This window comes from Ostrinia nubilalis, chromosome 2, assembly GCF_963855985.1.
Source record: "Ostrinia nubilalis chromosome 2, ilOstNubi1.1, whole genome shotgun sequence".
NCBI classification, from domain to species: Eukaryota; Metazoa; Arthropoda; class Insecta; order Lepidoptera; family Crambidae; genus Ostrinia; species Ostrinia nubilalis.
The window spans coordinates 18,230,505-18,302,593 of NC_087089.1; the positions used below are offsets into that span (position 1 = coordinate 18,230,505).

General features: G+C 38.5%; 2 protein-coding genes across 5 annotated transcripts; both read left to right on the forward strand.

Moving 5' to 3' along the window:
- The first annotated feature begins 29,379 nt into the window (after positions 1-29,379).
- Positions 29,380-41,792, forward strand: LOC135085426 (peroxiredoxin 2). 4 transcript variants are annotated; one of them, XM_063980228.1, is made up of 5 exons: positions 29,380-29,488; positions 35,066-35,206; positions 38,153-38,292; positions 39,311-39,479; positions 40,967-41,792. In XM_063980228.1, exons 2-5 carry the CDS (start codon positions 35,076-35,078, stop codon positions 41,112-41,114), a joined length of 588 nt encoding a protein of 195 aa, XP_063836298.1. In that variant the 5' UTR covers positions 29,380-29,488; positions 35,066-35,075; the 3' UTR covers positions 41,115-41,792. The 4 variants fall into 4 exon arrangements, with proteins under 4 accessions (XP_063836298.1, XP_063836303.1, XP_063836310.1 ...); XM_063980233.1 differs by lacking the exon at positions 29,380-29,488 and adding an exon at positions 32,336-32,441; XM_063980240.1 differs by lacking the exon at positions 29,380-29,488 and adding an exon at positions 32,361-32,445.
- Positions 41,793-42,985: 1,193 nt separating this feature from the next.
- LOC135085718 (protein nanos-like) lies at positions 42,986-54,380 on the forward strand. The gene is made up of 8 exons (XM_063980521.1): positions 42,986-43,114; positions 43,635-43,731; positions 44,525-44,632; positions 45,095-45,232; positions 46,372-46,532; positions 48,397-48,574; positions 51,200-51,327; positions 52,703-54,380. Exons 1-8 carry the CDS (start codon positions 43,058-43,060, stop codon positions 52,784-52,786), a joined length of 951 nt encoding a protein of 316 aa, XP_063836591.1. The 5' UTR covers positions 42,986-43,057; the 3' UTR covers positions 52,787-54,380.
- The last annotated feature ends 17,709 nt before the right edge of the window (positions 54,381-72,089 follow it).

Below are 72,089 nucleotides of genomic sequence, written 5' to 3' on the forward strand. Positions count from 1 at the left end.
GGGATATGCTGCCTAGATTTCCGCCCAAGGGGATATGCTGCCTAGATTTCCGCCCAAGGGGATATGCTGCCAAAATTTCCGCCCAAGGGGATATGCTGCCTAGTTTTCCGCCCAAAGAAATATTATGCTGCCTAGCTTTCCGCCTAAAGCGATATGCTGCCTAGCTTTTCGCCCTAAGGTATTTGTTATATCAATGTTATTTGTACAGGTAACGAGATTTGTGTCCTTGTTTAATAGTAAGTACCTACTCGATATTTAACTTGCCCGGCCCTCACGAAAAAAAACTTATTTTCTCATTGCTCTACACTGTGTCTTTCACTGTTTAATCCGTCCCGTTGTTGTGGGCTGGCTAATTTGCATGCTAATAAAGTGCGTGAGCGGAAAATTCGGTCCCCACAAATATGGACTTAATAATACTCGTAACGTGCGCCAGGTGACTTTCCGGGACAATAAAAAAGATTGGTGCATCTATAATTTAAGGAAAACGGGATCCTTTAGTTAACCATTGCTCATAACCTGTATTATTATTGACTTTCGGAGAGCAATTCTGTATCCAATGACTTCCTCCTAAGGGCGTCTAAAGAAGAATAGAAACAAAATAGAAGAGGTCTAATACAGAAACTATTTATTTATGCATGACACTATAATGCAAACCGCTATTAACTGTAGTCATTTAATCAGGGGGGAAAGGCAGTTCGACAATGCACGAATACGAAAGTAGGTAGATAAACTTGTACCGCAGGTAGGTACATACCAGTAAAAGTCCTTATACTTGGTAATCTTTAAGCATGTCTAGGTTTAGATCAGTGGGTCTATGTATAACAAACAATTTATCAACATATTCAGTCGTACTACGGCTCGCTTAAGGTAAAAGATATGACCGACTGATAAAAAGCCGGTTTGCCACTTGCCACCTCGGCTGAAGCCGAAACACATTGTACCTTTGTTCTAGTTTAAAATGCCTCATACGTTATAATCCGTCAAGCGATTCAATTAATCAGCACAATACGGCACAAAACAGAATTTTCAGGGTCTCTGCCAGCCTACATGTTACCGATCCGCTGTCAGTGCGAATAAATGGAAATTAATGGTTTCGCACCAGCACCCGTTGCTGCTTGGACATAAAGCAAAAGCAAAGAGTAACCCCAAAGTATACTACATATTTGATTTTTATTAAGACAGAACTGTGTGAAGTCGTTAGCTTCGAAAGTCTAAAGAAGAGGCTAAGTATAGGTTTTGTTATTCAGTTTACTATTATTAACTTAGCATGATTTTACATTCATTTGCTGTATAATAGTGCTCACCTAAACTTTGAAATATAGTCAACCAAAAATAATATTTGATGAGTTGATATTTTTTAACTTGGGCAATTAACACAAGAACTAAAATCTTACTTCAAGACTAACCAGTAGTTACCTACCTACAGGGTTATTTGAATAAAACTTATTGGATCAAAGACAGATAGATAGACAGGTACGAGTAAGTTCTTAAAATTTGATGTTTTTAAAAATACTTTTAAAAAATTCACGCAACTCTCACCTACTCTTCGAAATTACACTGTGACGCTTCTTACCCTCGTCAACCCCGGAGTTGAGTAGCTAATATAACGTTACTACTTGTAGAATTAGCGCAAAAATACCAAACAATTGTTTGATGGAGGTTAGCTTTATCCCGCCTAGATTATCCCGCTGCTTTAACTTAGGTCTCGAGGCTAAAGACTCTATCTTTCGGATGGCTGCTTTTGATGCGGGTTTGCTTCTGTATTTTATTTTTAGGGCACTTGACATAACTTTTTATTTGCTTGAGATACTCACTCAGTATTGTGATTTAGAGGTTATTGTGCTCTATAGAAAACATACGGTCTTTATGAAGACAAAGTTAATTGAAGTTTTTGTCACTGAAACAAATTGAAATCTTGTTCAAATTGCTTCCACTCACATTATTGACTTAACTACGATCTATTTACAGATATAGAAACTATTTCAGTAGATAGTGCATCAAATTACCAACATATTTTAAAGTTAAGTATTTAATGCTTCCTAATGTTCATTTATGAAATCTTTGTACCCCAAAGATAGAATTAGGACAGTATAATTCCGACAAAATACAAAAAGATTTAACAGACAATACATAAATATCTAGTCTAGACAGCAAATAATAAAAAATGTCTCTCACATGGGACCAGCATTTCCAATTGAAGCTTAATTGACAGACAAGCCATTCACTGGAATGGATTTGGTTTTATTTAAATAATTAATCAGAAAATCTTTTACAACTGTTTTCATTTTTTGTGACATCAATGTACTCGTAGCTGAACTGAGCTAACCCTGATACATCTTTTGTAATTGTAATAGGTGTTATTTTGGAACAAAATTGATTACTCCAATGCTGTCTGTCGACTCTACATCGTTTTGAAGCTCCGTGGGCGTTAGAGTCACGTAACCAAAGCTAGTTAAGAGTCATCGTGGGCGAAGGAGTTAATCCCCGGATTCCGGCTCGTCGCCCGGACGGAGGGCGACAGGAGCGGCCATACTTTGACAACTGGGGGCTTACGCCCGTATTCACAAACGATACTTGCTTAAGTGAAGCAGCAATTCGAACGCAGTGCGTTCAATAGAACTCTGTGATTGGTTCATGTGAAACCTAGTGCGTCCACGCGCACTGTAAGACCTCATAGTAATGTTTGTGAATACGGGCGTTAGTGTGAGTTTACATAAACGTATTCGACATCGAGTGCGTAAAAATGACATTAAATGTATGACAGATTGTACAGCGCCCCTAGCGGAAACTTTCAAAAACTAAAATCTTCTTAATTTTCAACGCAGTCGATATCGAATACGTTTGATGTAAACTCACACGAAACCCCTGAGCTCGTATAGGATTGTGTCCGGGTCTACTACCCCAGATGTATTAATATAGTTATTTGTAGTGATGAATGAACTCGAGTCTTTTAAGTCTTTTAAAAGAAACTCGACTCGTTTTGACTACTTATGAGGCTTCACAACTCAATCGAGTCTTTTAGTCTTTTAGGAGTCTTCGACTATGACTTGAGTTTTATTTTTAGACTGAGTCAATTTAAAAAGACTCCAAATTTTTAAACGACTCGACTCGTTGGAGTCGTGGTCTCGTGAGTCGTAAGGCGCGCTCATATGCTGTAATGAGATATTAGTTGAATGTGGATATTCCTTTCATCTCTAGTTTTTTGCCTATGATCGCGTCGGCGATGGCGATCTGCACGCGTTGGTTTGGTTAAAGCTTTAGTAAAACTCTGAGTCACAGAGAAAATCTATGAGCAATATGTCAATAATAAGAAGCTTAACGCAAAACTCGATAACAGGACCGTTTCGGTAATATCTTTTTCAATTTCATATACTCGTACCTTGAATACCGAGGAAGGTTTTCGCTTGTTCGTTCGTTCGTTCGTTTCAGCCAAATGACGTCCACTGCTGGACAAAGACCTCCTCCAAGGTTTTCCACAATGCACGGTCCTGCGCTGCCCGCGACCTTTACGAGATCGTCGGTCCACCTAGTAGGAGGCCTGCCCACGCTACGTCTTCCAGCCCGTGGTCGCCACTCGAGAACTTTTCTGCCCCAACGTTATGAACGTAACGAGAAAGGTTTTATGAGAGGAAAATTTGAAAAATTGCCCGGAAAATCTTGAAAGACAAAATCCACTCGGGCAAACGCTAGAAATTCATAAAGTAAGTAGATATAATGTGTTTTAAATGACACTCATCATTTTGGCATAGTAGAATTTTGGAAAATAATTTTCCTTATTTCCAGGATTACATCAAAATTTAAGTAAAAAAATTGAAGATGAATTCTCGAATGCATGGACTAGGCCACATTATCTTAAATATCTGAGAAATCTTTTGTGATTAAGAATCTATTTGTTTTATATAGGTTTCAGTTCTAAACTACTCTTCTCATAGCGACATTTCGGATGATAAAATCGTCCTCAATCTCATTGGTATTGGTGCCAAACTCCCAGCAAAAGAACACAGCCGCAGTTTTCCTTCCATTTCGTATCCAATCTTCATTAGAACGTTAATTCCCCATTGTGCATCGAGTACAAAACGGAACAACGGATTCAGTACAAAATGAAACAACGAATTTCGTGTTCCTATCGCTTATTTCCATACAAAACTATCCTGTATACGGCAACCTATTCCCACTGCTTTATAATTGTAATCGACCGCAGTAACAAGTGGTCCTACTCTGAAAAACGATATAGATATTCGCGTTAACAATGTCTCCTTTACGCAGCTTGCCACCAGGAGGGTGTTGTGAACTCTTCGGTCGTCTTTCTAGTAATTACCTACATTTCTTCCCTTATTAGGTAAATAGGAATCACAACGCAAAACTATTTTTGTCTGAAACTGTGGGCATTAAATATTTCAGGATCTTCGGGACGCCAGTATGTACAAGAGAGGTTGATATACCTAGCTGATTTTGAATCGTGTTTCATAGTACACCACCTTGCCTTGGAGTTGGACACAATAAGCGACCAGGTTCCCAGAGGAATCGGTGCACTCAATATGAGGGGACGGAGTTTGGAACTCAAAGCTTTGTCTTTGTTTACCGATACCAACCCCGTTGACAATGTGACAAAAATGGTTAATAATATGAGCGTAATTCTGTCTATGTACGTATTCTCAGTCTCTCTGAATTGGACTCTAGTATGGGTGGGATATGTTAAAATAAATAACTTCTAAAAGTGTAACTTTAACATCATCTTTATTTGGTGGATTTTCTAAAATCTAAATCATAGTGACTATAACTAATCTTTATGTGTTGAGATCTGCGTTTGTATTAAAATACAAAAAATAAACACTGAGTTGTCACAATCCCAGCAATCTTAATGTTTCTTCCTCTAAGTAGTAGCCCAAAAAATTATAAATCACTGTCACACGCCGCAACGTTTTGCATAGCGCACAAATATTTTGACGCCCGCACAAACACATTTACTGTCGCGCTCCGCCCGAGAGCGCATTAATAATGGCACACCCTGTATCGTCACGAGGCACTGAACAACGTGTGTTCTAAAAAAACCTGGCATTTTGTCATTTGAACTTCACTTTTAACAAAGTTTTGGCTATCATATTATCGATATAAAAATTTAGAAGGGCACAAAGTGTAAGAACGAGTAAATTTTATTACAAAAGTTTATGAAAAGAAAAGCTAAGTGAAAAACATTTAGGCAAAATTCCAAAACAAAAAATAGCTACCACACAGCATTTTCTCTTATCTCACTCCCACTCTAACAACAATAGAAAATAATTCAAGACTTATCTCACAAGGAAAAAGTTTTTCATCAAATTAGGCCGAAATCTCTTTGCAAAACAAACGCATTCATAATCTTGCTGTTAATTACTCTCAAAAAAGGCGTTTATTCCTTAGAGCTATGTTCATTAGTGGAGCCAGGTAATATGGAAGGTCGTGGGATGAATGGGCAAAAACTCACCTTTGTACGAAAAGGGAAATCGCAAAAAAGGTTGGAGGCCGACTTAGTGGGATAAACAAATCTAGTAAATCGTACATTCGCTAAGTAAAAACAAATTGCCGCTTTTCTAATGCGATGAAATAGCCTACCTAACTTGTGAAATGTTTTTGACCACGTGAAAAGCTACAGACTATTATTCGTAAGCATTTGAGGATTGCAGTTAACATTGTATGTATGTACTTCGTAGGTACCTACATAAAGTCCATAACACATCAACTTGTAGTAGGTTAATGAAATACTCATACCTAAATTAATTTACATTAAAAAGGAAAACCACGAGCCGGAAGACGCAGTGTAGGCAGGCCACCCACTCGGTGGACCGATGATCTGGTGAAGGTCACGGGAGGTGCCTGGATGCGGGCGGCGCAGCAGAAGAAAGCACAAAGACCGGCTTTGTGGAAATCCTTGGGGGAGGCCTTTGTGCAGCAGTGGACGTTAGTCGGCTGTCTTTCTTTCTAATCATTATCTACGACTCTTATCCCTTGCCCAATCCCTGACTGACATAAGACCGCAGATTATAATGGCTGCATTATGAAACGATTCTGAAATATGAATCGAAATATCTGTCTCAACCAATTACAGCCCCAAACTCATTGTCCTAGTTTCATTATAATTAGGGCACTGTTTCACGGTCTTTAAATTACAAAACTCTTTCCACTGCAAAATGTTTGTTAATTAACCGACTACCCTCAATCGGTGCTGCGATCGGAATCAAGTCGTCAGTATGGAAATGAGTGGCGGAGCGTGCCAAATGCCCCGCGATGGAGGTCACTGCTAATCCCGGATTTTAAGTAAGCGATCGAGGATCTCGGAGCATTTTCAAATCTTGTATTTTGGTACGAAAAATGATTCTCTTTTTTTTATTATTAACTGAAAAACTGAAACTGAAACTTCTGCCCTAGGGTACGCTTTCAAAGGAATAGAGTTAAGAGTCTCAATGTAAAAAAATGTTAGTACAAAAAATATAATTTCAAAATATTGACTAATAAAAGTACTGTTGTAATTCTAATGCATTATATTACAGCATTTTTTCCAAAACTGGTATCTAATTACGAGTATGATGCACATGCACTGTACGGCTAGCACGAAAAACTTTCGAGTTCAATTCGTTTGCGTACTCGAATCGCCATCAAAAGATTTAGTAAGAAAACTACAACAGCGCCCTTGTGAACGTGTCGGAAAGTGAACTTAGTATGAGATGTGGTTGCACGAAACTTATTTAGAGAATCAAAATGAGGATCAGTACTGTTGTAGAAAATTCAATAAAACTGGCATCTACGTTAATCTTTAAGACATAAGAAAGATATATCTTTTTGAATTATCCAAATCGGACCATTACTTACGAAGATATTAAGTAATAAACATAGGCCGTTTTTGCCGCTCGAAGTCAACGTACGCAGGGCCGCGTGACGTCACTATATCCGAATCGAGCGCAGCCGGCGTACTATTGGGATGGAAAATATTTTTTTCCAGCTAAACTATCAGTTTTAGAAAAAAACTTTTAATAACATTTATTCATCAAAATAAAGTAACCTATCAACCAGTAATTTTTAAAAATAAAAATTGTGAAAAATAAGTATCGCTATGTCCAAAAACCACATTTTTATAGGATTCGATGGAATGCGGAGACGCGGTTGGGGCGAGTGTAACTTTATGATTGTTTGTATTGAACATAATAATACATAATATGAGTGCTAATACCCAGTTTCTGGCCTAGAGGGGGGGGGGGGATAAGTCATACCCAGCTTATAGCCTGGGGGGAGGGGCAAGCCTTACCCAGCTTCTGGCCTTGGTAAGAGGGGGGGAGAGGCAAGTCATACCCAGTTTCTGGCCTAGGGGGGGGGGGGGGGTTTAGTCATACCCAGCTTCTGGCCGAGGGGGAGTCATCATACCTAGCTTATGCTTCTGGCCTGGGGGAGGGGGGGGGGGTCAAGTCATAACCAGTTTCTGGTTCTGGCCTAGGGGGGGGGGGGGGTAAATCATACCCGACTTCTGGCCGAGGGGGAAGTCATGCCCAGCTTATGGCCTGGGGGGAGGGGCAAGCCTTACCCAGCTTCTTTCCTGGGGGGAGGGGGAGGGGTCAATCATACCCAGTTTCAGGCCTGGGGGGGGGGGGGGTAAATCATACCCGACTTCTGGCTGAGGGGGAAGTCATGCCCAGCTTATGACCTGGGGAGAGGAGAGGGGCGGGGGAGTCATACCCAGCTTCTAGGCTAAGATTAAATAGATTTCCAGGAGGGAGCAGCTGGCCCGCCCATGGGAACGGCGAATAGATAGGTAGGTACTATCGGGGACTCGGACGCCTTGACACCTTAAGGGCCTAAATTGTTTGCACACACACGCTCGATTAAGCTACGCCCCCATTCATTCATATTTCGGGTCTAAGCAGCGTCGGCGCACCACTGTAGATGTTTGCCCTAGCAAACCAAGCTCTATGTAAAGCGTTTAGGATTGAGTATTGCTTAGCTTACCCGCATCCGTAGCGCTCGTTTGGCAACGTCGCATTTTAGTAAATTTGAAACCCAATAAAGAATCGCTACAAAATATTATATGGGGCTTCGTGTAAAAATTGAACTAGCGATTGCCCGCTCGGGTCACAAAATTGCTATCGCACATTCCGAGGTAACTGTGCAATTTCCTGAGAAAAAAGTAGCCCTTTCTATTATTATTGTTGATATTAAGATTGTAAATCTCATGATATTAGTTTAGCTAGTTAAGGCGAGAAATGCAAAATCATACAGTCACTTTCGAATTTTACTTGTTTAATAGGTATTTAATTTATTCGGAACTTATAATTTATAAACTATATGTTATTGAATTAATTAGGAAATAGTTAAGGAATATTTGTGGCTTAAAAACAATTATTGTAAGATCTGGCTACATAATAACTTTCTTAAATCCTTGAATGTAAATAAAAACCTATAATAGGTTTCTATTTATTTTTAATACATTAGTAACTTTTGTTTTCCGTTTAAAAGAAACACTTATCTACGTTATTACAATTTAATACAAATATTGTAACTAGGTAGCAATGATCCAGGTAATTGGTTATTATAAATATTATAAAATGAAGTTAGTTTTATTTCAAATAAATTTTTTTATTGCACATTAAGTGTCTTTACACAAGGTTTTAAATCAATAAAAATTAAACTTCAAACTAAATAATACTTAAACAGTTAACAATGTATAGATAGATAAGTTTGTAATTAAATATAAGAATTAAGAATTATTTTGAGAGGCCATGGTTCAGTAATCGCGCGGAGGTCAATAAAAAGGCAATCAAACAGTCCAATTACTAGCACGGGTCAACACAAAACAAAATCAATCGGTTAGGGATCACAAAACTTCACAAAAAACAAAGGAGAGAATATGTCGACAGTTCGCCAAAGCAAAAAGCAGACAGACCTCGTATAAAAATACAATATTAAAAAAATACATATTATCTATATGTTTGTAACCAAATTCTATTATTAAAATTCTAAAGCTGAGTTGCACCATCTTACTTTAACTTTGACAAACGTCAAAAATCTGTTAAACTCCATACAAAAAGCACCGGTTACCGTTATAGCTACGGTCAAAGTTAGGTGGTGCAACTCAGCCTAAAACTAAGAAAGATTGAAGAAATAGAAACATTTCGTTTTAAACATTAACCGTATGACAATAAAGTGCACAATGGTATTTCGTATTGCAACCTAAGCCCTGATTGTCTCTTATTGGTCGTAGTAAAAATATAGTAAAATGCGTAACCAATTAGAGACGGGGTGAGCACGTGACCGGAGCGATGCGCTTACGCTAAAATTTCTACAAAGTGGTCAGGCGGAAGAGTCCCCGATAGTACGTAGGTTTAACTCAGAAAAACTAAATAACAGGCAGGTATTGCGTGTACATCGAAATTATCTTCATAGCAATGTCTTGTAGCCTAGGCAGAGTGTATCTGCCTCAGCTATACTTATTGTTAGAAGTAAATAAATTAATATTTATACATTTTTATATTTTACTTGGACGAAGATATGACTCTAACAACACTTATGAACACTTTATTTGAATAAATCGCCAAATATACCACCTCGGAGACCCTAATCGCGTCTCCGCGTTCCATTGAATCGTATGAGCGTATGGATTTTTTGCGATATTTTTCACAAGTTCTATTTTAAAAAATTACCTATCGATAGCTTACTTTATTCTAATGAATAAATGTCATAACAAGTTTTTCTCTAAAACTGATAGTTTGGCTAGAAAAAAATATTTTCTATCCACGCAGTACGCCGGCAGCGTTCGGATCGGATATAGTGACGTCATCGGTTCCGCGCCGGGCGGTCAGTGAACTTTTTTAGTAATTTGGACATAACTTCGTCAATTTTTGTCGTAGAACAAAAATTTTTGGACTGTATATTAAGGATTTCTTAGACCTATAAATCTGCATTCACAGCTAAAAATCGAAATGATCCTCATTGTCACGTTATCGTTTAATTCGAATATTGAGTATCGAATTTTATCGAATACGCAAACGATTCGAAGACGAAAGTTGTTCATGCTAGAGGTACTGTAATACAACTTGTTACACATGAGCACATAACTTTGTAAAAAAATAGTTCAACTAAAATAAGATCTTGTAACAGACAAGATTGCTTGCATAATCACAAAACACCGCGCGAAGCTGGGTCTGCCGCCAGTAACAATTTTAAAGCGCACCAATTTAGCTACAAATTATGTCAACTAAATTCAATCGAGGCTCTGTGGCTGACGTGTCTTTGTGGAGGCCCGCACAAAAGGAGATTAACAATATTTAACGCAGGGGTCTACTTCGCGAAACGACCACGATGCATCGAAGTCATCCGTCTCTTTCATTAGTACCAGCATTTTGAAGAATAGCTATAGTAGAACACATGGAAACCTGACGTAGTAGGGGCTGTAAGTTTCGCAGAAAGGGTGGTAAATTGCAAACTCGTGTTGTTATCATATTGTTCTTATAATATAGATAGATGATGCTGTATAAAGAACAATTCGTCGAATTCTAGAGAACAAAATATTTTCCTTTTGCCAACTGTCCTAAAAAAGTATTTTTGTTCGTTCAGTTAATTAAATTATAAATACATGTTGCCAGAAATGAACATAAGCACTATTTTGGATCTGGCTCTCCATATCAGTCAAGATTTCATTGTTGAGTATTCGCGAATGGATTTTCCAAGTCGTCAACCAACGATGCGAGAAAACAAGCACTAACACTTCGTTGCATTTCGTGCATGTTAGGATATACGTACTTGTTCAGAAGGTCAAAGAACTAAATATAAAAAAGACAGAGGATATATGGGGCATATCAACAGACATAATAAAACCCATCATTCCTCTTATAGCTCCCCATTTAGCTCATATCTTTAATGAATGTATTAACGAAGGTCAGTTCCCTACCCTGATGAAACATAGTAAAATCATACCATTATTTAAAGCAGGAGACAAAAGTGACCCATCCAACTTTAGACCTATATCGATACTACCTGCGCTCAGTAAAATATTTGAAAAAATTATTTTCAATCAACTACTGTCTCATTTTAACTTAAATAAACTGTTTCATGAAAAACAATATGGGTTCACAAAAGGGAAAAGTACGACCGATGCAGGGGTTGCTCTTATCAAACACATTTTCGATGCTTGGCAGGAGAAAAAGGATGCTATTGGTGTATTTTGTGACTTATCGAAGGCGTTTGACTGTGTTGATCATCAAACTCTGTTATTTAAGCTAGAACATTATGGCGTATCAGGCAAGGCCTTAAGCCTATTACACTCTTACCTCTCAGACAGATTACAAAAAGTAAATATTCACGGAACTAACTCTTCGGGCGCCCCCCTAAAAATGGGAGTGCCCCAAGGCTCAATACTGGGACCATTGCTCTTTCTGATTTATATAAATGATCTACCTTTTTATTCAAAGGACCTTTGTGAGTCATAGTATTATTTGCTGATGACACTTCTTTAATTTTTAAAACTGACAGGCGTCAGGAAATATTTGACGACGTGAATAATGCTCTTTCCAAAGTATTAGACTGGTTTACAACTAATAATTTGCTATTAAACGCAAAAAAAACTAAATGTTTAAAATTCACTATGCCTAATGTCAAACAAGTTAATACTAATATTACAGTAAATAATGAACGCATTGAACTGATAAACTCTACTGTCTTTCTAGGTATTACCCTAGACTGTAAATTACAATGGGGCCCCCATATTGCTGCCTTGGCGGGAAGACTTAGTTCAGCTGCCTTTGCGGTGAGAAAGATCAGAAACTTGACTGATGTTGAAACAGCAAGGCTTGTATATTTTAGTTATTTTCATAGTATTATGTCTTATGGTCTTTTACTGTGGGGCTCAGCAGCAGACATAGAATCAATTTTCATTTTACAGAAAAGAGCTGTTCGGGCAATATACGGTCTTAAACCACGTGACTCGCTTAGAGAAGTTTTTAAAGAAATCAATATATTGACTGTGGCTTCGCAATACATATTTGATAACATTATGTATGTCCGTAAACATATACATTTATTTACTAAGAAAAGTGACGTCCACTCATTTAACACGAGACATAAGAATAAACTTGCTGTTCCATCATTTAGGTTTCATAAGATAGGTAATTCATTCTTGGGGAAATGTATTACCATATTTAACAAAATACCACACAACCTTGTCGAATTGCCAATAAACAAATTTAAGATAAATATAAAAAATACCCTTATGTCCAAAGGGTACTACAAGGTTCGAGACTATATTGATGACAAGGATGCGTGGTCAGTTCAGTCTGCACATATTTGATGTACTTAAATTTGACTATTCTTACCGTTAGATAATTCCTGGCAATAAGTGGTGACTGAGTTTGTTCCGGCGTTTCTTCTCAGCACTTGCCATATGTTTGTCTCGAAGCGCTGGTAGGGCCCAAAAGATAAGGAGACATGTAAAGTGCCCCATAAGGGCTACCTTTTCTTTTTTTATTATTTTCTATTGACGTTCATAAGTGCCACTTGTGGTCTAAACTGAATAAATATTTTTTGATTTTGATTTTGATTTTTTTGAGTTAAATAAGTTAGTGGTAACTAAGATGAGCGACGTGATAAAATCTTATCGTTGATTTTAGACAACAATTATCGTGTAAAGTCTGGTCCGTGAGCACGTAGAATTTTGTCCAATGACCCCAAGCTACCCACCCATCCTTATTGCTCGCGCGTAATTATATTGCTGTAGCGACTGTGTGACTGGCACCCGCAGTGAGTGTGCGAGCGCGACAGCAACATAATTACGCGCGAGCGATAAGGATGGGTAGCTTGGGGTCATTGGACAAAATTCTACATGCTCACGGACCAGGCTTTAAAATTGATAAAATGGCGCGAACGCGATAAAAGCATATATCGCAGCGCGCCTAGGCTTACAGATAAAAGGAGCTTACTGATCACACTTGTTGAAAAGCAATGATTGTGAGAGTAAAGAAATTCTTTTTGGTCGTTATACAAAATATTTTTATCTTGACAATCGTATGGTGAAACGCTCATATAACAGAGCGACGATGTTATGCAAAGTGGCTGACAAATGTGACGAAGAGCCCAGAGCTACCTACAGCAGTAGAAGGTTATTATTTAGTCTGTTTTTTTTTTCTAATATAATTTCTAGTTAGAAATAATACTTGTTTGAACAGTTTTTTAAACTGACAAAATACACTTCTAATGGACTTTGGCTGAGTTGCACCACCAAACTTCGACCGTAAGTTTATCGATAACCGGTGATTTTTGTATGGAGTTTGACATATTTTTGACGTTTGTTACAGTCAAAGTAAAATTGTGCAATCCACCCTTAATGTTTAAATAAAAGAAAATAAGTATTAATATTAGTCACAATATTTGCCCCTTACAGATTCCAATTCCAGCCGTTGTTCGAGCACTAACCACAGTCGATTGATTTCGCTGTTCATCTGTACTATTAAACTGTTGCCAAGATCTACACTCCACAGTGAAAACACGAGTGATGTAATTTAGCATCTTCAAAACGCTTCAACTCAATCATTCGGTACAATTGAGCCACGTCTCGGGTTCAAGACGGCGAGATATCCGAGACAGTATCTCCACTCGACTCTTTGATAAATGAACAGTCCCAGCGCTTTGTGTTGTGAATACACGACTGCAATACTGATTCCACGTTCGCAGGAATGCCGGAGTAACTTGCTGCGATTGTTTATGTACCCCAACTGCCTATCTAGATTTGGTGGTGAGAATGTTTTGAATGAGCCGTTTTGGTGTCACGTGTAACCTCAAACACTGCACGAGTTGGAGTAGTATTGAGTTGCAAATGTTAGTATTGTTTGATTTTAATTAAACAGTTAGCAATATCTACACGTCTACAACATGTTAACAGCAGCTGATCTATTGAACTATTTCCACCCCTAATTTTTTCGTTATCACCACTGAAATCTCTGGGTCAATATACAGCTGAAATTCAACCTGAGAAATAAGCCAGTCTCAGTCCAATAAGGGAAAAATTGCCACTGTTAGTTCCAGCTTGATGAATCATTAGCAACACTATTTTTATAGCAATGAAAAAACGAGATGCATTCTTGAGTTCATTGGGAAGAAAAGATTATATCGTTTGTTCAATGTAAGATATTTCTTCCTTACTCAAGAATTCAAAATGAAGAAATAACTAGCATTTCTCACTTGGCATCCATCGAGTGAAGCTAAGTCGGTGCAACACATAAAAGGAACGTATGAACTGAACCACTGCTGGAGACGCTATCATCCTACAGTCTCCGCCCTCGACTCCGCTCGCCGCTTTGATAAATGAAATGGTTCCAGTGCTTTGTGTTGTAAATACACGCTGCATTCATTGCACCAATACGAAAATGTTAAATTCGAGTTTGTTAAGTCAGCTACAGTTTAGAATTAACTGCACCAACTGACGGTTTGCTTTAATTTACTCCGTGTTGTGATAGAGAACGTTATTCTGAATTGGACATGGAAAAATGTAGCAGCAACAACATTTACGTTTTTTAGATAATAAGATATTCCTGTCTTCAGGGACAAGCGAAAAGGCATCATTCGGCAATATTACTCCATCATATTGCTTACACGGTACACCCTTGGGGTTAGGTAACGATGACCAAAACCACGTCCAATGAAAATAATGATGTAATAATAAACGGCGTTCAAAATAATGAAACTTGTGTAACACCAGAAACTGGAGCAAGAACAAAACAAAGCACTTAAACGATTAAAAACAAATCTGCACTCACAGACGTGGATTTGGATCGAAAACACATTTACGGGCCACAGAACCGGCTTACATGCATTTATTTAAGACACGCCGCCATTTTACGCGGACAAAGCGCGCGTTTCATTTTGGCGGGAGCGGCCATGATGGATTGCGTCAGTTGACAGGTGAAGCTCGGGACGACGACCATTTTGTAATTCGTTACACTGCGTTCGAGCGAGGAAAAAAAATTCTGTTTGATAGAGTGGACCGCGCAATGTTTATTTTGGATGGTGTTTCGGTGCCACTATTCCCGAAACAGTATCGTGTGTCTTTATCAAACAGATACTTTTTTGCGAATAAGCTGCCGGAACAGGATCAACATGCGCCTGTTTTTTTAATTAAAATAACAGTTACTCGGAATTGCGATAATGGTTATGTTATAAGCGCAATCATGCTTAAAGGTACTGAAACGAAAGCAAAGCAAAGACGCGCGTTAGGCGTAATAGGTAATACCTATTCGGTTTTCTCAATTATCGAAGAAACAGAATAATGGTCCATACTAGAGTGAGTGGGTTGACACTCTGCAGGTAATTTACCAAATAGTGCGATAGAGGTAAAGGCAAACAAAACAAATCTCTTTCATGTATCTTCTGAAATGTTACTTTGTGTTAATTTTCAAAATAATGGCAAAAATAACATCCAAAAGAAAACATGACCCAATTCCTTAAAAGTCTGCTCGAAAAGCAACTACAAGTTGACTTTCCGAAACTGAAAAGAAAAACCCAGCATTATTGTGCAAACAAAATATTTGGCGAGCGTTGTCAACGGGCTGCGAGCGTCGCGGCTCGAATTATGGCGGCCGAGTCGGCGCAAAACTACACAATATAGGGGAGGCTGGCCCAAGGTGTGGGAAGATAGCAATTGGACACAACTTTTTTTGAAAAACCTACTATTTAAAGCAAGTAACTAGACAAAAGACGACCATTGCTGGACAAATGCGCGGCTAAGGATTTCCAACGGCGACCAGTCCTGCGCTGCCTATGGGCAAGCGCCTCTCCCAACTTTCACCAGATCGACTTTGAGTAGAAACGAAGTTACTAGGCGCAGGTCTTAATGACTAGAAACTTGAAATAGCCGTCTGTCACTATACCTTATTGTTAAGACTTCTGGAATTGCGGAAAATCATGGCTAGATGAACAGCTTCCACTGAAAGAAACAATTTGCTTCGATTATCATTTCATTATTAATCAATCAAGAAAATCAAAATTTATGTACCTATTGTACAATCATAACTCCTTAGGAACAACGTACAACACTGGCATGGCGACTAAACTCGCATCAGTTTATCATTTACACTGTGGACTCTTCAGAAACGGCTGCGAGAGGCATATGAAGAAAGTTTGCGAACATTCCAAAGTTGCCGAGTGGCGTCCAATGGATCTTAGCCGCTTCTTCGAGGCAATTGGGCGGGTCGACCGACGGACAGTCGCTCTTTAATTAGATATCTTTATATTCCCCCCGAAGTTGCTTCTGCGAAGCGTTTCGGAAGGTCAAATTAATGGGAAGGATTCAATTCGCGGAATTATAGCCATAATGGAAGTTTATTGAGCTTCAAAGAGTTCGCAAATTAGGTTTTTTTTTTTAATAAGATAGGTACCTTCAAAGTAGTAAAAATAGATAATAGACTCCAAATCATTGAAGCAGATGCTAATTTACAGCTAAATGCTTGAGTTCCATAGAAAATACAAAACAACCTTTAGAAGTAAATCAATGATTCCAACTAGACATACAAGTTCACTGGAATCATTTTCTATGTCAACATTGCATCGTTTGTGATACAAAAATAATAAGTACGTAAAGATTTATCTCGTAGTCTACAAAAATACTTTTCATTTAACTGCATGTTTAACCAAGTTTCCAGATCCAAGGTACCTAGACCTACGAAGCGAGAGCCAGCGGTCGAACTTTTAAAAAGCGTTAACAAGCGCACTTGCAAAAACAATGACTGACTGAAACTTCAACTGAAACCGAATTCCGTTTCATCTGAAACTAAATGCCGACGGAACAAACAACTCTCCTTAATAACAAGAACGCTTAACACATTGCGATTTAAAAAAAAACAACGGCAAAGTGCAATGTGCACTTACACCATCAGAGTTCCGTACTATGTAGTAGGTACGAAAGTTCGGAATTCTCGTTCCAGAGGTCGTAGTAGGTACAGATTCCTCGTACGTAAGTACTTGCTGTCAAATCACTTTGGGTAGGTAGGTATTTGTCAAGAAAACTTTCAAGGCTTTTTTTTAACTGAATTAACTTAATCGTCAGGCGTTAATAGTAGCAGGTAATTACTAGTGTACCTAATTACTTAATAACGTACAATATGAAGTAGGTACAATTAATTCTAAAACAAGACACACTAACAAATATTTTCTAATGGTTAAAACACAAAGTCCATTCCGTTTCGCAATTTGATTGAGGAACACTAAATAAAAGCCTTTCGAATTCCCCGCAATGAATATTCGTTGCGAATTTCTCGGCGAGAGAGAATGCCGCATTTTTAAGGCTAGGCGTTTCATTTTTAAAGTCTCCCTACGCAGCCGCGCGCGTGATATGAGCAAATTGGACTTATCGCGGCGGTTAAGGTGCTAAGACACCCTGGCTATGTGATGAAGTGAAGAAATGTAGGAAAAAGCGGTATTTAAAGTCAAAATTCCAGTTTTTATCATCTGTGACTGTACACTTGACAGAGAGAATTCATAAATCCAATAATTTCGTCAATAGCATAGCAAAATGTTACAGCAGATATTTTTATTTGGTGGGTCTTCAAAACCTGATAAAATCCCAATATACAATTTTAAATGTTCGACGAAAACTGACAATAGATTTTATGCAATAGAGCATAGAATTTCTTAACGAGAAGATACCAAAGTGCACTTATACTTATTAATCTGTGGTATTAGGCTACTGATATTTAAATGTATGTTTCATTATTATAATATTCATTGTGTTTTCTTTACGAAAATTATACTTCTCATTACTCAAAACATTAAATCCTAATCACCGCAGTGAGTTAGCACCCGTGTCGACACACTCTAACAAGAGAACCGCGTTTTTCCCGATGCCAAAAGCTTTTTCTGACGCCCGCAGCGATGGTCTAAGAGTTCTAGACGTAGGTAGGTACCCTGTTATTCGGATAACATCTCGTTTGCAGTAGCTATCGGATAGCAATTTCATGATTCGGTAGGATTTTTCTGTCAATTTAGAATCCGTTAGAATTTTTTCTAATACCAGACCTTAGCGATTTTCCACCACGTTTTTCAGTCTGTCAATTGCCAATTCAATAGTATCATGTCTACCTTAATTCCTAACAGTTCCGGATTTTCGACAACTCACTTGTGAGTGGTAGGGATAGAATAGTAATGATACGGTGAAGGTTCCATGAAATGGTTTTATAAATAAAAATGTTCAATAAGACGTGTGGATGAGTTTCACGAAAAAGCTAACTGCACAGCAGAAAACAATTCCTACCTCAATATAATTGATTTATTATTAAATAATAATAAATAATAAATTAAATAATAAATTCCTTTATTGAAGTTACAAGTTTTATCATTACAGGGTTTGGTACAACTTCTTTTAAGTTTATAAAAACCTGTATTAGAAGTGTACCCTCTTCTCTGTGGTAATAATTACATAAAAAACTTGTACATAACCAAAGAAATCACTTAATAATACTAACTAAACTAATAGTAACTTATTAACCATCAAGTTAAGCAGCCAGTGTGTGAACGAGTGTATGTGTGTGTGTGTGTGTGTGTGTGTGTGTGTGTGTGTGTGTGTGTGTGTGTGTGTGTGTGTGTGTGTGTGTGTGCGTGCGTGTGCGTGTGCGTGTGTGTGTGTGTGTGCGTGTGTGTGTGTGTGTGTGTTGTAATAATGTATTAAAATTAAGATTAAGCACTAGCAAAGGATATGATTTTTTCTGTACCTATCATCATAAGTTAAAGATTTCAGATATGACGTAACTAATGTTTTACATTCTAAAAGTGATTTTGTGTAAATGTTTATATTACGATTAATTTTGTTGTAGATTTTTATAGATTGAACAGTAAATTGTTTCGATGCAAAATTCGTGCGAGTACGTGGATAGTCAAGAACTGAGCGTTGAGACCGTTTGTTAGAAATTTTTGGATCCGGAACAATATTTTTATGGACACGCAGTACACACTGTAATATGTACAGTTGTCTAACGCTCAGAATATCAGCTTCAGAGTACAATTTAGTGGTTTCAAATAACCTTTTCTTTTTAAGCATTACCTTGATAGTGGATCTTTGGGCCCTTTCTATACTTATAAATGTGGTTTTATAAGTTCCACCCCAGATAGGAATGCAATATATTAAAATAGATTGTACTAATGAAATATAAATATACGTGATGAGTTGCTTGTCAGCGATGTCTCTTAAATATTTGAAGATCCATATCAATTTTCTAATACGGTTAGAAACTAGTTCAAGGTGGGGTTGCCAAGAGAGATGTTTGTCTAGCATGATTCCTAAATATTTGGTTGAGTTTAGTTTTTCCAATTTTGTACAATCACAGGTGCCATTGTCAGGGTTGTTGCAGTAGTGTGCTGTTATACTTAGTTGAGGATTAGGTTGTGAAGATTCTTTTATTGAGAAAGCTATGAAATTAGTCTTCGTGGTATTAAGAGAAAGTAGGTTATTATTAAGCCAGTGAATAACGTCGTTAAGTCCTTTCTGAGCCAGCTTGTAAACATCTCCCCAAGTGTCACCATGGAAAAGAATTGCGGTATCGTCGGCATATGAAAAAACTTTTCCATTTACTATTTTTAATTCTGTCAGGTCATTAATATAAGCAATAAAAAGTGTAGGACCCAGGACGCTTCCCTGTGGGACACCAAAATTAGAGGTGGATTGGTCTGAACTAAAAAGCCCGTTACTTATCTTAACACATTGCGTCCTGTCATGTAGATAGTCCCTGATTAATTCATGGAAAGTACCTCTAATGCCCATTTTCTCAAGTTTGTAGAGGAGGGTGGGGATAGAGACGGTATCGAATGCCTTTTTTAAATCCAGAAAGATACAGAGAGTTTTCTTTTTTTCATCTAGATAATTCGTAATATTTGTAGTTAGGTCAAGTATTGCGTCCTCAGTACCAATACCACGGCGGAAGCCATATTGCGCTTTTGAAAGCAAGTTATAGTTGTCAAAAAAATTAATCAAACGAGTGTTAATGAGTTTTTCTATTATTTTAGATATAACTGTTAGCACCGATATCGGTCTATAGTTATTCACAGCACCTCTATCCCCACCCTTAAAGACCGGATGAATAATTGATTGTTTCAATTGCACTGGGAAGATTCCCCGCTGAAAACATAGACCACCAAGGTGGGTAATGACAGGTGCTAATTCCTTTCCCGCCATTTTTATGAATTTAGTAGGGATCCCATCCTTACCAGTGGCGGACTCTGACCTCAGGTTCATTATGATTGATTCTACTTCAGACACTTCTGGAAGAATAACTCCTATTGAATTAGGCAGGGAAGGCAGTGTAGAAATTTTAGATTTAATTTGTAGGATGTGTTGCACCACCTGACTTTAACCGTAACTATAACAACAACCGGAGTCTTTTGTATTGAGTTTGACAGATTTTTGACGTTTGTCAAAGCTAAAGTAAGATGGTGCAACCCTGCCTTAGTGTTACCTAAATGTTCACAGCTAGTGTGGCTTGATACACAGCCCCTAATGTCCTGCACCAAGTTATTCAACGTGTAATTGAAACTGCGAGGACATAGGTGGGGCGCTGATGAGCGCCGGCAACTTTGATAGTTTGCGCGAGTTGTTACAGTTTGCGGAGACACTAGATGGGATTAGGGGCCATCCATAAAGTACGTCACACGAATTTCATGATTTTTTGACCCCCCCCTCCGTCCTTGTCACAGGTGGTCACATTTCTGAGACCCCCCCTCCCTAGTGTGACGTCACATGTTTTGCAATTTCACATCGAAAAATTATTAAATTAACAGCAGTTCCGAAATTAGTTTTATTTCTATTTAAATTAAGTATTTTTTTATATGAAATCAACATTATATCAAATATCTGAAACAATTGAAATGTGATGTCACGAAGCTTAGGACCCCTCCCACCCCTTGTCACACCATGTCACACTTTGTCAACCCCCTCCCCCCCTCTTTACGTGTGACGTACTTTATGGATGACCCCTTAGCTGAACATCGCACCGCAGTTATGGAACGTGTCAGAGATACTGCATCAAGCAAAATCTAATGTCTTGAGAGTATACCTACCTTAAACAAAGAAAACCTAATTATGTTTCAAATGTCGAGTCTTCCAGTGACTTGGCCCACTTTTAGCTTGGCCCACGGACCCATATAAATCATTTCAAATATTATTTTTTCTTCCAGTAACTGGGCCCTTGGGCAAAGCTTAAAGGTCAAGTCACTGGAAGACTTAAAATGTCTACTTACGTATGATAGCCACTACCTACATGAGATTCCTCAAGTCATATTATCTATCCTATCTACATAATTAATTATAACGCAATAGTAATTCGCAAAAAACATACATTATAAGTTTTCAAGATAGCTTTAGGAAAAAATATGAATATGGAGGGGTCGCAATGCCTTTAGATGATAATTATTGTTGTTAATAAGAAATCTCCTTCACCCACTCGGCTTAATGTCGACAGACAACGAATTAACTGCCACTCAGGTCGCAGGCAGGGGGAGACTAGATGGATGCACTCACATTATGTAACTAATTTGAGGCTTAGCTCGTAGGGCGCGCTCAGACGGATGCTGTGTGACAGGCGCTTACGATACAACACCATTTATTAGCATATTTCCTAATCCTAACATGATTTTTAGTTCGAACAAATAAAAATAAAAACCATTGTTCATAATCCGAAAAATAAATACAGGATTTATGATTGCTAATGGAAGCTTACTGAGCATAAAGACCCTCATAACGCGATCAAATTTGATTCCTACTTGTTGGTATGAATATGAAATAGATACTAGTATAGCGTAGTGTGGGCATGGGCAGGCCTCCCACTAGGTGGACAGACTAGTGGACAGACCTCTGGTGAAGGTTGCGGGAGGTGCCTTGATGCGGGTGGCGCAAGACGGTTTTTGTGGAAAACCTTGGGGAAGCTTTTGTCCAGCAGTGGACGTCTTTCGGCTGAAACGAACGAACGAACTAAGTACCTATATATTTTATCATCATTGTCAAAGAATAACGTTACATTAACTGACTTTCAATCTCCCACTAACCAGACTATCTTAACTAACATTTTACGAACAGCTTAGGGACTAGAATTTGCTACCTGCTGCTGTCTTCCCTGAACACTATAATCCGGGCCTTGCCTTTTCAAGGCGAGAGTGAAGAGGCACATACAGGGTAGATGTACCATCCTAGACTGCATCTCACTAAACACCAGGTGCGATTGCGGTCAAATACCTGCCTTGTCATACATTAAAAAATTACCCGTAGTTGACGGGCATCGAATCAACCCACCAGGCACGTAACCAATGTTCATGTTCAGCCATACACCGATCCATCATCAGACGAGCTCGGAGTGCGCTTCATTTGTCACCGAATCTGTTTAATGCGGGATTTGCGGTGCGAATGCGTAATCTCTTTATTAACGAACGCAGTTTTTAGACGAATGACAAATGGGTTGTTTCGGGTGTGTGGTAAATAAAGGACGTGTCACGGACCGGCAAAGGGAGGTTTTTGCATTTTAAGTGTTTTCAAATTAAGTTTGTTGGATCGGATTAATCATGCCTTGTTTTTTACACTCTCTTTGAGTATGTATAACATTAGAAACAAATCTTTTCAATTACAATTTTAGGTGAAAACGTGGGCCGATAACGCCTGCTTAAACTGAAGTTTCAGAGACCTTTCAGCCAGAATAAGAGACACATTATTTTTATTTAAAAGCAACAAGAACAGAATGATCACAAAGTATGTAGGTATTTAATTATTTAAAATAACTACTCTTTCAAGGTGTTAATCGCGCCCGGCACTGAAGCGTTCAAGTGGATCCTGAAGCCACCCTGATTGCACATCATCGCTTGTTACGAAAATTTAGATTGTCGTTAAGCATAAAAGACGAATTTTAGAGACAAAGAGTTTTGTAGAGTGAGGGTGATGGGTGGAAGAAAATGAAAGTGAATTAACCTATTGAAATAATGCTCTTTCTTCAGGAGATATTAATAAAATAATTATCAAATTCTTTGTGGTGCTTAATAAAGGCAGGTAGTACTTCTATTTTGATTACATCAACACTGGAAAGATAATGTAAGTAAAATCAGCGTCAAGTAGTTCGATACACTCAAAGTGGCCATAAAGTTGATAACACAACATAAGTTCAATTGTAACAAAGACGTGTTGCGAACTTTTATTTTGGCTACTCTGGGTATTATAGTACTTTTCCAGTTTTTCCCAAAGATAAATGTAAGATTCCATACAAACTATGTAGGTACATGAAATCGAAACGAGTTCAAATACTCGTACCTATCTCATCAATTTATTAAAGTATCCAACTCGTATTATAGGTCCGAATCCAAAAAAGAAAACTTATTTCCCACTTCCAGCGCACGACCGCACGCAAATGTTAGTGATAGCAAAATAATAGATTGCTTAAACCAACTTCTCAGAACCCCCAACAGTTCCTAACAACATTATGAAAATAAAAGAAACCAATCTCGAATTCGAAGACTAACCTTCATACATATTGATGACTAAACAAAACGAAAATACGTAAGTAATTCACAAAACAAGTTCTTTCCCATGTTTTATTGATAAGGTATTTTAAGAGATTTATCGTGGCATTCAGGTTTTGTACCTGTTTGGCAGTTATGAGAAGGAATTGAGAGCAGTTTACGTAGGTATTATGACGCAGTAAGTAGGTAACTTGCGAATTGCATGACATGAATCTGGTCAGGAATACGTAGGTATGAAGTTTCGGACTGAATTTCCACAAAGAATTTGATTTTAACCCTCTTCCAAAGACCGGTAAACATCTTTTAAAAGAATCCGGTGTACGTAAATGTTGTTTGCCGTTCTGATCGAAGATCGACTCGCCCACTTTAAACTAACAATTCGTTGGCAAGGGAAGCCTAAGTTTCCGCGCTAACTCCTGATGCCTGTGATAAGTTGGCGAAGATCTAAAAAGTTTAGAACCAACAGGAAACTGAGAACAAAACCCATTCGATGGATATTGCTTTCTGGTCGGCGGAACGTGCGGTATTCCTTTAAAATGGTTCGGGAACTTGAAATTAGTGTGAGGCCAGTTCGCGGAGCGAATGTGTTTTCAAATACAGTTTTGTTGAACCCTTTAAAATATCTGAAAACTCGTGGTTTGGCGCTATTTTCTCGTAATGTAAGGTGTTTGAAAAATACGTAAGATTTGGTAGATAACCTCTCAAATTCTCCATGCATGTGTGCCAACCATAAACCTTTTTATGTGTTTACGAAAAACTGGTTGTCTCTTTGTGGTAGGTAGGTAAGTAATCATTTTATAAACGAACGATATTTTTACGGCAAATTGCCGGTATTCATACTCCAAACAATGTAAGTAAGGTAGGTATTGGTTTTATACTAACCAATACTTCCCTCGTGGCTCGTGCCTGTAATTTACGATTAAGTAGGTAGGTATTTCCGGAAAAATATTTGTATGAAAAGAGATAAAGCGCCTAAAGCTATAAAATTATTATGATATCTTTAATAGCATTGAAAACACAAAAACAACTTCGCTACAAAGCCTAGTTGGCCTAGTACAGTGATTTGCACTTTACTTACCTACCCACCCACAACCACAAAAAAAACTCTTAATAATAGTGCTTCGTTTCCTACTTACTTACCCGAAAATAAACAATAAATCCTGCTGATTATTTCAAGCGTCACCTTACTGAATGATACAATTCAAAAATAAAGAAAATTCAAAATGTAAAGCATAGGTAACATGCAGGTAGGTAGGTACTTACCTGAAATTATCGGCCATTTCATTGCGTGCTCGTGCAGGTTATTTGGTCACAGGCTCAGCAGCTGCTACGAGTGTCTCATGGTCCAAAGCACTAAACTAACTTTACACAGGCACTGCAATCATTGATACCAAGGAAACACATCAGTCACTGAAGTTCAGTCTACATTTATGTCCCACCAAGCCTGCATTTTACTTCTGCGTTGCTCAGAGTTTATTATGTCCAGCTGCAGATAGGTATAAAGCCCTGTACCACACAAACACAATAATCTTACAAAATTGAATAATTCGTTACAAAAACCACTGACCAAAGTGCAACAAAATGAATGCGATTCCACAAAATTCAATGTGGGTGGGTAGTAGACATAAAGTTAATATTCCTATATTCCTTATATTAACTTTATGGTAGTAGATTACGATATTACATCGGCGTCTTTGTGGAAATGTGGATGCCGAGCACAACGATGCCGGATGCCAAAGAAGTTTTATTTTTTTTTTCAGCAAAGAAAAATTGGAAAAAAAATTTAAGTGGTCATGAAATATGCAATTATTCAGCCTTGGCCAGAACTTGAGCTTTAGAATTTTTTTAAAGAAATTATAAAATTGTGTGTGTGTGTGTGGATATAATTATGGTAGGTTAGGACTTACAGGTCACAAATTCAAAAAATGTACGTTTTTAATAAATTCGTAAGTTAGTTATGGTTGAAACCAAGTTTGAAACTATTACCTAACTTTTTTTCATGTTTCTCACTTTCAACAATTCGCATTTTATTTTTATTGTTTCCATTATGTTCTGATTGACAGGTAAATACCTGTTCTTATTTTAGGTCTTTTTACAATATTGTCTTGATTTAAAAGCTAGCTTCGCTAGCTAATTGTTATTCAGAAAAATGACAATGAGGATCATTTCGATTTTTAGCTGTGAATGCAGATTTATAGGGCTAAGAAATCCTTAATACACAGTCCAAAAATTTTTGTTCTACGACAAAAATTGACGAAGTTATGGCCAAATTACTAAAAAAGTTCACTGACCGCCCGGCGCGGGGACGATGACGTCATTATATCCGATCCGAACGCTGCCGGCGTACTGCGTGGATAGAAAATATTTTTTTTTAGCCAAACTATCAGTTTTAGAGAAAAACTTGTAATGACATTTATTCATCAGAATAAAGTAAGCTATCGATAGGTAATTTTTAAAAATAGAAATTGTGAAAAATATCGCAAAAAATCCATACGCTCATACGATTCAAATGATTCAATGGAACGCAGAGACGCGATTGGGTTCTCCGCGGTTGGTATATTTGGCGATTTATTCAAATGAAGTGTTCTTAAGTGTTGTCTTCTTCCAAGTAAAATATAAAAATGTATAAGTATTAATTTATTTACTTCTAACAATAAGGTATAGCTAAGGCAGATACACTCTGCCTAGGCTACAAGACATTGCTATGAAGATCATTTCGATGTACACGCAATACCTACAATGAGTTAAACCTACGTATACTATTCGCCGTTCCCATGGGCGGGCCAGCTGCTGCAGGAAAGGACAGCTGCTCCCTCCTGGAAATCTATTTAATCTTAGCCTAGAAGCTGGGTATGACTCCCCCTCGGCCAGAAGCTGGGTATTACATACCCCCCCCCCCGGCCAGAAACTGGGTATGACTTGACCCCCCCCCCCCCCTCCCCCCAGGCCAGTAGCTGGGTAAGGCTAGCCCCTCCCCCCAGCCCATAGAAACTGGTTATGACTTGACCCCCCCCCTCCCCCAGGCCAGAAGCTGGGTAAGGCTAGCCCCTTCCCCCAGTCCATAAGCATAAGCTAGGTATGGCCAGAAGCTGGGTATGACTTCCCCCCCCCCTCCAGGCCAGAAACTGGGTATGACTTGCCTCTCCCCCCCCTCCCACCAAGGCCAGAATCTGGGTAAGGCTTGCCCCTCCCCCTCCCCCCAGGCTATAAACTGGGTATGATTTATCCCCCCCCCCCAGGCCAGAAACCGCGTATTATTAGCATCATATTATGTATTATTATGTTCAATACAAACAATCATTAAGTTACACTCACCCCAACCGCGTCTCCGCATTGCATCGAATCCTATGAAAATGTGGTTTTTGGACATAGCGATACTTATTTTTCACAATTTTTATTTTTAAAAATTACTGGTCGATAGGTTACTTTATTTTGATGAATAAATGTTATTAAAAGTTTTTTTCTAAAACTGATAGTTTAGCTGGAAAAAAATATTTTCCATCCCAATAGTACGCCGGCTGCGCTCGATTCGGATATAATGACGTCATGCGGCCCTGCGTACGTTGACTTTTAGCGGCAAAAACGGCCTATGTTTATTACTTAATATCTTCGTAAGTAATGGTCCGATTTGGATAATTCAAAAAGATATATCTTTCTTATGTCTTAAAGATTAACGTAGATACTAGTTTTATTGAATTTTCTACAACAGTACTGATCCTCATTGCTAGCAAATACCAATAACGGTAATCGCTATTGTTAATTTTTTTTATGTCTTAACCCTATGCATGACAATGGTAAAAATAAATTAGCTGATGCATGAAAATAGTACAAACTTTTATTTTTGTGATTACTAAACTATCCATTGGCCTTCTTTTGGCTTTAAAACTATACGGATCTTTGACTTGGTAGTATAAGACCCGATAAGGAAGTAAATAGGTAATCTTGATATTCCTATTAGATTCTCAATCAGGTAAGAGCCAATATCTTAGTATAATTAAAACCGATCCCGCTCGGCTTGTTAACACCGACATGCAATTATGTCCGGCGCAGGCGTCTTGTCGGCACTCGGCATGTGTGTAGGAGTAGGTGCTTGCGGGAACACACGTCGTTTGAGGATGAACCTAGTAAACGGGATTAAAAGTTTAGATGCATACTTACTGTTATGTAAATGGTAAGCAATTTAGCAAGCTTTTCAAGTCAACAAAATGAAGGTTAAACCATTGGCTTTATGAATACTAGAAAATTATTTTGAATGACGGTCAAAAGAAGGGGCTTAAACTGCGTTAATTCCGCAAATACTGGTCAACAATCACGAAACCTTACCAAAGATCAAAAATTTATACTAGGTAGGTACGTTAGTCTCCTAAGCTGCCTACGTTACATGGCTCAATGAATTGGTTACAAAAAGTTGGGTATGGTATGGTCGCCATACAAAACCACACTACGCTCCAGCGCCGTTGAGGCGGACTACAAAATGTCGCACGAGCATGACCGATTTCTTTGTTAAATATCACCGTTACAGTTAGCCTTATTGGTAGGTACATCACATATATCTGTAATAAACCGTTCTGCTCCAAATCTGTCGGCGGTCAAGCGCGCACATTACCGTAAATTTACGGCGGCGGCCAAACGCACGTCCTCTTAATTTCGGCCCCTTGCAAACCCGGGAAATTAATGTCTTACCAGCTTACGTTTTACATTTAATTTTATTTTAGGGCGACATAAAATATTATGTGGATTAAACGGTGAAGCATATTCAGTGTTACTTAACAACAAATTTCATTATTTGAAACCTTTTCACATCCAGTAATCCACATTATTACTATAACAAAAGTAAGTAAATTGGCACCGAAAAAATCATGTATGTTTTAACTTCTTTCAACCTTTGGTTTTGGTTCGTTTGGTATGTAGGTGTTTCTAAGCTAATTATTTGCTAACTATCTAACTAATTTTGGCAAGACTACTTATATCAGAAGACTTTTATTCAATGAAGAGTGTATTTTTTTTTGCGATACGATAAGCATTCGCTTAGTGCAGAGACTGCTATTCAAAATTGTACATTTGTGTAATTTTTGGAAAGACCTAAATTCAGCTCAATATATATTATTTTGAAAAACTCACAAACTTTTTCCTTAAAAACCATCTTTATTTTTTATTAAGTTGCTGGAAAGTTATTGATAGCGCCATCTACTGCGTTATTGGCGAGTTCGAACATGGTGCCTTGCTTGTCTACGCAACTTACTTGGCGTTAGTGTATTATTAGAGTATCGCATAATTCGTTTCAGATCTAAAAGTCGTTTTCCGTCTTTTATTACGCAATCAATCAATAATTGAAAATCGAAAAATAAATATTTTAAGAATAACGTTAACGTTATTTCTACCTAAACAAGATACAATATTACTACTGGCAACTAGAATTAGTGAACGGCGCGCGCAGTTTGCCGGTTTCTCTTTGACGTCTATCAATGTCAACGCTCATTAATGTGGTACTAATTTATCGATAAAATCGATATTTTATCATAAAGTTGTTCGATTTTTATTGCTATGGTTTACGAAATATTTTACCCTGGCTGCTATATTTGCGTAAAGTAACTACACTGATGTCCTAATTCTATATTAATTTTATTTCGCAATAACTACAATATGACTGTTTTGTTTTCTTTCTTCTTGTTTGTATTTATTTTTTTTAAATATTGAATGAACTTTGCAAATCCGTTGCAACTTACTTATTAATATGTGTTAATTAATTTATTATGAGTTAAATTAAGTACCTACTTATCCCTTATAAGAAAGTTCAGTAAGTTCATTCATTTTTTTGCAATTTTTTGAAGTAGCAAACGTATTTAAAATTGTCGATAGATTCGATACTTGCCAACCAGCGGCATTTTTTGTCCGGATGACGGGCATGATGCTGTCAAAAATCATTTTCACGCCGACCGCCGACGTCAGCCGCTGTGTTGTGAAACCGGATTTTCTTCAGCACCCATTTTTTATACATGTAAGTACAAATTACTTCCTTGTTGGTTCATTGTTAGTAGTAATATTTTCCTTTGTAAGGCACACATTTACGATACAAAGGTTTATTGTGGATCTTGTTCACATCCTACTAAATATCTCGGTGAGTGGAGATGTCTAGAATAACGCCGCTTCGGATAAATGCTTCTCGTGGCCGTGGCACATTAAGTTGAACTCTAACCTCACGATTATTTACCGCAAAAGCAGCGTTTCTCCAGTTTTTCTTCATTCAGTAAAAGTAGGTAGATTTCAACTATTCGTCCGGTACCTACAAGGTTATGAGAATGTGACTACGAAGCTTTTCTTTTTACTGCAACACGTAGAACTTATTATTTACAATAGGTATTCTGATATTCTCTTTAGTAAGTCAAAGTCCATTTACTGTTGACTTCCAGGATCTTAATGTTAGCCATTATATTTCTGTTTAAATCCAGTTCTCCATAAAAACATGATTTTAAGAAATGGGGTATTAAATTGTATTTTTGAATCTAAGGTGAATGATGCAAGATCAGGCAAATGATAGGAAACGTCTTCGCAGTGAGTCGGGTGGCGAGGTCAATGGGAATGTAGCGAAAAAGTTAATACTCGAAAGGTATGACACCTCGGTGTAGGGTTCTGCATGAAATGATTTGCCACTCATGCTACTTATTAAAGTCTATGTAAAATTCAATTATTGATATTTATTGAAGGACAATCATAACTTAAAATCAATTTACTGTTGAATTCATAGTTATTCTGTGGGTACAATAAATTATAACTTATTTTATTACTATTTTTATTCAGCTTGTTATTTTCATGTATAATTGTATGACTGAAAGCTATGCATGTTTACTACTTAGTGCATGTCCGTTAAATATTGTTTATTATAATAATTTATGTTACTAGTTTAAAAAACTACCCCCGAACTTAGTACTTTTATAAATGTGTTTCGGTTACCTCTTTCTTTTATGAGCACCTTTGTTTTACATTTGAAAACTATACCATTACAACTTCACTATGATTTAGTATTGTGCAACAAAGTGATGTCACCATTCTATTCAAGAGATAGATTACATTGTTATGAAGTGTATCTTGACAACAAGCATTAGGTGTTATCATCATGTTCAACTTGACACTTATGAGAATCTATTTTTTATTTTTTGTTACCAATTTAACATGGATTCTGGGTCACCATATTCACTGAGCCACATAAGATTTTATTAAGTTTTATCTGCAGTCAGCCAGCATCTTCAATCCAATTGGATTAAGCTGTTTATTGGCTAGACAAAATTTTTACTGGTTAAAAAAGAAGCTTTTTTGAACACATTTAGAATTTAAACTTCCAGAGTCAATATTGTTCATCTTTAATGATGCATACTTGCAGTTACTAAATCATGTTATGAAATTTTTAGTATAATTTTTATTTATAATGTTATTTTGCCACCTGCACAGTGCTATCCAAATTGTCAAGTCAGCTGCAAAGATGTCGATGGAGCACAAGTGTTACTGTCGCGGAGACGAGGTCACGAGCCTGGACCTGAACAGGCCCGAGCACCTTATGCCCATGATGAGGCCGTTCTCCATGAGGTTCCCTCAGTTTTATTATTTCCGTATATTGAGTATTTTGTAGTTCGTAGAATTTTATGTAGTTTGAGGTAATTAGTAATTCTGGAAATTAGAAAACAATAGAAAATTCAATTAGTTGAATTTAGAGTATGGGAAGAGGGTACACAAATAATAGTGTTTTCTGCTGTATGAATCAATGAAGGAGATTTAGAATAATCTTATTGGAAAAAATATTTTATAGTAAGTAAGTAGTTATTTTAAAAGCATTATGTTTTTGCAGTTAATTCTTCTACCGTTTTTTAATTATTACTTTTTTCAGTTAACTCCTTTACTGTTTGAGATGATTTTATTAAAACTGCAGACAGAAAATATCTTACCTTATTAACAGACCTTTTAAGTTTGTTATTTTTGTACATTGGTCACTTTATCCTGTCGTTTCTTAATTGGTTTGACGTCACGGCTTCAACCTTGAAACCATTCTGCCGATGCCATATTGTTCCGCTCTCACAGGTTTTATTCAATTTATCGATTTTTTAAGGTATCGATACCGATATGACTTAGGTACTTATGAATTCCATGGCCATGTCCTGCGCTGCGGGACGTAGGTATGTAGGGTAGGTCCCTTATTGATTTTTTCAGTTATTATCGTCAATATTTAACGTCTTTTATTGAGTGGGTTATTGCTGCATAGCTTCGGTTATGAAATACTTGCTGAAGGTTTCATTTCCAGTTACTTAAACATTTTAGACTACCGTCTCCCTCACCTACTACAAAATGCAAAAGTCGGTTAATAGGAATCCGAATTGGAATTGGAACTCCGCAGTTCAATATTTTTCCGTATCATTAATGAGACACCTTATAAAATCGATTTTCTATTGAGGCCGCATGCACGTGTAGTAGGTAATAGGTGTCATTAATTATTACAATACATACATTTATCTATCAATCACCTCGCTACGATGGTATTAGACTCATCAAATAAATAGGTAGTCGCGTTTAAAATAAGCACGGACGAAATAACATCAAGTTAAACGTTTTAGGGTCGTAGGGTCTTGTGCAGTGGTCATAAGGGTGATTTTGCGACCAAACTGCATAGTGTGATGTGACTGATGTGCTATCGACAGACTTAATTCATGATAAGTGATATCAGCCACTACACGTTGATCTTTGGTCGGACAAGGTGTCACAGCTGACACCTGACAAGCCTTAACTTTGATGATCTGAACGTTATCGGCGTCTAGACAGACGGATTAACTAAATGTAGAAATATATCAGATTAGATAACGCTTTCCGGTAATTAAAATAGGGTGTCGGACTTGGAACTTAGTCAAGCGTTTTTGTGGTCGCGTGGAGTTACTTTGTTTCTTAGTGGAGACTCGCGGACTTACTTCGTAAGTGGGTACATTGGTACATATTGACTGTTCTCGAGTTTCTCGTATTCTTTATCAGTTGTAGTTACTGTAGTTCTAGTTAGTTATACAATCGTTGCGTCATTTAAAGCCAGCTATTTAACATTAGCGGTACATATTCACTCACAGTTCACCAGTTACTTTTATGATACACTCGCACTTACAGTAAAATTAAATGTTTCATTAATTCATCGTTAAACCGTTATCCTGTTTCATATTTTTAAAAATACTGTAAGAATACTCTTTGTTTGTGGGAAGAAACCAGAGAAAGTGTGGGAATAAGTTCTAGATGTCATCGCTTTATGTGTCGTTAAGATTTCCATTCAAGAATTACATGCCCCAGATCCCATCAGCCAAACAATGATGTGCGTTTGCAGTCAGTTTAGCTTTTAATTTTTTACAACCGGTTTTGATACCCTTGAATCTGTGGGTCTAGTTAGACAAAGTGCACATTATAATCGCAAACCGGTAGAAAAGTGGTCGAAGGCCTTTTTTACCCGACTGCACCAGAAGGAGGGTATGCTTTTTACCCGACTGCGTTGTATGGAGTTAATATGACGGATTCAATTTGAGCAAAAAGTGCAACTTGTCCAGGGGGGCTGGAATAATAATTGTTAAACTTGAATTTAGGTAGTTTCTGTTCAAAAAGCGAGTTTCATTATGATTAGGGTTGCTAGTAGTCTGAAGAAAATGAAACCGGACGTGATTTCCCAAAGTTCGGTTACTTAATTAGGCAATCAAGTCTGGTTTTCGGAAGACTCAGCAACCCTGGTAATCATTGTCCCTCTCACCTTCCCAGACTCACAAACCTGGAGACGATACTGGTCAATATGTTCTCATGCCGGATGCTCACGGAATACCTCTACCGGGGCAACGGCAAGTTTCTTGTCGGCCTCTGGAGAAAGACTAGCACGATGGACTACGAAGTTCCCATTTTGGACACCAGGCACTTGCCGGAATCCTTAGGAATTGTTATTAGGTCTGATGAGTAGATATTGGTATTATTGTTCCTCAACCAAGTAGTGTAGGTAATTAAACGGTACAAAGGTAGACCCTTTAGTGGTTAGAGTTAAGGATCAAGTATTTTATCGCCCCTTTTTGTTTGGCCAAATCTTACATTACGTTGGTTGGTTGATTCGTTTTGTCTTGGTATCATGACATTTAAGTCCATTTTCATTTGTGACTCCTAAACACAAGAATGGAAAGCCTGTGATAGTTCAAACATTTTGTCTTGCATTGCTTTATAGTTGTGAGCTGCATCGTTTTAAAATATGGACTTTTTTAGTGATGACGCAAACTACTTACTTGACAGTTTATTAGTTATTGAATACCAATTAACAACGCGTTTTATCTCTCACATTACGTAAAATATTTATCACTCAATATGTTCTCGTATTTGACATTGTTTACAGCGATCAAGGACGTTGGACATTACTGAGAACAATCATGTCGTTTGTCTGTTTGTAAATGCGGAGCATAATATTTGTGCTGGGTTGTGTTTTGCGTTTTCCATTTATTTTTAAACTGAAAATCTACATGAAATACCTGACTTATTAAGAATCTCGGAATTTATGTGGTTTTTACTTTTAGTGCATTAGGGCCCAATTCTCCAATGTTATGAAAGTTTTTTTTTTCATTTTGAGGTAGGTTGATGCAAGTAATTAAATAAAAGTACCTACAATGAACACATTAGAAGATCATTGTATGCTAATTTCACCTGAAGTTGGACTATTATGTAGGCTAAGTAGGTAGTTAAGTGGTCGTTTTTAATTAGTATTTTACAGTTATTAAAAGTTTAAGAATATGATTTCAAAACGCGTCTAAATATGGTGCCATAGTGTTGAGCTCGATGTGCTATCAACTGTAATGTCAAATACATATCTGCATTTTTCTGCCGCCTCATGGCAACTGAGTTAAATTTGAATAGTTAACACGTAGGTGATAATCAAATATTCTAACTGAAGTAGGTGAATTTACCTATTGTATGCCTTATTAGCATATTCAATTCTATTATGTTTACCTACCTACTTGGGAAATGTTTCACAATGTTTACGCCATTTGATTGATCTATGATTCAGCTTCAGGTATCCTTTATTATTTCTTTCTCCACTATTCGTTACTTAGGCATCTTCTGGGCAATCTTGCTTTACCATACAATTGCATCTACATCTCTCAGATGTAATTGTTATCGAGCGCAAGCCCATACTGCTACATAAAAATACTTAATCCTTGTGGATTTTAATCTAAGAATTACCAGAACGTTTGTATTGTAACCCACTTAAATATTAGATCGTCCAGTTGCAACGTAACCCACTTCTGTGACACTGTAGAATTGTAGATCGTCCAGTTGCAACAAGAAGGCCAAGTACCTGCCTACCTGGTGAAGTGACTGACATCCAACCAAGGTCTTTCGAACTTTGATTTCAGACGCTATCTTAATTAACATTAGGATCCAATTCCATACCTTCCACATTTCTTGCTTATAGCGGCCCTATCTTTATTGACATTGGATCCAATGCCACAGCTTCAACAAGATGATCCCTGGTGACGTCCAAATACACAAACAATTTCGGACCGTATCTGTACTAACGTTAGATCCATTTCAGTTTCAACAGGATGCCTCTGCAGCTGACCAAGCCCGCGCCCCAGTGGAAGACCACCGCGGTGGTCAACGGAGAGTTCAAGGACATCTCGCTGTCCGACTACAAGGGCAAATATGTCGTGCTATTCTTCTACCCGTTGGACTTGTGAGTATGGATTTATTTTATCTGAGAAATACTGAGAATTCTAGCTGCCAAAGAGGTCAATATTGACAAAAACATACGGATTTTTTATCCGAAATTTAGGAACTGGTTTCACCAGTAAAGATCGTATGTATTTTAACCGAGAACACTAACATTCATAAAGTTAAAGACCTATACAAGACATGTATATGTTACTGTAAAAGCTCGAACTACGGTTAATCTTAAGATTTAAGTGTAAGTCTTAGGATTTACCGACATGAGTTGGTAAATGTATGTATTTCTAAAAATACGACGATTTTTTCGAGCTTTTACCATTCGAATTCAGTATATGCTAGGTTTTACCTCTGTCAGCTGGTAGATGTTGGTTTTAAGAATAAAACAATGAGTAATCCTTAATTACTTACTTTCATCAACTACCTATTAGACAAAACAGGTACCTACATAGACTGTTTCCTTTTTTATTCCTTCTGACTCATTACCAAGGATGTTTGTTTTCGTAAAAGTTTACAAAACTTTTAATTAGTAAGATTATAACAAAAATGATAATACCATGGAGTCCATGGTATTATCATTTTTGTTATTTCGTCCATGGCATGAACGAAATGTGAAGTGGAAAAAATCGGAATTATAATAACCCAGCATTAATAGTAGCGCATACCTGTAAATATCATATCTAGCCTATTTAGGACACTGAAATTTTGTACTGCATGCCTCCTACTAATATTATAAACGCGAAAGTTTGTGTGGAGTTTGTTACTCTTTCAAGCAAAAACTACAGAACTGATTTTGATGAAACTTTACAGTATTATTGTTTATAACCCAGAATAACATATAGGCTATAATTTATGGCGATCTGTGACAAATTAAATTTCACGCGGGTGAAGCCGCCGGCAAAAGCTAGTATTTTATATGACATGATCTTACGTTGCTAAAGAAAAAACAAGGCAGTGACGTCATGGTTTGTTTAATTGTATTAAAATGAAAAGTGATGCCGTGGTCTTTTTTGTCCTTAAATTGTTCGTACATTTAACAATACAAAAAGGCTGCGCTCGTGTAATGCGTAGATAAGACCGATTTTTACCTGTCAAAAATGCTTGTTTTGTTTTTCAACATTTACCGTGCCATTAATGTAAATCCTAAGATTTACCAACGAAATGGTGGTAAGAGTTCGAATCGCAAACCTTTTGGGACATTTACCATTAGGAATTGGTAGATCTTAGGTTTTACTGGAATATCTTAGGATTTACTGCAATTCGAGCTTTTACAGTAACATATACATTCGAAAATTAGCAAATAATTTAGTTTATATTATGTGTAAAACTACAATCAAATCTTTTATCACATTTTTTATCGATAGATTCTTCAATAAAATCCTTATTTGACAACCTCTGAGAATACGCAATGTATTTTTATTGCAAAGATATTTGTCATCACTTCAGTTGAGACCGCTTCTTTCTTTTATCTACCGACTTACAATATACTTGCTGCCTGCTAGTAATGATCCCATCCCTAGCTAAGATTAGATAAAATACTACACAAAATCAATAGAAAAAAATACTAGAAAATCCTACCTATACCAGCATTTTATCCAAGTAGGTAACTATTAACTTTTGACCTCGATATCATCTGTAAGACCATTAAGGCTACGAATGCTAATTAAGTGCATTGTACTGTTAAATTAATGAATTCAACACATTGAGAATTAATCTCAAATTGGTTCTATAATGTGCATTGACCTTCAATTTACATAGCAATTGATTTAAAATGCCATCATTATGGTAAAGTGTTAACGTTTATTCTATTTTGCACCGTTTCTCATTTGCTAATTAAAATAATGCAGTCCATTTTCCGCTGACATTGTCAACATAATAGTATTAGCAGTGTTGCATGTCCTAGAGGAGCAATAAATAACAAGTGTGCTTGTGCTAAAAGGAAATGTTTGTTCTTTATGATAACACAAGTTACTATTATTACATTGCAATTTGAAAGGTTAAATGACATTTTATGGGGTTCATCATCATCATCATTTCAGCCATAGGACGTCCATTGCTGAACATAGGCCTCCCCCAATGCTTTCCATGTTGATCGATTGGTAGCGGCCTGCGTCCAGCGCTTCTCTGCTACCTTTACGATGTCGTCGGTCCGGCTTGTAGGTGGGGTTTATGGGGTTAAAGATCATGTTTTTGTTTATGGCTGATATCTGAAAGTGAAAACATCCTCAATTCCTCATCCTCAGTCTAATGCTAAAATCTACTAGTCTAATCTTATGTAATTACTTTTTCATCTTGTGTCATGTTGTTTCGTCACAGCTTGTTAGAAGTTGTTGAATGTTTTTCTTTCTATTCTTGTTATTGTGCCAAATGAATATTTTCTTAAAATATTTATTTCCATACCGTGTTGTATTACGTCAATAGATTGCCAAAACATTTGTGTCATTATAATCATAATCATAATCATTTATTTATTGCTTCATAAGTGTACATAGGTGGTGATCTTAAACTTAGTCTCAACTTTTGACCCTGTAAGGGTGTTGCAAATCTTGTATCGTAGGTACATTTACTAAATATTCTACAATAGTTAGTAATAATTAATATTGATAAATTAAAATCAATCGTAAGCTGATGTTTCTGGCCCATATTATTGTCCCGAAGCAGTGACTAACATAAAGGGCCTGTTCTCACTTAGGTATGCTTGAACCACACCAACGCGTGCAGATCGCCAACGCCGGCGCGATCATAGGGAAATGACAGGTCGCGTGAACTGTCATAGCTCGAGCGACGTGTCATTGGCCTTTGATCGCGCCGGCAATGGCGATCTGCACGCGTTGGTGTGGTTGAAGCTTTAGACGGACTGTCAGTTTTCTCAGCCGTCTAAGTGGAAACAGGCTCTAAAAGTGCTCTTTAAAATCCTAATTGCAGATAATAAATCAATTTTATTTAATTCTTCCAGCACGTTCGTGTGCCCGACCGAGATCATCGCGTTCTCGGAGCGAGCCGATGACTTCCGCAAGATCGGCTGCGAGGTCATCGCCGCTTCCACCGACTCGCACTTCACGCATCTGGCCTGGATCAACACCCCGCGCAAACAGGGTAAGAGACACATTGATATAGTCTGGTCCGGGAGCACGTAGAATTTTGTCCAATGACCCCAAGCTACCCATCCTTATCGCTCGCGCGTAATTATATTGCTGTCGCGACTGTGCGACGGACGCCCGCAGTGAGTGTGCGAGCGCGACAACAACATAATTACACGCGAATGATAAGGATGGGTAGCTTGGGGTCATTGGACAAAATTCTACGTGCTCCCGGACCAGACTATAGACAATAGCATATTTGTTGCAAATTAGCTCCTATTCCAACTACATGAGACATAAGATGCCAGTTTGTTTAGCTTGATGTGCTGTCTTCTGTACATGATTGATTGCTAAAGATATCAAACAAATATATTTTTTTACATTTGGAGCATAGACAAGTTTTTACCATTTTAAAATTAAGTACTGAATGTAAAAAACATAATAGGCAAGCATAGCAATTGCTTTTTAGACTAACCACCACCCATAGGTCACTTCAGTTTTTATCTTACTTTAAAAGCTGTTTCTAATACTTGCTTGCTGTTCTTACCATGTATGTGCCACCAATACCCATTTATGTTGCCCGAAATGGTGGTGCAAGCTATATTTGGGTTTACAATCACCCTGGAAAGGGTTTTAGTACTAAATAAATTATTTGATTTGAATAATTTTACATACCAATTAATGAGGGCTATCGTTTTTATACTTAACAGTTGGCACCCCTGGCGATTGACAGGACCTTACTCTACAGTGGCGCCATCTTGATGAGTGCAAATGCGATAGTCCTCCTACCACTTTAGCGCTCACCAGTTGGTGCCACTGTCTTCGCTACTAGCAAGTGACAGGACCTTAATCTACAGTGGCGCTAACTGGTGAGCGCTAAAACGATAGCCCTCATTATGCTGACAGCAAATGAGTCTGTCGATGTCAATAAAAAGATGCCCTCTGAAATTAACTAGAATCTATCCCAAATATCCCTACATAATATAAATATGTGAGAAACAATTTTTTAACATTTTGAATTGCGACTATTCCAGGTGGTCTCGGCCCAATGAACATCCCGATCATCAGCGACAAGTCGCACCGCATCGCGCGCGACTACGGCGTGCTCAATGAGGAGACCGGCATTCCCTTCAGGGGCCTGTTCATCGTCGACGACAAGCAGAACCTGCGCCAGATCACCGTCAACGACCTGCCTGTTGGCCGGTGAGTGTTGCGAGTCATTGTTGTGGCTACAGGACGTCCACTGCTGGACTTAGGTCTTTCCACATAATTTCCAAACGTCCTTATTCCTACCGCCACTTTTCTCCACCGATCTACCCGACAGCACTTCCATCCCCATTACTTAGATGGTTGGCAGTCCACAACAGTACGTTTCTCTAGAAACTTCCTGCTCCGTACAACCAAACTGTGGAATGGACTGTCGTCTGCGGTGTTCCCGGACGGATACGACCTGCAAGCTTTCAAGAGGAGAGCGTATCTTCACCTTACAGGCCGGCAACGCACCTGTAACGCCCCTGGGTCTGCGGGTGTCGATGGGTGACGGTAATCACTTACCATCAGGTGATCCGTCTGCTCGTTTGCCCCCTGTCACATAAAAAAAAACGTCCACCATCTGTCCACCTTAAGTACTTGGCCAGCCCTAGGATGCGCGCCATTAAAAGTTACTCACTTTTATCGAGACATTTATTCGAGTGTCCACAGTGGCGCCCGTGTGCGTTTCATATGCCTTCCATTTCAGAACCTTACTGTCCCATCGGCTGTCAGTTCTCCATGCTATATGCCCTGCCTATTGCCACTTCAGCTAGCTATTCCATCAGGCTTTATTAGCGACTTTAGTTCGTTTAGCTGAGTGAGATTAGTCGCAATAGTAACTCAAAATACAAAAAGTCGCGGAATAGTAGAAATAATTGAACGGTAAGGATTTATAATTCGTTAATATTTACACACATGAATGACCGAGCATTATTTTAATTGATCTGTTTTATTATAACTTATCTAATCAGTTTTGCCAAAAAATCCCTGAAACGCTTAATTTAACTCCTAAGGCGATTACTTATCGCATGCCATAATCATGATTACCCACAATAAAAGACTTACTTACAAATCAGTTGCTCATACTTAACAACTAAAAACTGTCGTCACATCACGTATGTGATAACGGGCCGACCTTCAAGATATACCTATAACAATTATATAGTCATTTACAACTCCATTGCGTGTGAATCATCCGTCTGATGCAATATAATGTGTGGCATAAATGAACGAATAAATACATGTTAAATTATTCAGTATTTTGTAGTTTGGGTAAACAATAATTTATTCTTAAGATTTTAATATATTTGTCATTTTACTAATTATTATGTTGTATTATACTAATTTCTGCCCAATATTACTTTATACAATTTTAAAATTGAACAGAAAATACAATTACCGAAAGTGTAGGTATTGAAAATAAAACGGATCTGTTTATAAATCTATGGATTATTCAGAATAATCACAGATGTTCAATGTCCAAAATAAAGGGAGTGTGCTTTGATTTCAAATGGTTTAGAAAAATGACAAACTTTCTAAAAATAAAACCCTAGCGAACAAAAGAAAATTATTTTGTGTGGGAACAGAAAAGATTTTGTTCGTATTCCATGTGATTAACCCTATTACATAACTAATGAGTTCTTTTATCAACTCCCCAGATCCGTCGAGGAGACGCTCCGCCTGGTGCAAGCCTTCCAGTACACCGACAAGTACGGAGAAGTGTGTCCCGCCAACTGGCAGCCCGGCTCCAAGACCATCAAGCCGGACACCAAGGCGGCGCAAGAATATTTCGTCGACGCCAACTGAGCAAACACTACATCTTTAACGCAATAGTGGAACGGGAGTTTTGGAATACGCGAAAGTACATAGTTGTTAATTTTAGTGCGGTGTCTATGTGATGGATTACCATTGTAAGAATGATTTTTTTTTATTATAAATAGTTTTGGAAGTTAGCGACTATGTACTGAGCTAGTATTTCAAAACGAGCCTACCAGTAACTTAGATGTTGTTAACTATTCCATTGTAATGGCTATTTCTAAACTTATTAATCATTCACTCAGAAGCGGTCGTCTTTTTGTATGAAAAGGTCGAATAGATTTCGAGTTCACATATCTATAACAACATCTAATTTAAAATTGTATTGACGATTGCATTTATTTGGAAGTATTTTAAATACTGAATAATTCTGTTGAACGGAATTAGATTTTTCTTATTGCATCGTCGTGGACAAAAGTGCCTAAACTGGTGAAAACTACTTTTCATTGAAAAAGTGTTTTAAATTGTTAGATACTTTTGCGTGGGACAGGAATTTATGCAATCGTCATGAGAGTAGTGTAGTAAATGTATCAGCGAATAAAATTTGCGAATCTCAGCGCAAATGCAGTCTTGACAATAGTAAAGACGACAATACCTCTCGCAAAGATCAGTATTTACCGAGATCCTGTGTTAACCTTGAATCGAGGCTGTAATAAATGCTATGTTTTACATGTTGGTTTTATTTGATTTATAAATAATTATCCATTAATTTCATTCCATTGAGTCGATATTAAAAGAGCTCAACATCACCACGCGGCCAACGCGGCTCCCCACTATATGCCTAAAGTGTACCCTCTGTTTCTTTGGACACATTATGCGGCAGACGTGCTCGTGGTAGGGGACCGACGACGAAGACGGTGGGCGGGAGTTTGCATCGTGGTGTCCACACAGCTTATGACCGCAGTCTGTGGAGGACTGGTCGCAATCCTCATCAGTGAGGGACCGAGGAAGAAGTAGAATCCATTAATTTATATTGCTGCTAACATTTTTAGCACTCATTGTTTAAATTTTTTTAATGACTCGTCTCAGCCAGGATTTGAACCCACGAACACTACGACATTTCGCTTCGCTTGCCGGGCGAATATAACTCATTAGCCTAAATTGTTTTTTTTTTCTCTCTATAGTGCACTGTGCACTTCTTTTTCTCTCCCTCTGTTCGCATGATTCCAAAAAAGTTGGACTCCTGAGAAAGTTGCTCACATCGCATCGTGGCATTTCCTCTCTGCGACCTCTATGGTCAATATTTCGAACTTTGTTGTACGTATACTGTCTATGATACGGTGCTGTTTGTGTTCAAATACACTAGGTAGCGCTGTGATTAATTGGTATTTGGTTGAGGATCCAGAAATCTGGATGGTGATAAAAAAAACGACAATCGGCATTTGTATAAATAATCTACAATTTGTATTAAAAATATTAGAAAAAGTTATTCAACTGAATTATTAACAACGGACGCGTTATTCCGGCACTTGTTAATATTCTGCTATTTACAAACAAATGAATTTATTGTTAATCCTTCTTTTGTTGATGAATAATAAATATCTCAGAACGGAATAAAATTGTGGATTAAACCTCACTTAAGAATTTTAAAAAATCAAGGACTTTGGGCTTCGCCATCGTTTGGCCACGGGATTTTTATTTTGAATTTTTTTTGTTTACGCGCTCATTGCCTATGCGCTTGCTCTTCCCGCAACAAGATACCAATCCCCTTTCATTTGGCCAACAACAGATTCAAAGCAAAAAAACTGGCCAATGGCAGCAGAGTTCCATAACGCCGAACTTTTTTTACTGGCGAAACTTTTTTTTTCTTATTCCCGCTCTTTAGACACTCTCTAATCTGTGTTCCCGCTTGGTGCGCATGACAGAAGGACGTGTTTGCTTGGATCGGAACAGGGACGCCGACAAAATTTGAATTTGGAATCAATTTATCCAAAATGGTGTACAGTAATAACTTCAGTGATTACGGCAGTGGAAATACTTCGAATGATTCCGTGAGTATTGATTTATTTTACAACTTATTTGTGGGTGCACTCAAGTGTTTTTTCTTTTTGAGCAAAACTGTAAACAACGCGATCATGTTTTCGATTCTACCTTCTTTTGATTTTATTATGAATTGTTACGGAATTAACCTACGCGTTAAATAACTGCGTAGTACCTAAATAACAAATGAATCAAATTGTGCATTTAATTCTGTTTTCGAATAATAATAAATAAACAATGCGCCGCACGCGCAGTCAGGTCGTAACTTGTTTTGCAAAGAAACTATTTTGTAAGATTATTTAATTTATAACCTGGAAAAATATGTTTATTAAAAATAATGTTTATCTACAGGTTTTCTTATATTTTAGTTTTTCTGATTTTGGTATTACCTACTTCAAATGTTTACTTCGTTTCTACACCTGATACTCCTAATAGTACCTACCTGGTAGGAGGCGTCAGAACTAGGTATTTAATTAAAATTGCGGTGATGAGTTTGGTGCTGAGATGAGTTAAAAATTTTGTTTGTTTCAGTCAATGTCGTTCGGTGGCCAGGACAGGTGGCCCGGCCAGGAGTACCAGGATCAAACAGCATCCAGGCAGAAGAAACGGGCATCTAGCTACGTGGATTGTAAGTCCTTATCAAAATAAATAGAAAATAAAAGCTCTTTGTAGGTAGGTAGGTAACACGAGCGTAACTTGACGAACGTCTCGTGACAATGTTTATGTTAATTCGCGGCATGGCTTTGAGTTCGGAGCCCGATCGAATATCAAACGTAAGCAATTTTATTTAATAGACCTATTATGTTTAAGTCAATTTAGTGGCGTGCGTTTCTTTTTCGAGGTATTGAGTAGGTACCTACATAAACATCTAAACTCATTGTTAAAAAGTTTGAATCAATGCGCAATGGACGGACGCACTTTAGCGGCGCAGTGGCGCGACACTTAGTTTCAAGATATTGTCAAGTAGGTTTTTTTATCAAGACAGAGACTGCTTGATTGCTTGCATCGGTCGTCACTGGCAGAGTCATTAGTTTTATTTTACTTTTAGCCCAATTTTCCCTAATTATATAATAAATATTTGTACTTGTAGGTACAAGTTATGAATTTGCACTCCTTGAAAATATTAGTGGCCAAGTCTGGTAATCGAACCCTTGAACACGGATTCACGGGAGAAGTGGCGACCATTCTTGCGCACGTGTAATAATAGCCAAGAGCCGACTTCTACGTCTATTTATTTTTTTCGTTCTTTCGTTTCAATGACGTCCACTGGACAAAGGCCCCCTCCAACGATTTCCATACGACCGGTCGTCCGCTGCCCGCGTCCAGGCCCTTCCCGCGACCTTCACCAGATTTTCTTCGTGTGAAAAAGTATTTTAATTAAGTGTACTCGTACTTATTAACTTATTATTTTTGTGTTGCAGTGGTGATGGGGCGCTGCAGCATCGAGGACGTGATGCAGGAGTTCCGCATGAACGGCTCCGACTCGCCCTACTCACCCGACGATGACAGGCCTTGGACTCATCGTGCAGGTAGGTACACTAGGTTTTATCACTTCTTTATTATAATTAATTTGTTCAATCACCTATTACGAAATTATAAAATTATGAAATAGATATTAATTGTGATAATTTTATAGTAAAAATGCAACATAATAGTTTAAAATATTGTAACACCTATTACGAATTTATAATTTTTTTATTATAGCCTTAATTATTTTACAAAACTCTTGCAAAATAAGATGGTAAAGCCACTAACTAAAACTTTTTTAGTCAGTGAAACTACTGACACCCTTTCTTTGCTCAAACAAATACTTAGCCGGGTGCAATGGTATCATACGACAACTTTAAAGTCCTCTAAAAATCTCTTTATCTGAAAGGGTTGTCTGGAAAAAATCGTTAGCAATAAGACCGCCTAATTTTTTGTGTATTTTTTTCTTTTCTTGTTCTATCTAGGTATCTATCTATTTTTACTAATCACACATTCGTCTGCAGAAGAGCTGATAGGCATGGGCCCATCGAGCGCGTACCTCCGCCAGAAGTCGTGGCCGGAGCCCGAGCGCTCGCCCGCCGTCAGGCTGCCGCGGCCCGCCGAGCACTGGCCCGCGGAACTCGCCTCCACGCCGCTCGAGCGTAAGTATACTCACAGGTACCAATACAGGGACTGACATTCGTCGCCCAATCGTCATAAGTCAAGGATGAGCTGATGAACGACGTCCAGCTGACAAAGGTTTCTAGTCAGCCAGCAATGAGGGCTATCGTTTTAGCGCTCACCAGTTGGCGCCACTGTAGAGTAAGGTCCTGTCACTTGCTAGTAGCGAAGACAGTGGCGCCGACTGGTGAGCGCGAAAGTGGTAGGAAGACTATCGCATTTGCGCTCATCAAGATGGCGCCACTGTAGAGTAAGGTCCTGTCAATCGCCAGGGGTGCCAACTGTTAAGTATAAAAACGATAGCCCTCATTGGCACGAGCTTAAGTACCTCACAGGGATGACATTCGTCGCCCAATCGGACGACCTCCATAAGCATAGGATGAGCTGAACGACATCTGAAAATGGCTTCCAGTCAGCCAGTGAGTGGCTGCCACGGCTGAGTTTACTGCTGCCTCGGCTTAGCTCACTGCTGCCACAGGTAAGTTTAAAATTACTGCTGCCACGGCCACGCTGCTTGAAAGAACAATCGAACGCAGCAGTAGCACATCTCATATTTTTTGTTGGAAAATCGCGTTTATTTCAACAATATAAGATGTCACAGTTTCTAGATTATGTTTGTAATGTGCCGTCATTTCTAGATAGTATCACACACACGTGTCTCTAAGAACCATGTAGGTACATCCACAGGTCATGGCCCACCTTAATTTAATTTGTTTCGTTTCAGGCGAATGACATCAACTGCTGGGCAAAGGCCTCCCCCAAGGATTTCCACAATGACTGGTCCTGCGCTGCCCGCATCCAGGCACTTCCTTCTACCTTCACCAAATCTTCGGACCACCCACCTAGTAAGGGGTTTGCCCACACTACGTCCTCCGGCCCGTGGTTGCCACTCAAGAACTTTTCTGCCCCATCGGCCATCAGCTCTGCGAGCAATGTGCCCTGCCCACTGCGATTTTACAGGCTATTTGATTCTCCTGCGGATTTCCTCATTTCTGATTCGATCACGCAGGGAAACTCCGAGCATTATCACAATTTTTGTTACCTATTGAATAACAAAACATTTAAATGGTAAGTAGTGTAATGTATGAACTTGTCTAAGAGTTTAATTTGTATTTTACAGAAGAGCTACCACCAATCTCGCCGGCTGCCGAGACAATAACTCCCGAGCAGATCCGCGTCCTCTCATCGCTCCCAAACAACGTACTGTACTCGCTTCTACGCGGGCTCGAACAGCGCCGTGACCGTGACGACGCGCGCGCCAAACCCAAGAGGCACAACGAAGTAAGTCACATAGCTATAGTCTGGTCTGTGAGCACGTAGAATTTTGTCCAATGACCCCAAGCTACCCATCCTTATCGCTCGCGCGTAATTATATTGCCGTCGCGACTGTGCGACGGGCACCCGCAGTGAGTGTGCGAGCGTGATAGCAACATAACTACGCGCGAGCGATAAGGATGTGTAGTTAGGGGTCATTGGACAAAATTCTACGTGCTCACAGACCAGACTATAGCTAAACTTTACAGAAGAGCTACCACGGACCACCAGTCCCGGCGCCTCATCATCATCATCATCATCATCATTTCAGCCATAGGACGTCCACTGCTGAACACAGGCCTCCCCCAATGCTTTCCATGTTGATCGATTGGTAGCGGCCTGCGTCCAGCGCTTCCCTGCTACCTTTATGATGTCATCGGTCCACCTTGTGGGTGGACGTTCCCACGCTGCGTTTTCCGGTACGCGGCCTCCATTCCAGAACCTTGCTGCCCCATCGGCCGTCAGTTCTGCGTACTATGTGCCCTGTCCATAGCCACTTCAGCTTGCTAATCCGTCGGGCTATGTCAGCGACTTTAGGTAGTTTACGGATCTCCTCATTTCTGATTCGATCTCGTAAAAAAACACCGAGCATAGCCCTCTCCTCCCACGCTGTGCAACTTTGAGTTTCCCGGCTTGAGTCCCGGCGCCTACCGAGACAATAACTCGCGAGCAGATTCGCGACTGCGACGACGCGCGCGCCAAACCCAAGAGGCACAACGAAGTAAGTCACAGCAGCTAGTTTTCTCTGTTCTTAAATCATCGCTATCATCTTTTCAGCTAATGGCTGTCCACTACTGGACATAACAAGTCGCTACCAATACTTTGTGTATCGTCTTGAGTTTATCGGTTCATTGAGAAGTTATGTACTTAGGCCAAGTTTGCCGAGACGTAGACGTACTTAGTTTACTACATAAAATGTTTGTATTTCTTGACTTTTAGTTTGACTTGGTGCCATAGAACTAATTTGAAGATGGTTAAATTCTGATCCTTTTCCTTACTAATCAATTTAATTTAATTAATTCCTTACTGTTTATGTAATTTTTTATTTTCCCCTGCGCAACTTTGCGTTTGTATTTTTACTAGGCGTTTGTGATTCATGTTGGAGTACAACTGGAATAGACGGCACACGGACGGCAGAAAACTTTATCGTCCTTCGTAAAATATCCAGCATTAAGACTGGACTTCGAAGCGATAATAGCCCAAAATGGGTCGACGTCGGACTGGCCGAATCGAAATCTGAGGAACGCGGGTTCAAACCTGCTGGACTAGTGAACCCACTCGAATCACAAGTATATTTAGCTAACTACAAGAGGTTAACAGGACTATTCGTTCGTTCGTTTCAGCCAAATGACGTCCACTGCTGGACAAAGGCCTCCTCCAAGGTTTTCCACAATGCACGATCCTGCGCTGCCAGCATCCAGGCTCTTCCCGCGATCTTTACCAGATCGTCGGTCCACCTAGTAGGAGGCCTGCCTACGCTACGTCTTCCAGCCCGTGGTCGCCACTCGAGAACTTTTCTGCCCCAACGGCCATCGTCTCTATGAGCTATATGCCCCGCCCACTGCCACTTGATTTTATTCTGCGAGCTATGTCGGTCACTTTGGGTCTCAAGACAAAAGTCTTCGAGCAGTGTGTGTTGCCTGTGATGGTATATGGATCTGAAACGTGGTCGCTTACTATGGGCCTCATAAGAAGGCTCAAGGTCACCCTAAGGGCTATGAAGCGGGCCATGCTTGGAGTTTCCCTGCGTAATCGAATCAGAAATGAGGAGATCCGCAGGAGAACAGGACTAGTAATTTGTAAATTGAAACTTTCATAAATGGTTTTCCAGGAATGTCGTTTCTGCAAGAACAACGGCGAGCGCGAGTCGTACTACCGCTCGCACGCGCTCAAGGACGCGCGCGGGCGCGTGGCGTGCCCCGTGCTGCGCGCCTTCGTCTGCAAGCGCTGCGGCGCCAGCGGCGACCACGCGCACACCATCAAGTACTGCCCGCTCAGCACCAACGAAGGTACCGCGCCTATACTGGCCCCACTTCGCTACACTGGCCCCACCTCGCTACACTGGCCCTACCTCATTACAATGGCCCCACCTCGCTACACTGGCCCTACTCACACGCGCTCGAGGACGCGCGCGGGCGCGTGGCGTGCCCCGTGCTGCGCGCCTTCGTCTGCAAGCGCTGCGGCGCCAGCGGCGACCACGCGCACACCATCAAGTACTGCCCGCTCAGCACCAACGAAGGTACCGCGCCTGTACTGGCCCCACCTCGCTTCACTGGCCCCACCTCGCTACACTGGCCCCACCTCTCTACACTGGCCCTACCTCGCTACACTGGCCCCACCTCGCTACACTAGCCCCACCTCGCTACACTGGCCCCACCTCACTATATGGCCCCATCTCACTACACTGGCCCCACCTCACTATATGGCCCCACCTCACTACACTGGCCCCACCTCACTATATGGCCCCACCTCACTACACTGGCCCCACCTCACTATATGGCCCCACCTCACTACACTGGCCCCACCTCACTATATGGCCCCACCTCACTACACTGGCCCCACCTCACTATATGGCCCCACCTCACTACACTGGCCCCACCTCACTATATGGCCCCACCTCACTACACTGGCCCCACCTCACTATATGGCCCCACCTCACTACACTGGCCCCACCTCACTATATGGCCCCACCTCACTACACTGGCCCCACCTCACTATATGGCCCCACCTCACTACACTGGCCCCACCTCACTATATGGCCCCACCTCACTACACTGGCCCCACCTCACTATATGGCCCCACCTCACTACACTGGCCCCACCTCACTATATGGCCCCACCTCACTACACTGGCCCCACCTCACTATATGGCCCCACCTCACTACACTGGCCCCACCTCACTATATGGCCCCACCTCACTACACTGGCCCCACCTCACTATATGGCCCCACCTCACTACACTGGCCCCACCTCACTATATGGCCCCACCTCACTACACTGGCCCCACCTCACTATATGGCCCCACCTCACTACACTGGCCCCACCTCACTATATGGCCCCACCTCACTACACTGGCCCCACCTCACTATATGGCCCCACCTCACTACACTGGCCCCACCTCACTACACTGGCCCCACTACACTGGCCTCTACTAAGCTCACACGCGCGAGAGGACGCGCGATATCACGATATCGTGGCATGCATCCTAAGCCAGTTGACCATAAATTAAGTCCAATATAGCTTCATGCGCGAACTCGGGACCGAGAACGATCGAGCGACAGCGAGACACCCTGAGAGGTAGCGTGAGAGCTCCTGTACACTCTTTCTAGAATGTACAGCCGGCATAACAACGTCTTACCAGATAGGATGGTAAAAACGTTTTACCAGGTATTTGCACGTCGAGGTTTCATTCAATATCGGTCACGACTCACATGATGTCTCCCAGTGAACATCTGATCAGACTGAACACATTATTTTATGATAAACTAGCGGCCGCCCGCGGCTTCGCCCGCGTGGAATTTTGTCTGTCATAGAAAAACGCCATCGCGCGCGTCTCTGTTTCAAAAACCGGGATAAAAACTATCCTATGTCCTTTCCCGGGACTCAAACTATCTCTATGTCTTTCATCAAAATCGGTTCAGTGGTTTAGGCGTGAAAGAGAGACAGACAGTTACTTTCGCATTTACATTAATATATTATTAATATTTATTTCGAACAGATTTATATAAACTATATTTATATCCGTCCTATCAAGACCGATGTCATTATTTTATAAGGTAATAAAATTGTTCGTATTGGCCGCTGCGATACAAGCTTGCCTGCTTAGTGCAGAGACCGCCAGAATAATTTGTACAATGTGACATCTTTTAGTAATAAATACTTTTTTACTTTTTTTAAAGAATATAGATTAAAGTATGTCTCCTGATAAAATCTTCTTAGCAAAATCACAAGAACTTGACAAAGTAAACAAGATTCTGAAGGAGACGTGTTATACTCGTATCGAAGTTTTGATTGATCAAAACATGAATGTCATGTTTCCATGTTGTTGTTGTCTTCTTCTTATTCGTTATGCTCTTGGCAGAGCGGTCGTGGTCACGTTGAGGCGTTGTTCACATCGGTTGTAGAGGCGGATACAACTCTCCGCACGATCTCCCTCCATCTCTCTCTATTTGCAGACTGTCTGGTGCAGTCACATAAGCCGTCTCCCACTGCTGCTTTCACTTGGTCGGTCCAGCGCATTGGTGACCTGCCACGCGATCGGGTTCCTTCGACTTTTCCCTGGACGACCAGTCGTTCTATGGAGTTGTCATCCCGCCTCGAGACATGTCCGAAGTATTGCAGTATGCGCGACTGTACTACGGTTGATAAACGCTGAGTGACACCGAGCTCCTGGAGTATGGACACATTAGTACGGAACTCTGTCCATGATATCCCGAGCATCTTTCTCCAGCACCACATCTCTAGGGCATCTATCTTCCTCTTTTCCAAGTCGCGTACTGTCCATGTCTCTGCTGCGTAAAGAAAGATGGGGAATACAAGCGCACGCACAAGTCTAACTTCGGTGGCTTTGTTGTTGTTGTAGCACTGCTCTTTATCACTAGTAAATCCTTCATGGCAAATTGAACGTTATTCCAGAACGCATAAAGTCTGCGGCGATGATGCGCAGCGTGCGGCTGGCGTCGGGCCGCCGCCGCGCGCCCGCGCCGCCCGCGCCGCGCGCCGACTACGTCATCTACGGAGAGAACGAACCTTACGCCATACAGGTGAACTAACATGTAGCTACAATACTAGAACCAATCAATAGGTCTTGACATCTAAGTACTTTAAGCCCAAAGCTTCTAGATTTCAAGCATAAGTAGGCTTGAAATTCAATTAAGTTTGAGTTTTGTTCTGTAATATACCTATATAGTGATATAGGTATAATACAGAACTAAACTCAATCTTATGAGAGTGCTCTCTCATAAGAATAAGAAGAAGAATAAGATAAGTTCAAAATATTTGTGCTCGATGCGCAAAGAGCTCATTAACTATAGTCTGGTCCGTGAGCACGTAGAATTTAGCAACATAATTACGCGCGAGCGATAAGGATGGGTAGCTTGGGGTCATTGGACAAAATTCTACGTGCTCACAGACCGGGCTTTATAATCAATCATAGATTGGGTATTGTTATCTAAGTATTGAGCCTCAATATACAGGGTGTTTGGTAAATGGGTATATGAGCTGACACTAGCCCATGTTAACATGGGCATATAAATGGTATGGTGAAGTCAGAAATTTGATATCATTTTAATTTTTGAAATGTTCATACAAAATTAAATTTATAAAATCAGATTTGTATGAAAATTAAAATAATTAAAATGATGATATCAATTTTCTGACTTCATCATACTATTTATATGCATATGTTAACATGGGCTAGTGTCGGCTCATATACCCATTTACCTATCACCCTGTATTATAGTTCGTATTATAAAACGATGCTCAAAACTAGAAAATATCAGATTGGATCCTGTCATCTAGTATTGCCTTGCCTATAAGCTTCAATATAAAATTCAAGCATAGGCTTGAGAGTGAATTAAGTTTGAGCTTCGTTTTGTGATACACCTGAATCATTAAATTAAACTGGCCTGACATTTTGCCAACCACAGGATAAAATTTATAATGCTTGAGTTTCAATCTGCTTTAATTACTTAATTCTAAGTTGAGTCTAAAATGTTTGTGCTCGATATGCAGAGTTCATTATCTAGATACAGGTTATTTATTAGCAACAGTAAACAAACCTTACTGCAGGCAAGGGTTGAAGGTGCAACATAGTTATTAATTAGAGCTTCATTCAAAAGGGTGCCAAATGAATGTTGTTCAAATGTTGACAGTTAAAATGCACACAGAATGTGTTTAAAAATTGTCTTGAATGCTAATGTTCTGAATGGAACATGATACAAGCTGAGTAGGAGCCATTTTGGTTCAATAAATTATGTATGAAGTAATTGAAATTGTGTAAAACGTTTGTTTGAACCAAAAAAACTATTTTTCTTTCTTTTCTGAAAATATATCCACTACGAAAGGCCCACGATTTTCCCTAATTCACAGTATTTCATTAATACTACTTTTTTAGTTAATATTAATTTCCCTACCCAGGACTCGAACCTGTACTCGCAGTACGGAGACGCCGCACCACTGGACCCCAAGTGGGCCGCGTTGGAGCAGAAGCTGCTGCTATAAGCTCGCCGCCAGGGTTTCTACAGGACTTCAGGAATCAGGTATAAAGTGCAGGGACTCTGGATAATCTATTAGCCTGATGCTTTTTATTAAGTGTTTTGATTAATAGATGGATTCATGTCTTTCAATCTTTATTAACTTTTTCTCTTATGATATAATACCTACATTATGTTATAAATTTTCATATTAATTGCAATAACTTCATAAAATAACTTTGTTCGCCTTTAATAAAAAATACATTATGGTTGTAAGTTAAATGGCACATGAGGAAATTTCCTATTAAAAATTGAAGTAAGAAAATAAATGGCACATGAGGGAATTCACATCCTTTAAAAGTACCACTGTAAAATTAAAATTGATTAAAATCTCACTGAAAAGACTTAACCATAAAATATTTTTTATTAAAGGAGATTATAAAGGCACTTGATGATGCAGTGTGCTAAAGCTTGATAGAATGTGAGTCGACAGTAGAAGGCGCTGTAGTCATTTTTTGTTAAAATCTAATTATCTTTAAAATAATAAGTTAATTTTTTAGAATCTTAGAAGAAAATTCTCCTGTAGAAACCCTACATTGATAATTTTCAATCATTGGTAACTGTTGATTGTTGTTACCACTAGATGGCGCTAAATCAGTATTTTTCTACAAGTGGGAATCTCAATTTTGTATTTATGTATTTCTACAACATGAGTGTAGAATTAAATCTTATTAATTATTATTGTTAAGTATTGACACGTCATTTATTATTGTTGACAAAGATAAAGAATCGTGTTATAAGAGTATATTTTTACATATTCACTATTTTTATTACTAGCAAGAATCGGCAAGTATAATCTAATTTTCTAGCAAAATATTTGCTAAAATTATTGTTGATTAGTTTTAAATGTAAGACTTATAAGTTTTGATATCAATTTAACTAGATTATAAGATTAAGCAGACTTATTATTGTTCAATTATACAGCGAACTAGTAAACGAATTATTGTATTGTGTCAAATATAATGTAACAATCGAATAACACCGTTTTAATATAAATTGGTGACAGCGGTTTTATCATCAATCAATATGAAATATATTCATCTTTTTATAAACGTAACGCAATAGAATTTAAAACATCTGATATTAACAATGTTTATGCATTGTGAATTCCCATGTTTTGAATGAAATAAAATCAAAATAAATTCAAAGAATCCTCATGTATTAACTGCGGTCTCTTTCAATAGATGGCGCTACGAGTCTCAGTAAAATGAGTTCATAATGTGAAATTTTGAACTAATTTTCAAGAGCTATTTTAATGCAATAAAATATAGTTTTTCAAAATTAATTTCCGCATGTCACTATAATAATTTTCAATAGAATTATCCATCAAGTTTTACTTATTTCATTACCTACCTACCCGTGGGTAGAAAACAAAATTAAGAATTATTGCCATTTGGAACGCATAAATTAGTCTGCACTAGGTATTATTGCTAACTTGGACATATTTTGTTGATTATTGTTGTTGAGAATCAGATGTTTATGTGATTGTTTTGTTTTCACTGTTCTATGATGTGACTTAAAATACGGTGATGGTGTCTTTTGGGTTCAATAAAAATCAATGATCAAAAAATGTTATTTGTTTATTTATAATATTCCCATAAGCCATATTTTTAGTATTACACATTCTCATGTATTGCTACGATTTATAGATAGGTAGGTATACAGTCGACAGTCACATTGAACTTATAGATTTTTGTTGTAAAGTCGTTCCAATTACCATCATATAAGATGCCATAGTGTTTACGTTGATGTGCCGTCGTCTGTCCATAGACATTTCATGACTCAATGTACTATTTATTTATTTTATGTTTATTTATGTTCTTAAACGTAATATGTATAGTTTTTTTTCGTTTATTCCCGTTGTCTCTACTGATGGGGAACTTTAATTAAAATATATTATACATTTTTATTCCCGTTGTCGCTACTCCTCCGGTCGGTGGGGATAACGGGAATAATCATCATCATCATCATTATCTCAGCTATAGGACGTCCACTGCTGAACATAGGCCTCCCCCAATGCTTTCCATGTTGCCCGGTTGGTAGCGGCCTGCGTCCAGCGCCTCCACCCACAAGGTGGACCGACGACATCATAAAGGGATTTAAAAAAAATTAAAAAAAATAAAACCGACTTCAAATGCGTGAACACAAAAAAAAACTAAAAATTAAAAATATTGCGTATAAAAAAGTTCATCCCCAATTTTCCACCCTTGGGGGTGAAATATTTTCTTCAAATTCGCATGAAATCACCCTTTTGATAATACCTATTCAACAAAAAAATAATCGTTCAAATTGATTTATAATCGGCGGAGATATTGCGTATAAAAAAGTTCATCCCCAATTTTCCACCCTTGGGGGTTGTTTTTTCTATTATTAAATTTAAATGGGACCACCCTTGAGGTATTACCTATACGCCGAAAAAAGATTTGTTCAAATCGGTTCATAATTGGCGGAGTTATCGCGTAACAAACATAGAAAAAAAAAAAAAACATACGGGTCGAATTGAGAACCTCCTCCTTTTTTGAAGTCGGTTGAAAATATAATAAATTTTAATTATTTAATATAATTCCCACCAGTGAGGATAAGCCTGGTAGAAACAACGGGAATACACCCTACCGTAGGTACACATACAAGGCACCATCATCAATGAACGTGTTTTTGCTGCTACCGTCGTAGTTTCCAACGTACTTTAATAGCATTTCTAAATGAGCACGTTGTCTGATTGACTTAATAAATCTACGCTAAAATCTCCCCATTCCGTCCGTCCCAGCCTCACAGGTACCAGGTGACGGCGACAGCTAGCTTGCATTTACATATACTCGGCCTGTTGTACAGCACGTCAAGGTAACACTGACATCTTAGACAGCAGTAATAGGTGTTATTTTGCTACAAAAATGCATGTTTAATTAGTTAATTAACTACCTATGTGCTATCGAATGACCACCTCAGCTATACGCGGGAAAATAAAGGTACCATAACTTTATTGCCAGAAAATGAAATTTTCATGTGACAACATTTTTTTTCCTGAAAGATGGCATCCTCTGGAACCTACAAAGTTATGGTTTGGCACTCCTTGGTAACAACTAATAACACTAGTTTAGTACTTGCAGTGGCGGCCCTAGCAAAAGTTTTAGGTGGTGCAAAATCTCAAAATGGCGCCCCGAGTTGTTCCTATACTATGTAGTTACTTTATCCGTGATTACCTACTAGTATTAGATCTGCCAAATTACTATAGATATATGAGGCAAGTACAATGATGACTATCGTGCTTGTCATAGCAGTTGTTCTGCTCATTCGCAATAAAAAAAATGACGTCAATCCCGCTTGTATTACCCTCATGCCCTGCTGAGGCAAATTGTACAGATGAGAAATAAAAACAGTTAAGTAATAATTTTGTTTCACAACTTTTATTCAAACTGATAGGCTACATACAGTCTTAAAAAAAAAAACTTCCAACAACCACTTTAATGAAAAACTTAAATGGCTACCTTTCTGGCTTTTTCGCTTGCAAATTTTTTTATTAATTCGGAATAATTTAGCTTCTGAGCAATAGCATTTTCTATGGACAAGATTCCAAGATCTGACAGTCTTTCCTGACACATAGTAGAACGTAGGTAAGTTTTTATAAGTTTCAATTTACTGAAGCTTCGTTCCCCTTTAGCGACAGTTACAGGTATAGTCAGCAAGATGCGAAACAGGAGCAGCGACATCTAGAGCGTTTTAAGGTAGTTAAAAAGTATTTGAATTTATTCACCGATGTCGCTGTTTGGAAGCAAGTTTCACTTTGATGACCGTTGTATGGAAGTTTCTTCACCCTGCAGTTGACTGACACTGGCGCGGCGCACCAGTGTTGTTCCTGACAAATTTAGGGTTGCCGTATTCTAATTCTAAAATTGCCGGATTTTTAAGGAAAACTAAGAAAATTGCCGTATTGTATAAAATCTTTATTTGGAAAGTTTAAATTTAAAAAAAAATACAAGTGATGTATTATGTACTATGCGTATACTACTTTTAAACTTACTTTTTTTATTCTTCACTTTTTAAGGTTTTGAATAATTTAGTCCAAGAACCTACCCGAACAAAAGTGAAGAATCTACCAAAATGAGAAAATAACGATTTTAGACATTAAAATCTCAGAGATAAGGTTGCATTTTTGGCGTTTCTTTTCGTGGCGCTTCTACTTCATCTATGGTTTACAAGTTTTTTCGTTCCATTAGACGAAATATTTATTTTTTGTTTACTAAAAACTCATGAAAAACTCATAAAACTCTACTTTACTCAATTGCCGTATATTTTGATACGGTAATCAAAGTGCTGCCGTATACCGTATTTATGGTGCCTAAGATGCCTGAATGCCGTATATTACGGCAATTGCCGTATCAAGAACAACACTGCGGCGCACACAACTGAAGTGACGAGACGGACGACCGACGGACGAAAGAAATTTCACCTCTCTCCCTCGCACGTCGCCTGCCTGCTTCTGTTATCAAAGAAAGCCGCCCTGCACGCTGCCGCCGCCCGTTTGCGCTCCAGATGGATCGTCGGTCAATAACGATTTTTTTTAATAATCGTTTCGGTGACGTGTGGCGAAAGCGGGCGCGTTTCGATTGATTTCGGCGCCCCCCATAACCGGCGCCCGGTGCAGTCGCACCGCTCGCACCGCCCTAGGGCCGCCACTGAGTACTTGTTTATTCTGTCTTTACTTGTTTTTTTTACTCAATTAGTTTCCAAGTAGATCTTCTTTTAACGTGTGAAAAAGTATTTATACTGTATTATTTTCGAATAAAATCTTTTTGGCGGCAAATTATCGTCTCACACGCGCCCACAGATAGTAAAAGTTGCAAACTGTGTCAAACGGAGTCTTTACCGCGCTCAATGCTCATACAAATACAAACAATTAAAAAAAAAGTCGCACGCGGCGCTTCTATATGCAAACTACGCATTGACATACTCTTACGCACCCACGAACTAAACTGAACTTTATTCCGGTTACAGTAAGCTGTACATTTGTGCGGTTGACAGTAAAAGAAGCCTTTTAAAAATCGTCCGAATTTAAACTCACGCATCAAGACTCCGCATACCGTTTTGAATTCATTGAGCATGGTCCACCTTTACACCAACTTCCACCTTGTCTTTTAGCTGGTAAGACTTCGATTTGTTTGTTGGGTGATTCATAAATAATAGTGTACTCTATTAGTGGCCGCTAAGGTTGTTTTTGGCGTGGGTGAATTGTGCCAAAATATGTAGACCTCAATCCGGTTGTTTTGGGAATGTGTGCCGAGGAAGTGGCACAGGGGACAGAGGGGCAGGTGGAAGGGGGAGGGGCTCGTTAAGATTATGCAGATCTGTGTAACTTAATGAGATGGTAAGGTCTTTGGCGAAATGGCACAAATTGCAAATTCTTCCTACTTATTTCATACGCTTGGCATTTTTACCATTTTTATACTACGAGTGTTGTTCACAGATTGTAGTAAAGAACTTTTAACAGGCAGATTAAGGCAACTTATTATTTCCAAATGTTTGTGTTTTGACCTAATCTGTCATCACGGTTCATCAATTGTATTTTTCGAACTTCTTGAAAGACCAAAGCTTTAGATTACAGTTTCAGTAATTAGGTAAGCAGGCTATGTGTTTTTAAATTTAATGCAATTCGTAATTAAATTAAATTTAATAATACCCCTAATGAGCCGGTATACAAGCTTTAATAAATTAAACCTGCCGCGAACATTAAATTTAAAATTTAAACATCAGGATTGAAGTTAATTTAGCAAGTAATAAAAATTACAACAAAATTACAGACAGTTAAAAAGTATTCAGTTTCTGCAAGTCATTCATAATCGCGATAAAAACTTTCCTGTGCTACTGAAGCGTTTTAAAAACAAAATTGACTCGATTTTTTAAAACGAGGCTGTATGGAATGGAACTATATCTTTGCAAAATCAGAATAAAAACAGTGATTGGATGCAGGGAGTTAAAATACCTTTGCGTTATTTCTGTATTCAAATTGAAATCAAAAATATTTAATCAATGGAAATGTTTCAAAATTAAAAAATGACGAGCAATAAGCTGTATCTAAAAATGCCTTTGCCTTTTTATTCAAATTAAAACCATAAAGCCGAAAAATGGATGACTAAGCACAACACAACGAATGTATATCTACCGCTAATATTCGGGTCAATAGTTTAATTAGCCGCGCCCACAGCGGGATAAAAACGCATCCATTTGCACATAATTAAATCCGCGGTTTAATATGCGTTCATACATTAACATAAGCTGTGGTAGTAGGTACCGAAATTGAAATGTTTCACAATCGCACCTTTGACTCATTTGGTTTGAGAAGTTACAGATAACTTTTCAGAAGATTACAGGAGTATTGAATTATCTACCAATACTCTACGAATAATTTTACTAACCTTGTCTTGTACATCCATTTCCATTCAACCTTTTGGCGATCAATCCCAGTCCAGTTTATATTGCAGTAGGGCGTTATTTTAAGCGCGGGAAATCTGGAAAATACGGGATAGATAAAGGTCATCGATAAAATTGTTTTCTTCTACCATTTTAGTTTACTACAACTTCACCAATTTCCGTGGTCCAATATCGTAAAGCATTGACCATTTCACTGGTTTAGTCAACCGGTGAAATGGTCAATTCTTTTCTTTTTTAAACCCCTGATATTCTATCTGGAAATTCTAAATCATGTGGTTACATCGAAGATCTACAACTTCCACAACAAGCCAATTGCTGTATTATAACTCTATAAGCGGGTAGTTATCAAAATCCTTAAAAGCTTGCGCTGCGGCAGTCAATCAGGCGGTGCTCGGCGGCGACGTCGGCAGTGGGTCAACAAACAAGGTCACGCCATTTCTCTCTGCGCCGGCGCAGCAGGGCTGCTACTTACAAGTTACGACTGTTTAAGACGCGCGATTTAAATATCTTACTAGCGGCCTTCCGCGACTTAAGTAATTTTCACAATTAAGTACTTATTTTCTTTCAGTTTCAGACTTGAGCAGATATAATACCAATCCTGTATATTATCTATACAGGATAGGTATAATTTCTACTCAAATTTCTGTCGCAGGATATTAGTACTCATCATAAGGTGAAGAGTAGTTAGGTAGGTACTATAGTTTAAAACTTCAAAAAATACAACAGACGAATGTAAACGTGTAAAAACCATCAGGGTTGTAGGCAAACAGGCTTTTACTATTTCTCCCATATCAATCTAAATCATATTACCGTCATTTTCCATCTTTTCAAGTTATCAATACCACTCTAATTGATTAAGGTGCTATGCACTTGTAGTAGAGTTACCTTCTGACTGGAGCCCTGAGGCAACACCCAGTTCTCAAAGAAATCACTTTATAGTGGTCCCAGTGTAGTAGCACGGTAGTAGTAAGTGAATTAATCAATCTGATCGATCATGACAGAATAAGATGCAATGGGAAATAATATTAGGTGTGGCCGTTATAATAGGAATTTAGGAATTGGGTGCAGATTGATGGGTATCAGGAGTTCCAGCGATGGGTACAAAAAACTTATATAGCCATCAAAATATTTATGAGACATTTTCATGACTGCTCCAAAGTTTGAGTGGAGCTCATAGCTCACGGCGGGGCACATAGCTAGTAGAGACGATGGCCGTTGGGGCAGAAAAGTTCTCGAGTGGCGACCACGGGCTGGAAGACGTAGCGTGGGCAGGCCTCCTACTAGGTGGACCGACGATCTGGTAAAGGTCGCGGGAAGAGCCTGGATGCGGGCAGCGCAGGACCGTTCATTGTGGAAAACCTTGGGGGAGGCCTTTGTCCAGCAGTGGACGTCATTTGGCTGAGTGGTAACTTAGTTAAAACATTTAATACACAAAATTCAAGAAAATTGTAGCAAAATTAACAAAAAAAGCAAAATTAAAATAAAATCCAAAGAAATGCCCCCAGCTAGCCCTATAACCCGCGGGCGGAGCGCGGGAGGCAAGATGCGTGGGCGCGGATTTAGTTGCAGTCCGCTGAAACTGGGCCTAATAACTCATCATTACGCGCTTACGACTGCTGGGACCTTCGCGTAAGGCAAGGGTAATCTGATTGTAAGGTATGGCTGCCTAAAGGAGACTAGGTCACCAGCTCGTGTAATCAACAATCAAGACAGATAGTTTGTGTAACTGTCCCTGTTGGTTGGCACTGATATTTGTGTCTACCTGGGTAATGGTTTACGAATAGGAGAATGATACGGAAACTAAGCACATAAGTAAGGTAAATCAGGCATGAATGTGCCAGATTTAACTAGTAAAACAGTTCAAGCTATCAGTTCATTACTAATTTCGCTTACCTTTATGTTTAGATGCAAGCCGCCACCAACCGACCATTGTGGAAATCATTGGGGAAGGCCTAGTTCAGCAGTGGACGTCCTATGGCTGAAAATGATGATGATGATGATATGTTTAGATAAGATGTAAAGAGACTGAAACAGCGTTTCAAATGTTGCTATACCGTTTCAATTTATATGAATAAGGAGGACAAACTACAGAGTTCCTGGGTGATCTAATCCAGGTGATCAAAGTGGAATAGATCGCTAACCAGAACACTCACGGTCATGGATTACGCGTGTAGGCGCAGAATGAAACCATTTCAGAATCGGCAACTCACTCGGGGCACATCCGATCGATCGATTATTAATTTGCCGCGATATTAATCGTCTCGACACACTTTCCGAGAGCAAATGTCATTATCGAGAATAAACTGCTTTGAACTTGGCAGTGTGCCGAATACCTATTTTGTGCTAATGAGTGTCCGTCGGAAAGGTTATGTGAACATGCATTAAGCGCTGCTCTGGGTCACCATCGAAATGTAGCTGCTCTAAGTTCGTGTTTTGTATTAATTTAAGCGAATCAAAAGATCCAATGCATGTATCATTCAAGATTCATCAAATTAATACGTATTTTTATTTCTTTGACGTCTATGTGTGATAAAACAACAAGATCATGAAAAAATCCTGAAAAAGTCTCGGACTTGATTTCGTTTTGTTTCAGCCAAATGACGCCAATTGCTGAATAAAGGCATCCCCCAATGATTTCAGCAACGGCCGGTCTTGCGCTGCCTGCATCCAGGTGTGTGCAGTAAATTGATAATGAAAATGGAAGGCTTTTACAAAAACAAAATTAACATCATTCGTTTTCTAAACGAACATCTAGACTTAACTATCATTCCTACGCCTACTGGTCTAGCTAGTGCATAGGCGCACGCGCACGTGTTTTGCGCTGGTGTGCGTGAGGAAAGCTGTCTCGCCGCAGCTCGTTAATGATGGATGGTGCTGCGCGACAATCGATAGATCTTGTCGATAAACGTCGGTCGATAACGGTGACTGAGGGATTGCATGTCCTATCCCTTTGTTTCATTGTTACGGTGAAGGGATTTGTCATTATTCGATAAATACAATCGTAGGTAAGTGTTTGATAGGAGTTTTCGTTACAAACGGTGATGTATCTTGTAGACTATACATTTTTGTTGCAAAATAGCCTGTATTGCAACGAGATAAGACGCTACTGTGTTTAGCTTGACGTGCTGTCATCTGTGCATTACCTATAAGTAGTTATGTTATGAAATTTTATTAATATTAGTTTTCCTATACCGAAACAGTATGAACAAGCAGCATTTTTTTTTATCCTCAGCGAGGAAGCTCTTAGCCTGCATCTCACCTGATGGAAAGTGGCAAAGGTGGAAGCGAGCTTCACCCAGAATCAGAATCCTCAACCACAGAAGAACTGGCTATCTTACTTCCAACTGCCGTAACACAACAATGCTACATTGTTGTTATGGCGACAGACCTAGGTAAGATGATGTTAGCTAGTAAATTAGCCTTTAGTTACAAATCAGTGCAAACATAATTTCGGAGGAGGATCGAAGGACGGATCCGAGGAACGTGGGTTCAAACCCCGCCGCACTGGACTGTTGTATTGAACTCACTCGTAAAACAAGTAAATATGTAGCTTATCACGAGGAGTTAAAAAAACAATACTAATGCCGAGAGGTCCCGGGTTCGATTCCCGGCCGGGCAGAAATTGAAAAGACGAATTTTAATTTCTGTGACAGTTCTGGGTGAACTATGTATGTACCTATAATAATGTATGTATTTAAAAAGTACATAAGTAGTATATTCGTTACGCTAGCAGCCATAACACAAGCATATTATTATTTATTAGTTGCTTACTTTGGGACTGTGTAAAATTATCCAAAGATATCTATTAAAAAAAAATTGTCGTTACACACACAACTTAATTATTATATCGATAAAATAAATTCCACATCGCTAGCCTAATGAAGTGGTACAGTGCAGAGGATAATAGTACGCTTCGTATCATACTAGGTTGACATGTTCGCTGCGTGTGAAGAAAATACGCATCTACAGGTGAAGCACCAATGGCACTCCCTATCTCAACGGTAGACGGTTCAAATTCGCACAGAAATAGAGCTAGATGCACAACATGCGACACAAAGCACGCCCGATTTTCGAATTCTCACGATCGTTATGAACTTACGATCAAAACGGATAAGATTATAAACAAACAACGCTCTATTATTTTAAGTAGGCGATGCATTAATAACGAGACAAAAACTCTCAATGAATGTAGAATCATGAATAAAATCATGCGTGTGCCTATGTTTGGAAAATTATTTTAAAGTAAATCAAGGAAAACTCCCGCTTGTCACGTCACGTTTTGGTACCCTGAAAATAATAAAGACAGAATTTATAATTTCTAGGCACAGTTTTATGAAATAAGGTTTCATCAATTTACATAAAAATGTCGTCTATAAATTGCTAATATTCCATTTCTATTTTTAGCTATAGGTCTTACACTGAACAACAGTACCGTCATAGTTATGAGATTGTCAGGAGGGCGCTACAATCTATACTGGATTTTAGTTCCGATTTTTGCCACGTTGGACAACCTTAAATTGCACAGTGTGTTATGGGACTGTATAAACGGACATTCTCATTGATTTGATGAAACGTATAGAGCTCAGTTATACAAACATGATAGTAAAACTCCCGTTTGAAAATTCCACGTAGTTTTCGCGGTATCAAAATTCAAAGTTACCTATTTTTTTACTTCAAAATTATGCAAAAATATTCTCACTCGTTAACTAATAACATTTAATTCAGAATTGTTATAATACTTCATAGAGCTCTTAAAACTACACGTAATAAGCGTATTAAGTGCTTCGTAAACGCATTCAGTTAATTAGGAAAAATGATTTTAGTGATTTTTGTTTTTATTTTTTTTCTCAAATATACCTTAATATATGCAAACATTTTTAATTGCAAGATATAGTCTGATATTTAATCTAATTGTACAAAAAAAATCAGCTTTAAATTCCGTGATATATTTGAGGAAAATCAAATTGAAAATATGCGCCATATAGAATTGTAAATTTCCCATCACTTTTTAATAGCAATATTTCTTTTGGATGTTTAAATATCATCAGCTCGATTGTACCAAATTATTGTATTGACATTCGATTTACATAGGTTTCAAATCGATGAGAAAATTATTAAAGGTAGGATAAATTCGACTTCCTAGATTTGTTTACATACTTTTTTAGTTAGTTACTTACATACAACTTAGGTTAATATAAGAGTGTTAAAAAAGAAAAAAGACTCGACTTGAGAACCTCCTCCTTTTTTTGTAGTCGGTTAAAAACAATGTGAATGTGACTTTTTAGAACCTTCAACACTATGCACATAACAGGCGGGATTTGAAACTTTTTAGACATGAATTATTCCTTCCAAAATTGTCGACCCTAGACTCGTAAAAATTTTATTTAGACGTTTTATGTTTTTTCTCAAATATATCACGGAGTTTAAATCTGATTTTATTAATACAATTAGATTAAATATCAGACTATATCTTGCAATTAAAAATGTTTGCATATATTAAGGTATAATTGAGAAAAAAAATAAAAACAAAAATCACTAAAATCATTTTTCCTAATTAACTGAATGCGTTTACGAAGCACTTAATACGCTTATTACGTGTAGTTTTAAGAGCTCTATGAAGTATTATAACAATTCTGAATTAAATGTTATTAGTTAACGAGTGAGAATATTTTTGCATAATTTTGAAGTAAAAAAATAGGTAACTTTGAATTTTGATACCGCGAAAACTACGTGGAATTTTCAAACGGGAGTTTTACTATCATGTTTGTATAACTGAGCTCTATACGTTTCATCAAATCAATGAGAATGTCCGTTTATACAGTCCCATAACACACTGTGAATTGTGATATTTACAGGGGGCGCTACTATCAATACTGGGTTGATAATATAATTTTTGATTTTTGCCACTTGACGAAAATCATGGGACTTTGAATATGGACGAGCAATAGACAACTTAAATCAGGAATTTTAATCTGGATGCTCTATTTTTATATTTCTGTTTTATCAAAATATTAAAAAAATAACACTAACGAAACAAAATGTGCTCAGGATCGTTGTTCTGAGAAATAAAAAGTGCCTCAATTGACTACTACCACATAGTTACTGAGCACAATCGAAACTAGAAGGTGTCAATGAAAAATTTTAAATTTCGAACAGCGTCACCTGATTAGATGAGCAATTTTATGCAGTCAGTTTACTTCTTATTGTGTAGGTAGTCTGTTGCTGAGTTCTAGATTTTTGTTAAAATTGCATAAATTATTTTTCGTATCAAACGATGTGATATTACGAGTAATATGGTGTTAAGTTACAGTTAAATTGTATAGAATCTATCAAGTGCTCGAAAAACTTAATCCTGATCGATTACACCGCACCGTGCACGGTGGTAAGTAAACTTTTGTAAAAGTATATTTAGTGTGTGTATAATTTACTAGATATCGTGCGATGAAATAAGGGCGTAGCCGCTGGTGTCATCTAGTACCTTACAAATTGTCGGCATTTGACTTTGCCGACTTTGCCGTAACGGCCGTAGCCGCGGGTACTCATTGTCTAGTACTATAAAAATTGTCGGCCACCGTCGGTCTTGCCGATTTAATTATCTAAATTACTGCCGCACAATTTATAAACGCAGTAAGTACCACTTACTGCATTTATGATTGTTTTGAATATTCTGAATCCTGACATCGCGATCTATAAGAATCAAAGACCCGTTTTTTTCTATCTATCTTAGAACGGAAGATACATGTTATCATAAACGCAGTAAAGAGCAGATTGTAGGTTTCTTCACATACTATGTTAGCAGTAAGAGCACATAATAACTTAATATTACGTGAATACTCGCGCTTACTTAATTTGCTACACAGTAATAGTGCAGTATGTGCCAATTACATCATTCTTATTATGTTTCTACAATTGTTAAGTTCACCTTGTACATAGTATATGTGCAGTAATTCCACTTAAACACACACTGATATTATGTTTCCATAGGAAAAACAGATGACTTGTACTTAATATTAATGCAGTAATTACAATTATACTGCGTACATACTAAGGATTGTCAGAGTGCTGCCTAGGTGTTAACATGTTATGAACGCAGTGGCTGACTCTTACGTTATTGGAAGAAGTTGAAAACCTGTCCAAATGATAAATCTAGCCGAAGACCCAAGAGCTAGATTGACCCGTCACTATACCGAAGATATCCCAGACGTGTCTGTACGAGATTAGAATGGCTCTCAAACAGCTGAAAAACAACAAGGCACCGGGCGATGATGGAATCACGGCTGAGCTTCTGAAATCAGGCGGAACGCCGGTACTAAAGGCTCTTTAGAAGCTATTCGATTCCGTCATCCTTGAGGGAAAAACGCCTACGGCATGGCACAGAAGTGTGGTGATACTCTTCTTCAAAAAAGGCAACAAAACCTTGTTGAAGAATTTATTTTATACCCATCTCACTTCTGATTCTGTTTTTGAGAGTCATCATGAATGGTTTCACGCGACATCTAGCCTCCCGAACAAATCGGTTTCCGATAAGGCTTTAGTACGATAGACCACATACTTATCTATGGCAGAAAACTGAGGAGAATAATCAGCAACTTTGTCTGGCATTTGTGGTCTATGAGAAAGACTTCTCTCTTCAAGCTAGTCTCTCCAACGGTGCCAAATTTACTATAGATATAATCGTTGAATGGCTTGTACGAATAGGCCACAATGTCAGTCCGTCTCCGGGATCAGGACTCCAGTTGCAGCGAGGGGTTAGACAGGGAGATGTGATATTTCTAAAACTGTTCACTACCACTCTGGAAGATGTTTTCAAGCTTCTGGACTGGAGCGGATTGGGCATAAATATCATCAGCGAGTACATCACCCATCTTTGATTCGCGGACGATATCGTAGTCATGGCTGAGAACGTGGAGGATCTAAGCTCAATCCTCGATTGCCTCAATAGAGCCTCTCAACAAATGGGTCTTTAATGGACAAGACAAAAATCATGTCAAATGCCGTGCTGTCCCACTCCTCTGAAGGTTGGAGACACTATGAGTTGTCTGATGGCCGCTGGGGCAGGAAAGTTCTTGAGTGGCGACCTGGAATGAGCTGGAAGACGCAGCTTGGGCAAGCCTCACACTAGGTGGACCGATGATCTGGTGAAGGTCGCGTCAGGTGCCTGTATGCGAGCGGCACAGGACCGGTCTTTGTGGAAATCCTTGGGGGAGGCCGTTGTCCAGCAGTGGACGTCTTTCGGCTGAAACGAACGACCGAGTCTATATTTTATTAGATTGGTATATTTAAGATCTAAAAGTGGGTGCCAATCTTAATTTTTGATTGAATAACAAGCGATCTCAGCAATTATTTTGTAATACTTGTTTCATTTACCCCTTGGTCATTTGGGAAAGTTCAACATGAAAGCGTTATTGGCTTATGATAAGCGCAGTATAATTGTATTATTACTGCGCATTTAAAGTTTTGATAAATTATTTTGATTCACACTCCCACTCATAAATGCAGTAAGTTGTAAAGATACGGCGCATATATTACGTTGTAAGAACTAAAATTTAAATCAATCATTTAACACATGTACCGTAAGTAACGAAAACTACTGATAAACGCAGTAAGGAACAATCATACTGCATTCATGGGTAGTAAGTATCGAACGAAATCTTAGTTAATCCATAACATAAACAGTTTTTTAATAATTTTAAATACAAAATATTAATTAAAATACAAAAACCTCATATCAAAATAAACTTTGAGTTTAGCTCTATAAGCCCATATAATTTTTTTTACAAATATTTGCGTAACTAATTGTAGACACCCCAAAATAAAATTTCAACTTTGATCGCGTTTTTCTCGAAACTGTTCACGTGTTACTTACTGCGTTTATAAATTGTGCGGCAGATTAGTGGGTAAGCAACAACCATTTGGATTTCGATATTTTTTTACGAGTATTGATTTTACCTGGCTTCCTCGGAAAATGGTCTTTTCTTTACGATTAATACTAAAATACAGTGTAAAAATAAAAGAATGGATGTAAAATTGTACATCATACATCATCAATTAAGAGGAGATTTAGTTAGCAGGTAGGATTGGTATGGATTTTTTTTTGTAAAATCGATATAAAATAAGTTACGAAGACGCATATGAATTTTATTCAAATCATTTTGGTAGTTTTTACTAGGTCAATTACCATAATATACATTTGTGAAATGCAAATCATGACAAATTCTTTTGTATTTGGGCAAAGTGGGGGTGGATAACAAAAGGAGACATTGATACAAATTAACCGAATTTTCACGATAGTTTATAAGGTTTATGAACCTGACGGTATTCGCTATATTGTGTAGGTGATAATTATGGCATTGCTCCACTCGACGCACATTAAAACTGAATAAGAAACGAGCTGATTCAGTTGTTATTAAAGTAGGTAGGTAGGTATATTTCAAAAGATGGCAAATTTTGCGTGTGTACTACAAAGCTAGATTATTTTTACTGTATAGTGCGTATTATTACGTGCATTTTAGTGAATTTTGTCTATCTTTTCTATCGGATACAATATGGACGGTGCCAATTTCAGATGCTTACCCTATATTACAAAAAGTTAAGCTTTAGTTAAACTCTAGTTTAAATTGACATTTAGTATGGAAATGTCATTTTAAACCAATGTTCAACGCTGGTTTAACTATTTTGTAATAAGGCCCTTAGCGTATTTAAATAGTTTTTCCTTGTTAGAGCCATGTATTGGCTATATCAAAGTGTAATCGAATGTTTCATTGTCATCGGTTTCAGCAAAAGAGACCGTCTAGTCACTTTTGTCACTCATTCAATAAACTTATCCATTTGTCTATATTCTGTATTTCGATTATTAACATTACTTACTAACGTAATTAACAGCGTCGCTACGCTAGTAATATTAATATGTTTTTACTTCCTTACAGATATCATCCAGTAATGAGGAAGATGAGTGTAATTATTTTATAATGTAAAAAGATGAAACATAAAATATAAAAAATCTTAGTGAAAGAATTTTTTTGATATCTCAAAAACTGAATTTTCTATGGGCATTCAAAGTTGGATGTTTTAAAAATCAACTCGCACTTGACCGTTTAGCGCGTGACGTCACACCGCCCGTTACCTCCGCCGGGATGGCATTGCTCCTTCGCGCGCTCATAGACTCGTACAGTCATTTCGAGTTTTATGGAATTATGGAGTAAAAAATACCATGCAGATATTGTATAGTAACCCTTTTATACTAATACAATGGTTAGTGCCCCAGAAAATTACTTTTAAAGCTAAGAAAAGCTGATAAATACATAAATGGTGTAAGTTAACGAAAAGGGAGAAAGCGTTATCTACAAAAACCAGTCGATATTATTGCAAAGATCATTTTAATGCGAGTACCTACCTAAAGACAAAACACCTACCATTGTATATTTTTCATTACAAATTTTTTATAAAGTATTTTAGTGACATTTTATTTGAAACAGTAGACAAAAAATAGAGAAACAAAACACGAGGCACGCACGCAGATGGGTTACTTAAAAAGTAAATCGAATCCTTTGAAACTTTAAAGACAATAAGACAATACTATAAACTCTCTACCTACTTTAGCCCTTGTTATTGACTATGTTTTATGGTGGTAAAATAATGTTGTCGCTTCTTTGAGTTATCGATAAAAATCTATACGAACAAAATGTATTAACACATACTTTTCATTCTTGTGACAATCCGCCTGTAGAAGTCAAAGAGATAATAATACTCTAGAATAGAGTTATCGTCATCATCATCGTCATCTCAGCCACAGGACGTCCACTGCTGAACATAGCCTCCTTCAATAACTTCCACATAATATCGCACAGTTGGTAGAGGCCTGCATCCAGCGCCTCCCTGCTATCTTTATCAGGTCGTCGGTCCACCTTGTGGGTGGACGTCCTACGCTGTGTTTTCCGGTACGTGGCCTCCACTCCAGAACCTTTCTGCCTGGGGCAGAGCTGCGGCAGGTTATACAGAAAACTAAGGAAGGAGTATAACTTGCCACTATGCTTGACGTTCGTGGAATATGAGAAGAAGGCCTTCGATTCGATCGAAACTTGGGCAGTGCTGCAGTCTCTCCAGCGGTGCCATATTAATTATCGCTACCGTTGCTGACGATATTGTGGTCATGGCACTCATGGCAGAGTTGCTGGAAGACCTCGGCACAATGCTCAAAGTCCTTAATCGAATATATCGGAACAGGTAGGCATTCGGATGAATACGAACAAAATGAAGCTTATGTCGAACTGCGCCCTACTCAGTTTCGTTTCGGAGCTTGATTCTCGCGATTGTTGACAAGTATTGTCTACCTTAGACAAACGATTAATAGCGACGGGTTAGCAAGCTGAAATGGCAATGGGCAGCTAAGGCACGTAGCGTAGTACGCCGAATAGAGTTATCTGCAATAGAAATAAAGACGAGAGATACGAAGATTCAAGTAGAACAGAAAAAGAAAGACGTAACAGACTCAAACTATAAAAATCAGGAAAAACGTTGACGACCCTCGATAGAGTTAGAAACCAGTTTTAACTGTGACAAAACAGACTGTACCTTACTTCCGATTCATGATCGTACACTGATTCCATAGAAAGTTACAAAGTGTATACTAATAACTTTTTAAAGTGAACAAAAAAAATCATCAAGCCCGATGGACTGATCTTTGTGTCAGATGGTTATGGTGGTAGTACTACTGACACATATATTTTTGATACTGCCTTGTATAGTTCACAACTTTGACTTTAATAAATTTTAGCTGAGATCCAACTTGCACAACAGTTTTGGTTTCCTCCAATAGCACGCTACTTCGGTACAAGCGGGATCTTCACTACGTCTATACATATAACCTTAAAACCAATTAATGCCATTGTATGTTTGCATTCTTCATTGCTTGCTGCACAAACTCCGCATTCCAGATTTTCCAATTTATTCGTTATCTTCAGCACAAACAAATGTACAATGATATGCCGTAGCTCTAACTTTGTGTTCAGGTGTAGTAACTCTTGTTTTTACTGTACACTGCGGATATAGTCTTTTCAAATGAACTTACCCTACGAGTATTACATTATGTCCATAATTCGATAGTTGGATAGTTAGTCTATAACACGACTGGACGTGATCGTCCAACTCTGTAAAAATAAAATATTAAGACATAACGTTGCTAAATTATTGATGGGTATTATTTTTTATCGATAACCCACAGCAATCTGACTGACAGCACTAGTACTTTTACTTTTAAACTAGATAGAACTTTTATAATCTACCTCAAATACTACAAAAAGCGTAAATACTAAATACTCAATTATTTATTGCATCCATAATAATAGCTTCACTTACCTTGCAATTTTTAGCACTTGGATTTCTGCAATAATGTTTTCTGAAAGTATCCGCAACCATAAGTAAATCTACTTTCGGAAGATTATTTGGTTGGCATCAGATACGGTTAATATAAATAAAAAATGTATCGAAATTAACGAAAATAAGTTTACAGAGCGCAGCTAGCACCCGCGCCGCCCGTCCGTCGTTGCCCAACGAGCGGTGTGACGTCATCGCCCGTATTCCAGGGGTGCTATCAGTTTTCGCGCGTTCCCATATTGATTTGCTTATAAAATATTCAATTTTCGTGATATCAACAAAATTTTTTCACAGTTAGTCTTATTTTAGCTTAAAGTTTTTGTTAGGGCTGAAAAAGGGGAATAAATTTTGATTTACATCTTCCTCATTGGACAATTCGGGCGGTAATTGAAAACGTATCGGTGAGTTTAATTTTAATTCTACTTAGATCTTTAATAACTTAACTCTTATTAAAGCCGTTAAATTATACTTCT

Excerpts from the sequence above, each read along its gene's own strand:
- LOC135085426 (XM_063980228.1), top strand. The coding sequence starts at position 35,076 with ATGCCTCTGCAGCTGACCAAGCCCGCGCCCCAGTGGAAGACCACCGCG. Across the intron at positions 35,207-38,152 it reads TTCTTCTACCCGTTGGACTT|CACGTTCGTGTGCCCGACCG; the intron begins GTGAGTATGGAT and ends TAATTCTTCCAG. Across the intron at positions 39,480-40,966 it reads AACGACCTGCCTGTTGGCCG|ATCCGTCGAGGAGACGCTCC; the intron begins GTGAGTGTTGCG and ends TCAACTCCCCAG.
- LOC135085718 (XM_063980521.1), top strand. The coding sequence starts at position 43,058 with ATGGTGTACAGTAATAACTTCAGTGATTACGGCAGTGGAAATACTTCG. Across the intron at positions 44,633-45,094 it reads GCCTTGGACTCATCGTGCAG|AAGAGCTGATAGGCATGGGC; the intron begins GTAGGTACACTA and ends ATTCGTCTGCAG. Across the intron at positions 45,233-46,371 it reads CGCCTCCACGCCGCTCGAGC|AAGAGCTACCACCAATCTCG; the intron begins GTAAGTATACTC and ends TGTATTTTACAG.